Source organism: Martes martes, assembly GCF_963455335.1.
Source record: "Martes martes genome assembly, chromosome: 15".
Taxonomy (NCBI): Eukaryota; Metazoa; Chordata; class Mammalia; order Carnivora; family Mustelidae; genus Martes; species Martes martes.
In genome coordinates, this window is record NC_137903.1 from 11259524 (window position 1) to 11320471 (window position 60948).

At 45.8% G+C, this 60948-nt stretch overlaps 1 protein-coding gene across 3 annotated transcripts; it reads right to left on the reverse strand.

Moving 5' to 3' along the window:
• Positions 1-31470: 31470 nt before the first annotated feature.
• MTARC1 (mitochondrial amidoxime reducing component 1) lies at positions 31471-58590 on the reverse strand. 3 transcript variants are annotated; one of them, XM_080825271.1, is made up of 7 exons: positions 58074-58449; positions 54439-54612; positions 45538-45700; positions 44396-44536; positions 40666-40727; positions 40484-40555; positions 31471-32898 (listed from the first exon to the last, which is right to left on the reverse strand). In XM_080825271.1, exons 1-7 carry the CDS (start codon positions 58358-58360, stop codon positions 32769-32771), a joined length of 1029 nt encoding a protein of 342 aa, XP_080681397.1. In that variant the 5' UTR covers positions 58361-58449; the 3' UTR covers positions 31471-32768. The 3 variants fall into 3 exon arrangements, with proteins under 3 accessions (XP_080681397.1, XP_080681396.1, XP_080681398.1); XM_080825270.1 differs by lacking the exon at positions 31471-32898 and adding an exon at positions 33913-34142 and having other exon boundaries at positions 58074-58448; XM_080825272.1 differs by lacking the exon at positions 31471-32898 and adding an exon at positions 35919-36834 and having other exon boundaries at positions 58074-58590.
• Between the last annotated feature and the right edge of the window lie 2358 nt (positions 58591-60948).

Genomic DNA, 60948 nt, shown 5'->3' on the forward strand with positions numbered 1-60948 from the left:
CTTGTGGGACATCACCAACTGTACTAACATACACATAACGAGAGTCTGAAAAGGAGAAGAAGGAACAACAGAAAAAATATTTGAAGAAATAATGTCTGAAAACGTCCCAAATTAGCTTTAAAAAAAAAAAAAACACAACATACATTTATGTACACACCCAAAAAGCTCCACCAATTCAAAGTAGGATAAATGTAAAGAGATCTATACCCACCAATCATAATAAGGATGTTGAAAGATTTAAAAAAAAAAAATCTGGAAAGCAGCGAGAGAGAAATATTCAACATACATAAGGAATTTTCAGGATAAACAGCTGATTTCTAATAGAAATCATACTTTCTTTAAACAGACATAAAGAAATACTTTCTTTAAATAGATATTTGAGGGGCACCTGGGTGGCTCAGTGGGTTAAAGCTTCTGCTTTCGGCTCAGGTCATGATCCCAGGGTCCTGGGATCGAGCCCCACATCAGGCTCTCTGCTCAGCGGGGAGCCTGCTTCCCTTCCCCCCTCTCTGCCTGCCTCTCTGCCTACTTGTGATCTCTGTCTGTCAAATAAATAAATAAAAACTTAAAAAAAATAGATATTTGACAGTGTCCACTGTAATATATTCAACAGAAGAAATCCCCTCAAAACACAATAGTTTCTTTTTAAAATGTCAAATATGTATATGCACACCAATATTTCTTTTTTTTATTAACATACTATGTATTATTTTCTTCAGGGATACAGGTCTGTGAATCATCAGTCTTAACACAATTCACAGCCCTCACCATAGCACATACCCTCCCCAATGTCCTTATTTTCTTCTTTTATATTTAACTTTGTGATTATCAGTCCCAAGTTGAATGCTTCATTTTTTAACCTTTTATCTCCTAAAAGTTATACATGTTAAAACTCCAAAACTTCCCAAGTATTGCTTTAGCCATAAAAAATGTTTTGATAACTTTCATTTTATCATATACTTCCAAATAATTTTGATGTAGTTTTAACCCCCAAAACTTAGAAAGACATTTAAAAATTTCCAAATTGGGAAAAAAAAATTTCCAAGTGGAAAAATTAGTATGTGTGTATAATGGTCATTTTTATTCATTTTTCTTTTTATTGCATTACACACAGCAAATACAAGCTATATGATTCCATTTATTTGGGGACATGTTGGTACCTTCTCTGTGGTTCAACATATGATCTCATTTTTGTCATGTTTTAAAAAATAATCCGTTGTCATCTCTGGTGAACACCAAGTTTTACACATATCTTTTGGATATATACATGTTATTCAAAAGCTATTATTATGTCATTACTTATTTTGTGTATTTAAACTGATTTTTTTTCTGTATCTTCATCAGTTTCTCCTCCCTTTTCTATTGGTTTTGTTTTGTATTTTTTTGAAGTTGTTGTTAGATGCTGAGGTTAACAACTTCTTGATGGACTGTACTTTGATTCAATATAAATCCCCTTCCTTTTCCTTTTAAACTTTGGTCTTAAAGTCCATTTTATCTCATAGAAATACTCTAATTTAAATTTAATTTAAGAATTTTTAGAGTGTAGGTGCATCTGGGAGGCTCAGTCAGTTAAGCATCCAACTCGATTTTGGCTCAGATCATGATCTCGGGGTTGTGAGATCAAGTTCTGAACCAGGCTCCATGCTGGGTGTGGAACTTGCTTAAGATTCTCTCCCTCTCTCTCTCTCTCTCTCTCTCTCCTTCTTCCTGCCCCAGCTCCCTCTCTAAAAAAAAAAAAGAAAAAAAAATGACAGTGTTATATTCACATATTTCAAACTTGAAAAGAAATAAAAGCATATGCAGAGAAGTTGCCTTTTCACTCTGGTTTTCCCCAGCCACAGAGTTTCCTTCCCCAGACACAAGTGTTATCAGTGTATTAAGTATATATCCAGATTTTGGAAGAAGCAGGAAAGGCCGACTCACAAGCTCAAGCTGCCATCTTGATTCAGTCTCTGAATATAATTTCAGTGTTGTGAATGCAGCCCCAGTATAATCTTGTATCAGTATGGAATTGCAAATTCTCACATCAGATCCAAAGAGAACTTCCTGTGACCTCTCTACCTCAGGGCTTTCTGGTCTAAGGCATTCTTTCTTTATTCTAGAACCTAGACTGTTCTTTAATCTGTTGGTGGGAGGAGAGAGAGGAAGGGACCGTAGGTGCAGAAAAGTTGACATAGGTTTTAGCCTTGACTTAACTCATCTTGAAGAAGTTTTTCCAGTTTTTCTCGAAATGCTCACACATGAGCGACTTTCTGACATTTCAAGACTATGGGACTCTATAATGAACTGATCAGTCAACCGGTTTTGACTGATGCTTATTGTCTTGGTGTAAATAACCATTATAGACACAAGTTTTTTCCTACCCTTGGAGAGCTTAAAATTTACATGGAGCTAAAAATATTCATGAAACAAGTAATAACATGGAAAACATAAAACCAGCTCTCTGCCTTAGGGTGATCCTTTTGGTTTGAGAAAAGTGCTATTGGGATAGTTTACATAACTGATAGGTAGATGATAGATAGGTGATAGATAGATAGACAAACAGATTTAGATATAGTTAATTGCACATAGTTACAGGTACATTCTATATATAATATATATTATACAGTGTTATAGAAATCCTGTGTGTGTGTAGATAGATTTCACAGGACTCCAATATACATCTTTAAATGGAGTATTATTCCTGGTGGCTGTTCCTTACACAGAACATTTGAAAAACAACTCCCTGATTTTTATGGGAATCACACCCAAAGCATGATGTATATTCACCAACTGTACACAGTGGCAGATACTTGGGACCACAGATGGACAACGAACTCTTCTCTCATTCATTTACCACTTTCTTAATTTTCCCCCCATTCTTATAAGACTTGTTTTATCTTTTCTTTCTCTGTCTCCCACTCCCCTTCCTTTCTTTCCCCACTATCCTTCTCCCACCCGGTCTGATGTATTCCCAGAAAGCCCTCTGAACAAACCCTCCTCTGTGGGCCTCCCTCCTGAGAAATTAGGTGGCTGGGTCAATGCCTCTGATGCCTATTTTTACACTCATGTTTGTCCGGAGTCTGACGTGGTTTATCACAGTCTCTCCAAAGGCCCATTGTTCAGCACTTCAAGAAGAATGTTGTTATATTGACTGTTAGTGCGTCAGCCCGGCTCTCTCTGGAGGAGCTTTTGGATGAAATTAGATAATTTCCATTAGGAGACCGTGCATTATTAGTCCCCGGTGCCAAACTGGAGAATGAGCCAAGAAGACTATTTCTGGCCAGGCTCACCTCAGGAAGGAACCTTCTCGGCTTTAATGGGATTTTGCTATTGTTGGTTGCCTTCTGTTTGACACCAGGCCAGCCCAGGGTTGGAAATTGTTTAGAAAGCTGCATGAAATATAATAGAACCCCAGCCATTTGCTGAGGCACATTCCTGCACAATGTTTATTTTGAAGAAGGGAAAAAAATATATTGTCCTTGGCAGACAACAATAAAAATTTTTTTTAAAAGCTGTAACTTGAATCTCTGACCATATGCTTCTTGTTGCCAGTTGTGTTTAAAAACTCCCTGCTGGTATCAGAGAATTTCACACTGAAGTGATAAATCTCTTGTAATATTTATAAGCATCTTCATTACAGACCCAGAAAGATATTTAAAGTCACCAAGGCCTTCAAGGCTGGATTTGGAATGGGTGGGTGTTGAGGAGGAGATGAGGCCTGAAAGCCAATTCCAGACTCAACCTGATCCTAGTCTGGGCCCAGATATCAAGTCCACAAAAGTCACTGGGCCCCGCTATCTCACCCAGCTGTAGGAACTGAGCCTTTGTGAGCTAGATGTGTTCTCAGCAGACTTAATCCCTGAAGCGAAGGAGGATGGGTAGGAAGAACCTCCTCTTCAGTCTTGAGGACGTTGGAAGGATCCGCCTTTGATCAGAATGGTGGGGGTGTTGTTGGGTTTTTGTCTTTGCTTTCCTTCAGTAAAAGCTGGCTCACCACCAGAGTTGACTTTGGAACAAAAGTTGTCTCTATTTTGGCAGAACTATTAGGTGAACTGTCTAAGGATATGGAAGCCTTGGACATTTTTAAATGATATTGAAATCCCTAAATTGCTTTCTTACATATATGCTTAGTGTCACAGTCTTGGCCTTTTTTCATTGTCCAATCCTTTTTAGGCTGAGTGTGTATACGTGAAAAGGGTAGAACAAAACAAAATAAATCCAAAACCAAAACAAAACAAAACAGCCTTAAGGTGGGGTCTCAATAGACAGCCCTTGAAAAAGCAATCCAATTTCATTTATAAGAATTCCTTCCTTAAATAGCAGTTTCCCAAGACCGTTTAAAGATAAAATCTTCAAGTCTAGAAGCTGATTCCATCAATTGACATTTAGATGTCCTCAGACATGTTGCTTCCTTTCGATTATTTGGCCTTAGCCTTGGCCTTTTCCTCTTAAGCTCTTTCAATAAATAATATGTACAACTAAGTCCTGACCGTTAACAACAATGGGGGAGAGGGGAAGCAGAGATCATTAAAAGATAATCACCAAAGCTAATCATCAAATCAACTTCAGACATAAATCTTGCTGTTTTCCCATGGAATCTTTCATTGGAAATGCTGACCCACCAAAGTGATGGGTGGTAGGTGAGCCCGGCACGAGAGGAAATGGACATGCTGAATTCCAAAGCCCATGCAGCTTACCAACAGACTCTGCTCTGGCCCTGCCTACATAATGGAATGGATTCTTGTTTTAACCTGAAGGAGGCCAACACGTCCTTAGGAACCAGGAATGAGTTCCATGCACCAGGCAGAATTCTTTTTTTTTTCTTTTTTTTAAAGATTTTATTAATTTATTTGTCAGACAGAGATCACAAGTAGGCAGAAAGACAGGCAGAGAGAGAGGAAAAAGCAGGCTCTCCACAGAGTGGAGAGCCCGATGCGAGGCTCGATCCCAGGACCCTGGGATCATGACCTTAGCCGAAGGCAGAGGCTTTAACCCACTGAGCCACCCAGGCGCCCCCAGCAGGCAGAATTCTAAGATGGCCCCCAAACTTCACTTCCTGGGTGTACTTGTCCAATATAATCCCCTCCCCCTGATTTGTGGACAGAAACTGTTTGAAGGGTGGGGTATCACTCTTGTGATTAAGGTAATTATCCTGGCAAAGATGAAGAGATTTTGCAAATGTAATTGAGATCTCAAATCAGTCAGTTTCCAGTTAATCAAAAGAGAGATTGTCTTAAGTGGATATGACTTATCAAGAGAATGCCTTTTAAAAAGAAGCCTCCTCCTTCCTCACAAGAGAGATATTCTCCTCAGCAGATATCCTACTGGCCTTGAAGAAGCAAAAAGCTATACTGTGAACGGCCTGTGGAGAGGGACAGCATCTAGGAGCTGAGGAGGCCTACAACTAGGACGAACTGAATTCTGCCCACAGTATGAACGAGTTTGAAAGAGGAGCAAGCCTCAGCTTGTAATGTTGTTGCATTGTCCGTGCATTGTCCAATACTTTGAACGTAGCCTTGGGAGACCTTAAGCAGAGGATCCAGCTAACCTGTGTCCAAACTCCTGACACAAAGCAGCTGTGAGATAGGAATGGTTATTGCTTTAAGCCACTAAATTTCTGGTAATTTGTTACTCAGCAATAGATGACTAATTCAACTGCCCTACAGACAGCTTGGCCAGTTTTTAAATGGTGGAAGTTCTACTTGAAATCTGCTATTGCTACAGTCCTACCAGTGGCAGTTCCTCCATAGGATGCACCGGTAGTGATCAGGAGACATGGATGGGTCCATGCCTGAGATCTGCCAATTGCCTTCAGCGGGATAAAACTGCCTTCCTGGAGTTCCTGAGGTCCTGAGGGAATATTGGCCACTTTTTTTTTCTCTCTCAAGGCAGCACTCTGGCTAGTGGGGGGAAATGGCATTTTGTGAGACCACACTCACCTGGGTTTAAATGCCCCATTGGGTGTTTATTAGCCATGTAACTTAGGCAAGGTATTTAATCTCATTAAGTCTCAGACTTGTAACATAGAGACAATAATATAACTTCCAAGGTTATCATGAGCAGTAAATGAAAATCTATATGAAACCTCTGGTCAGAGACTGGACGCCCACATGTGCTAAATAGGTTAATTTTCTCCAAGACTTAGCCTGAGCTCTGTTGGGCTGCCAGCTTTGATCCTGCCTCTGCTGCCTGCTGGTAAGTCAATTAACTTTCTGCTTCCTAATTATCATGAGCAAAATGAAAATAACATTAGTACTTATTGTACACGGGTGGTTATTGGAAGGATTCAAGAAAATAATCTAAGGGACGCACTCATCACTTGCCCGGCACACAGTAATGTTAGTGTTCTTACTCTCACTCCTCTCCTGGTTCCCAAACTGGAGTGCACTGTTTCCTACACCATGATCTCATGAACTCTGACTGATGGCTAAGATAGCCCTTCTCATATTCTGCAACACATGTAATGTAATAAGTTATATGCTTTTCCTTCTCTCCCATTCTACCTTCTGCTTTTTCAAGGGCGGGAGCCATGACTAATTCATTTCTGCAATGCACACAAAGCTTCGCCCATGGCCTTCCGAATAGCAGATGATCAAGAAATAATGACTTGATTGAATTTGCAATAGAATTGAACAGAACCAGTATCGGATAGGAGCTAATTATGGAAACCAAGAAACAGTGGTGACCTTGTAGGATCATCTGGTCTTTTCTTCTTGGTAATTGAGTCAGCCAAGATCAATGGGTCTCTAGTCTTGGTTGACAGATCCTGACATAAGTAGCTGTCCATACCATTCATTAATCAACCAATTGAGCATTTATTTCTGGGAATATACATCTAGGAGATGCTGTGATGGTACCAGCCCAGAAGTAGGTAGGAGACAGATCCCTGCCCCCAGAAAGCTTCTTGATGTCACAGAGAACGCTTCTCCCCAAGACCGGAAACTCTCTCCCTCTCCGTCCCTCCCTCCCTGCTGACCGTCTGCTCACATCCTCTCCTCTGAACTCAGGAGAGACTCTCAAGACAGCCGCTCCCCATCCTCGGCCACATGACCCTCACATATTTAAGGCCTATTACTGAGTCACTCCTCAACCCGTGCTTCACTTAAGCTCTGCTTCCAACGCGGGGATATTGATGACGACCTGCCTGGTGGGGCGACTCGGGGAAATAACTCATTAAAATGGCTGCATGGTGCGACACAGAGGCCAAAGAACAAGGCCGAGCCGCTCTCCCCGGCACTCCATTCATTTTCGAGGCAAAACAGTTCTGGATCGGAGCTATAAAAAGAATGCCAAAGATAAAGCGTGCCTCTCTCCCCACCTCGAGGTATTTGTTTTCAATGAGGACCCAGGCACTCACCCACTCACCCGCCTCCTTTCTGCCTTTATCACAGCACATTCCTCAACTGTTCTTTTATTCACGCAGGCTCCTTCTCATTGTCTCCTGCTCAGAAACGTTTGATAAGAATCTCACCAAGTGGCATTAGGAAAATCCGCTGTTCAACAAAGGAACCTGTCATTGTGCCCCAGGCACTTCAAAGCTCTCACAAGATCTTATTTTTATTATTTCTCTTTTTTTTTCCCAAAAGTATGAACAATGTGTTTTGCATCCCAGACATTCTGTGGGAAAATGTAATTCTCTCATTAGTTGCATCCTGAGCTGCTATGACAGACAAAACGATATAGTAATTCATGCTGAGATTTGACAAAATGTTGTAAACTCTATTTTCGTCTGCTGTAACGTACAATAGCACTGATTAGACCTCACTGAGGGCGTCAGTGGACACCAAGGGTCAGAGGTCTCTCATAAATTAGTCCAGACTTCATGTTAGAAACATTTTTGTGTAATTATTAATTCAGTGTAACTGAGTGTTATGTTTGGTGCGAGGAGAGTGGAAAGAGCGTAGATTCTCATGGAAAGGGCCAGACATGTCCACCAGACTCTAGAGTAATAGTAACAGAGGCAATGAATGGTGTGGGCACAGAGTGTGACGTTCAAGTGGATTTTAGACCCAACTTGGGCCTCACAATTCTGTAGATCATTCTTAACATACATGAGGTTGGTTTTACAGATCAAATTAATAAAAACAAAAACAAAAACTGACAATACATTTTAGACACCAGGAATTAAGAGAAAATACGGCAGATGGCAAGGAAGCATAAACTGAGAAGGAATGAAAGGTTGGTCCTTGGGATCCATTCACATTCACCAAAAACATTGACTTTTGGCTAGTGCACACTCAGCCAAAAGTGGATAGTATTTTGCTGTGGATCTCATTCTATTTCTCCTGTCCGGCGATGGTATGTGATACAGATCTAGTCAAGTTATTTTACATATGTGTGGATTTTTAATTGACTGCAACATTGTCTTGCATTCTTTGTGTATACATACAGTCTTAGACTTCCTATTCCCTTAAGAATGGACGGATGATTGCCTTTTGCTCTCCAGTCTTTCAGTTACTCATACTAACCAACTCTTTCCCCACTGGCTTTGTTGATAATTTCTAATTCTGACATAATTGCAAACTTACAGAAAAACTGGAAGAGGAGCACAAGGCCCTCCCAGACAGTCTACCCAGATTCACCAATTATTTACATTTTGTCCCATTTGCATTATCTATTATCTCTATACCTGTGGGGTTTTTTTTTCAAGCATTTACGATAAGTTTGGACATGTCATCAGGCCCCTTTATCCCTGAGTATTTTAGTGTCTTTTTCCTTAAAAGCAAGAACATAATCTTGGGTATCACGGTTCGATGATCAAAATCAGGATATTAACATTGATATCATGTCATTATCTGATTCAGAGTGCATGTTCAAATTTCATCAGTTGTCCTATTAATGGCATAGAGCTATTGCACTTTCCCTATCCAGGGTGATATATTTTGCATCTCTTTAATCTCCTTTTAAAAAAAAAAGATTTATTTATTTTATTTGAGAAAGATAGAGAGAGAATGTGCACATGAGTGTGGGGTGGAGGGGCAGAGGGAGAGGGAGAGAAAGTCCCGAGCAGACTCTGCACTACTCGAGGATCTGGGGAAGAGGGGAGAACTCAAACCCACTATCCTGACATCACAGCCCTGAGATCACAACCCAAGCCAAAACCAAAAGCCATTCACTTAACCGACTTTTTTTTTTTTTTTTAAGTCATCTCTAAGCCCAGCGTGGGACTCAAACAACACCACCGGATCCAGAGTCTCATGCTCCACCAATGCAGCCGGCCAGGCACCCGCTGCTTCATCTCCTTTTATTGGGACTATTTCTTCAGCCCTTTTCTCAACCACCACATTTTTGAAGAATGCAGACTCTTCAAAAGAAGAAGAGGAATTTTGTAGAATGTTCTTCGGTCTGGGCTTATCTAAGGTTTATTGATATAAGGTGGTGCCTGCCATATTTCTCCACTGTAACAGTAGTATTTTTTCCTTCATAAATAATAAGTAATATATATTGGAAGATCCCTTAAGGCCTTGTAAATATTCTGTTCCTCTCCAAACTTTCACATTAGTTTTAGTAGCCACTGAGTATTTTCTAACTCCATTCCATTGTTCCTTCCATTGTAAGAAAGATTTCGCTCTTTATCCCCATGTATTTATTTATTTGTTTGTTTGTTTGTATCAATATGGATTGGTGGATTCTCATCTTATTTAGTGAGTTCAATCCTTTACTGTTACTCCTTGTTTGATTACAAAAGTGTCACAGATTTGGATACTGACAACCACTTCAAACCAGTGTCAATATCATTTTGACATATGCCCATTATTGGGGCTCAAATGCTTCCTGACTTTCTGTCACAATAAGATGCATATTTCCTGCCCCAGCCCTGGAATCAGCCTTTCCTTCTGAGGAGTCCTATGTACATCTTTATATATAAATGATATACGTATAATATATACATAATTATTTATTATATAACTGACAGTGGTTTATAATCTAATTACAGAAAATATACTCTGTAAGATTTCAATCTTTTGAAATGTATTCAGACTTATTATATAGCCCAGCATGTAATCTACCTTAGTAAATGCTTCATGTGCACTTGCAAAGAATGTGTAATCTACAGATGTTGGTTATAATATTCTATAAATGTCATTTAGATCAAGGTGTGTTAATAATATTATTCAGATCTTCCATCTCCTTGATGATGTTTTCGTGTAGTTGTTCTATCAGTTTCTGAGAGAGAGTTAAGAGTATCTTTAATTGTGATGGTGGGATTCCTTCTCCCTTTAGTTCAATCAATTTTTGCTCAATGTATTTTGTAGATCTGTTATTACACATATACATGTTTCTGGTTGTTAGGTTTTCCTGATGAATTCACCATTTTATGATTATGAAATGCCTCTCTTATCTCTGACACTATGCTTTGAAGTCTATTGTGCCTGATTTTAATACAGTCATTCAAATTTTCTTATGTCTACTGTTTACACTGTATATCACTACCTGTTACATTACTTTCAATTTACCTGTGTTCTTATATTTTGAGTACCTTTCTTGTAGACAGAAAATAAGTTCAGTCTTGCTTTTTCATCCATTCCTACAAACCCTGTGAAATTGATCCAATTATATTCAATTTAATTATTAACGTCTTGGATCCACTTCCACCATTTGCTCTTTGTTTTTTATTTCTTCCATTTTGTTTTTTATTTCTCTGTTTTTATTTTTCTGTCTCCTTTTTGGTTGATTGATTTTTTTTAACATTTCAGTCCTCTGCTGGCTTTTAAACTTTGCCTCTTTTATTTGTTTTTTTGTTGTTGTTGTTCAGTGGTTGTTTTTAGAGATCCTTAACTAATCAGATAGAGTTAATATGAAAATGTAAGTTAATACAAAATATAACATGAAATATAAGAACAGCATTAACAGTAGGGTTCTATTTACTTACTCCCAGCCTTTGTGCTATTAGTACATACATATTACATCCTATATATTACACATCCCCAAATACAATATTATAACTTTTGCTTTGTATAGTCATGTGCTTCCACGAAATTAAAAGGAAAAAAGAGTACTTTCAACTTAACCACTGAGTTCTCTATTTCAACTATTATTATTTTCAAGTTCAGTATTGCCAAATGGAAATACAGCTCGTATTCATAAGTTCTTATTCCTGCTTTATGTTTTCAATATTCTTCATTAGGGCTTTGAAGATGTTCATTAAATTTATTTTACATTCCTATTCTTCCCAGTTCATTAATTCTGCTTCCTCTGGTATATGATACGTTATTCAGTTGGGGCCTTTCTTTGGTGATACTTGTGTTCCTTGGAGGTCTCATTTTTTTCCTTCTGAATTTAAATCCACTGGGCACTCCAAAAGCCTCAGATTTCATGACTTCCAAGTGAGTTGGGAGAGTGAGAATCTCTCCAAGTACTTGAGGATGACGTTACAATTCACTATGATCACTACCTATGTAATCACCCTCAAGGAAATGCCTAGAAGCCCTACCCTGGCATTACTCTTTTTCAAAGATGATCTTTCTCTGTGGTAATCACCAAACCCAAAGCATCAGCAGGAATGTTTTGGTGAGGGAGTTCTCAGAGGAGGCCAGCTACCCTCCACTTACCATCCTAGGAAAAATCTAAGATCATATTCTTCTGCCTCTGGGATACACAAATTTTTGTTTTTCTGTAAGGTCCGTGTGGTGGTTGTGATTCATCTAGATAAATGTGAAAGAGAGAAAAGAATCCAACTGGAAAGCACTTTCCAGGCACAATCTCTGTGCCTTAGTCAGGGTTCTCCTGAGAAACAGAACCAATAGGAGACAGATCAGTCAATCAGCTGATAGATTATAAGGAATCGACTCATGCAATTATGGAAGCTAGTAAGTCCCAAGACCTATAGTCAACAAGATGGGGATCAAGGAGAGCCACTGTGTTAGTGTAGCCCAAGTCTGAAGGCCTGAGAACCAGGAGAGCTAATGGTGTAAGCTTCAGTCCAAAAGTGGGCAGCTCAAGACCTGAACTATATTTCAGTTCAAGTCTAAAGGCCAGAAAAGACTGATGTCCCAGCTCAGCAGTAAGGCAGAAGTAGTCTCCTCCAATTCAGACTTTTTTGTTCTGTTCAGGTCTTTGATTGATTGGGGCCCATTCAATTAGGGAAGGCAATCTGCTTCGATCAGTCTACAGATTCAGATATTAATCTCATCCAGACACCCTCACAGACACACTCAGAGCAATGTTTGACCAAATGTCAGGGCACCCCATGGCCCGGTCAAGTTTACCTCTAAAGGTAATCGTCATGCCCTTTCTGTAACACTTGGCCCCCTCCTGGTGTGCATTCCCATCGCCCACCCTTACCACAATCTGTAGAGTTTTTCTCTTAGATTCCAGGAACCACCAACTCCCTGTCCAAGAAAGTCTCCAAGACTGGGCTCTGGGAGGAAACCAGCACCCTGTGCTAGTTTGCCATCTTCTGTGGAACAGGAAGCTCTCAAAGTGTTTAATTTCCACCTTATTTTGAACACCCCTGATTGTGGGTCTGCTCTAAGGCATTTCTTTAAAAGCTGTGAAAGCCTCAAGAGCAACTTTCTTGAAACTTCTCTGATGTTTAATTAACAAATTTGCTCTTAACCAAGGTTTGTTTGGCTGGGTTTCTGTGCTTTGTTTTTAGCGAGGTCTGATAGTTAAAATTCAATATGCTAGCCACACAGGAAATAGGACAGGTCAGGGGCCAAAAGAAATTAGCTATATGAAGTGGAATTTCTGAATAAGGCAGTGGATGAGAGTTGTTGACTGATATATACAGTACATCTTGCAAGATTCAATCCCAAAGGAAAATGATTTTATAGACTCAACCTTATTGATGGTACCAGATTTCCCTTTCCCCCAAGGAAGCATTTCCTGACTCTCCATCCAAACGTCCAATTGCTCCCCCATGCTCCTTTTCCTAAGGAAAGGGAACTGGGCTCCTAAGCCCCAGTTAGAGAATGTTTTGCTGCTGGGTGAATGGAGAGGTGCAGAGCTTTGGCCTAAAAAGTCTGAAATCCAAATAAATATGCCAAGTATCAAAGTGTTGTTAAAACCTTGGCCTGGACTCTGGTGTGGCCTGTGTTTTATGCTGCATTTCAATATGCTTTTTTTTATTATTATGTTATGTTAGTTACCATACAGTACATCATTAGTTTTTGATGTAGTGTTCCATGATTCATTGCTTGCGTATATCACCCAGTGTTCCATGCAAAACTTGCCCTCCTTAAAACCCCCGGGCTAACCCATCTGCCCACCTTCCTCCCCTCTAAAACCCTCAGTTTGTTTTTCAGAGTCCATAGTCTCTCATAGTTCATCTCCCCCTCAGATTTCCCTGCCGTCATTTTTTCCCTTCTTTCTCCTAAGGTCCTCCATACTATTCCTTATGTTCCACATATGAGTAAAGCCATATGATAGTTGATTTTCTCTGCTTGACTTATTTCACTTAACATAATCTCCTGTCCCAACCATGTTGATGCAAAAGTTGGGTATTCATCCTTTCTGACGGCTGAGTAATATTCCATTGTATGTATGGACCACATCTTCTTTATCCATTCATCTGTTGTAGGGCATCTTGGTTCTTTCCACAGTTTGGCTATTGTGGAGATTGCTGTTATGGACATTGGGATGCATATGGCCCTTCTTTTCACTACATCTGTATTTTTAGGGTAAATACCCAGTAGAACAATTGCTGGATCATAGGGTAGCTCTGTTTTTAATTTTTTGAGGAACCTCCACACTGTTTTTCAAAGTGGCTGCACCAGCTTGCATTCCCACCAGCAGTGTAAGAGGATTCCCCTTTCTCCACATCCTCTCCAACACTTGTTGTTTCCTGTCTTGTTAATTTTTGCCATTCTAAGTGGTGTAAGGTGGTATCTCAATGTGGTTTTGATTTGAATTTCCCTGGTGGTTAACGATGATGAACATTTTTTCATGTGTCTGTTAGCCATGTGTATGTTTTCTTTTGAGAAGTGTCTGTTCATGTCTTCTGCCCATTTTTTGACTTGATTATTTGTTTTTTGGGTATTGAGTTTGAGAAGTTCTTTATAGATCTTGAACATCAGCCCTTTGTCTGTAGCGTCATTTGTGAATATCTTCTCCCATTCCGTGGGTTGCCTCTTTGTTTCGTTGACTATTTCCTTTGCTGTGCAGAAGCTTTTTACCTTGATGAAGTCCCAAAAGTTCATTTTCAATATGTTTGTAACCAGTCTCTTAGTTCTTGAGGAAGAGGGGAGGAGGTGAGATTTCAATTGCTCCATCCCTCATTCTGTCCTATGAAGAGCAGGGCTCTGGCCACTCTTGTAGAGAGAGACCTGCTTAGGTTTGCTCTTATTTCTTTTTTTTTTAGAGGGCGAGAGAGAGAGAAAAAGAGAAAAGGGGGAAAGGGGCAGAGGGAGAGGGAGAATCTCAAGTAGTCTCTACCCCTAACACAGAGCCTAATGCGGAGATCTGCCCCCCTACCCTGAGATCATGACCTGAGCCAAAATCAAGTGTCCGGCGCTCACACTGACTGAACCACCCAGGCAAACCTGCTCATATTTCTTTATGTTTTCCTTCCACGAAGTTGCCAGGATTCAGGTCATAAAGAACTCAGGTTGGAAATCCTCTACTCATTTTTCATTTAACCCTGGGGCAGTTGAGGTGGAAGGGTGGGGGTAGTGGGACGGAGAGGAACCTGGCCAGATGGAGTCAGCAGTCTGCTCAAGGTCTCTCAGTTGCAGCAGTGGACCGGAAGCCAGGTGATCTGACTCCTAACCGATGGTTTTTCCACTAATACTGATTGTTAAAATCTGCCCTTCAAAGCTCTCATCTGTTAAATGGTTAGGTTTCTCATTCTGAATGGATAAATGGCCTTGGCTTTCAGAGCTAAAACTTCTATTCTTATTTGTTTCTATGATTTTCCTTCTTCATATTGGAGGGGGACAGCTCAGGGGGTGGGTAAAGGGTAGAAATAAATAAAGTAACCTGATTTGAAACAATTTGATTAGGCTTTTTTTTTTTTTTTTTTTGGACAGAAGTGTTTTCTAAAGCTGAGATTGAGAGAGAGATAGGGTACAAGAAGACCCTCCCTTGCTTTCATAGCCTTGAATGACATACAGTCAGTGGGCTAGTTTGCGCCCAGCTCAAACTCAAGGTCACACTGTCATTCCTAATTTTCAGTGTGTTGTGTCTCAGTTACCTATGCTCCCTAGCTTCCTATGTAGGTGGGAAATATTTATTTAAATATTTAAATATTATATTTAAAATAAAAATATTTATTTTATTTACTTCTCATCGTAGGTGGCAAATATTTATTACATGAATGAATGCACAGATAAGTATTATAGGGTTTGTAAATATCAGGTGGAATGTATAAAGGACCCAATACTGTGTCTACACACACAAGTAGCAAACCAGCAGCCACAGGTTAAATCTGATCCACAGTTTTTTATCTTTGGCCCATGTCAAGATTTGCAGAAATTGAGTCACATTTGACTTTAAAATACCACTTCTCTTAAAAGATCAGCAGAATATCTAGCAATGCTGCACACTTATTCCAGAATGAGGCCAACTGGTCAGAGCTGAGCGGAACTTAGATCCCCTTCAACGGAGCGTGAAACCAGAGACGTTCGTGACCCTACCAATCATGTGTGGGCTTGTGCACCTCACCTGGCCATCTTCTCTCATTTGTGTTACAGACCAGGATCCCGGAGGCATTTAATTCTTGGTCTGCACTGTCCCAGGGGTGGAGATCCATGTAGGGAACAGTAGGTTTAGCTGGGAAAGCTAAGGAAAGATTTGTGGAGTTCTAAAGGCCTATAGAAGTGCCGACAGATGGATGTGGAGACAAGGAAAGCTGGAGAGAGGGCGGCTGGTCTGGACAAGAGGCTTGGCCCTGCTTACTTTGGCTCCACCAAAGTGATCCTTGAAGACGAGGAAGGCCTTGGCTCCAGTTTCCCTCCTGAGAAAGGAGATTTTCAGTCGATTCTGACTTTTCAATATGGAGCCTACAGTGGCTGGGGGAAATGTCTCTCCACTGTGCTTCTCCGAGGAGAAACAAGGAATGTTAGGGTTCCGAGTCCTAGGATCCATCCCCGTGTTGTACATTTGAAGAAGCTGAGGTTGAGACAGGGGAAGTGGGTTAGCCAAAGTCACACAGCAAGGTCAAGAGCCAAGACTGAAACTAGCTTCTCTATTTCACTTATTACCACACCAGAGAAATAAAGAGGAAAGGAGAGGGAAGAGGCAGGTATGGAGGGACATGAAAATATGGGGCAAGTGTTGTGCTTCTAGGATAATTGACTTTGAAGTCAGAAGAGTTTGTTTTTTTTTTTTTCTTTTAAGAAAGAAACGTGTTTTTAGAATCTTACTTCAATGACTGGTGGGAAAAAAGTCCTTCAAGTCCCCAAGGAATGTTAGAAAAAAAACCTCCATTAAATTCTAGTCTTCAAATCTGTCTGAGTCATAATAACTATAATAAACTCTGGGAGTGTGTGTTTTCTTCGGCTTTCTCTTTTGGTCAGTTATGTAAGGGGCAGGGAGGGGGCAGCAAAAAGGAAAAGCAAGCTTTATGTGTTTAATATGAAAATGTACAAATTGGGCTGGTTTCGTAACTAAGCATAGTGTCTCTGTGTCTAATTAAGAAGCGACATTTGCGGAGTTCTTTAAGTGTTGAGATGAGAGGCTACAAGTGGGGGAGGGGATAGGCAGACTATATATGGTTTTGCCCCTTTTCATGGAAGAAAATGTACATATACATATGTTCCCTTAGCTGGGAAGGCTCGACCCACTTCTGACCCTCATCACCATCACACCCTTCACTGGGTTGAGGCCACTCTTCTTCAGGGCTCAACCGAAACATTGCCTCCGCACCCCGCACTTCCCCTTCAGAGAACTCATCCCACTTGCAATTAATTATTTGTGTCATTAGTTGCATAACGCCAGGCACAGTGAGCTTGGTTAAGAGCGTATGTCTGTTTTGCTCATGAAGAATGGTGCCTAGCCCGTAGTAGGGGCTCCGTAAGCATTTAGTGAATGGCTTTAAGATCTCTTTCCTGCCTCTAGGACCTCACAATCCTTATGGAAAACATCCAGACGCCAGCTAAGCAGTACACAGACTTTCAGCATGGCGGCGCCTGGCCTCCCCTCCCTCTCAGCTCGACCCTGGCACATCTCATCTCCAAACTGAGGCACATGCTTGAGGACGTAGGTCTAGCAGAGGGGGCGTCCATTGGCCTGGGCTTAAACAAGGAATGTAGAAAAACTTCTCAAGGCTTCAGCTGCAGTAGAAGTGAGCCGGGAGCAGGGATCCCCTCCCTGCTGAGGCGAGCAGGTTAGTAATGGTCCAGAGGCAGACTGAGGAAACAGTGGTTTCAGATGTGAGCCCCAAAGTGCCATCCCAAGGCCAGTTCCTCAGAATTACATGACTTGCTTTTCCGTTGAACTGTTTCTCTCTTGGGTCACTAGACAGCATGAGCTCTTGGCGAGGGGTAGGGCTTAACGGATTTCACTGGAATCATGATTGTCTCTTAAAGATTCTGTAAAGTCAAAGTTAACCATTTGCAAACTGGAGTTCTTTGAGTTCTTGGCAACAAGGCACTCTCCATACATCCCACAGCAAGCTGCTTGACAGCCCATGCCAGTGAGCCAACGTTTAGGCAGTCTACACTTTGCAAAGTGCTTTTTACATACGTGTTATCAGACCCTTACATATGTGTGAGGTATTGTCATCGTCATATGATGTACGCTGTGTTATCATCATCATACCTATACTACAGATGCCCTACAGAGGTTGGCAAAGCCCTTGTCATCCAGCCAATGGAACCAGAGCAGTGGACAGGCGTGGACAGGTTGCTCTCCCAGCCCCTTGCCTGTTCCCTCTTGCCCATTACATGAGGTCCAAAGTTTTTCCAAGGGAACTAGTTGCTGTTGATGTTGGAACCTGGAGCTTGGCCTTCCAGCAGGCAGCAGACCCGGACCTCAGCGCTTAGCTTGGGGCCAATGTGACCATTTCCGGTTGTGCCCCAACAAAAGAGAAACCTCTCCACAGGCCAACAACATTGTTATTAAGCTCTATTGAACTGACTACCTCATAGGGATCCCAGCATTAGGTCCCTCTGGTGTAGGGGAGCGCCGAGGGGGTCCAGCTGGCTGTGTAGCTGTGTGTCCTTTGCACTTCAGAGGTTGGGGCTGGGGTCTGAGCTTGTGTGTGTTGGGAGCGTGGTGGCTCTGGGAAGCCCATCCAACCAGTGGTGTTGAAACTCACTGCAGTGGGGTGGACACGGGGCAAGGAGAGAGGGTCCAGACCTGGTTTTCAAAATCAGTCGCCAGGCTGATGTCCCCAAAAAAGGAGATCCAGGGGACACCACAGTTCCCAGCACAAAGTAAAAGAGTCATAAAGGAGGAAGCAAATGAAGTTGCTTATCTCATTTATTTATTTTCCCTTCCCACATATGCTCCTCCAACCCCTGTCCCCCGTGCCTCTCCCCAGCCGCTATCTGCTAACAAGCTCCCCCATTAGCATTCCCGGCCCCTCTGCTCCCTGTCATCCCTTCTCCGGGCTTTGCTGAGCGTGGAATCTACCAGCACACAGGATTTCCGTAGGTGATAACTGCAGCCAGGGCCCGCTCACCCCAGAGTGGTCCCTCCTGTCCTTGCCAGCGACTGTTCACAGCAGGTGATGAATTCTTTTTTTTTTTTTTTAATTTAAATTCAATTTAATTGACATATACTGTATTACTAGTTTCAAGGGTAGAATTTAGTGATTCACCAATTGCAAACAATACCCAGTGCTCATCACATCACGTGCCCTCCTTAATGCCCATCACCCATTCACCCCATCCCCCACCCCCCTCTCTTCCAGCAACCCTCAGTTTCTCCCCTAGAGTTAAGAGTCTTTTATGGTTTGCTTCCCTCTCAATTTTCATCTTATTTTATTTTTCCTTCTTTTTCCTTGCTCATCTGTTTTTTTCTTAAATTCCACTGACTTATTTCGCTTAGCATAACACCCTCTAGTTCCATCCACGTCATTGCAAAAGGCAAGATTTCATCATTTTGGATGGCTGAGTCAGCAGAGGAGAAACTCCAGTCTCCCGCAGGGATGTGACTGTCCTTAGCTAACTCACCTACACAAACTAGCCAGCCTCTTTGCAAGCAACACCTCTGACCTTGTGTGTGGATGCCCCAGAGGGAGAAACAAGAGATAAGGCAGAAGACAAACTTTCCAAGGTGGGTCACTCACGGAACACTAGTCTGGAGAAGGACCTCCAAGGGGCCACCCCATCTGGGCCTCCGTGACCTGCAGGGCCAGTCCGGGTCCCATATGGAAGGGAATACAGTGTCTGCTGGTGTCCACACTCACGGAATACACACCTGCCCTTCTCTACTCACTCCCTCCAGAGCTGTTAGCTTTCCACTCAAAAAAAAGTGTGCACCTCACAGGATGGTTTGGGTTTTGTTTGTGGTTTTTTTTTAACTTTCTACTGATGTATGAAGGGCATTCGGAAAAGTACCCAAGTCACAAGCTCAATAGTGTTTTACCAAATGGATACGCTGAGATCACGAGCCGCCAGATCAATACCAGATTATCCCCCACGGCCCTCTCTGAGGCCCCAACCCGCCCACCCCCTGCCTCCTCCGAACCCCGAGCCCCCCAGCCGCTGTCCTGACTTCCAACATCACACATCAGTTTGCCTCATGGGTTGTACTTTGAAGAGGCTGGATTCCAGAGATGTGCAGAAAAGATTTTATTTTTTCTTAATCAACACTATCTGGGAAGGGGAGGGACTTGTCAAACCTGATCTGGGTGTCATATTTTATTTCCGACCCTCAGGATTCCTAACTCCTGAACGCCCCATAAACTGGGAGGAATTTTAGGGAAAGAGTCATCTTCATGAGCAACCTAGGAGCGGGCAGAAGGCCAAGCGCGGAAAACAGTGGAACGAGATCAGAGAAAGGCATTATGAAGAGATCGGAGCCCCGGGGAGGAAAAGGATTCCAGCCTCTCCTGACAGACTTCAGACCCTCTTTGCCTCTTCTACCATTTTTCTCTGTTTCTAAAGACACTGTTTTCAGCAAAGCCACACACGCCCACCTCTTTACTTTAAATGAGCATTGAAAACAGAAATATAGGGTGCGCCAGGGTGGCTCAGTTGATTAAGCGACTGCCTTCCCCTCAGGTCATGATCCCAGAGTCCTGGGATCGAGTCCCGCATCAGGCTCCCAGCTCCACGGGGAGTCTGCTTCTCCCGTGACTTCTCCCTCTCATGCTCTTTCTCACTCACTCTCTCTCAAATGAATAAATAAAATCTTTTTAAAAAAAAAAAGAAAAGAGAAATATAACGTGAGCCACATATGCCATTTTTTCAAAGATTTATTTATTTATCATTAAAGAAAGAGAGAGTGAGAGAGCATGAGCTGGAGGAGGGACAGAAGGAGAGAGAGAATCCCGAGCAGACCTCCAAGCTGAGCACAGAGCCTCAAGTGGGGTCCCATCCCACGACCCTAACCTAAGATGGTGACCTGAGCCAAAATCAAGAATGGGACACTCAACTGAGCCACCCAGGTGCCCCTGCAAGTTTTTACAGAGGTAAGACACACATAACATAAACTTTATCATCAGTGACATTTAGTACATTCCTAATACTCTGCCACCAACCCCACTGTCTATCCAGAACAGGCCACTACCCCAAAGGGATACCTTGCACCCATTCAGCAGTCACTCTTCTCCCTCAAAACAATGTTTACATGCCACCAAGTAAGTGACACTGCTTTAACTCTCCATGTGTTGTACAGGCCCAAAGGCCTCCTCTGTCCTTGTCAAGGGGAAGGCGAAGCTTCTCTCCTTCATACAGCATCCACATATGTAATTTTTATATTCTCTAATAGCAGGGCACCTGACTGGCTCCGTTAGTAGAGCATTCAACTCCTGATTTGGGGTTATGAGTTCAAGTCCCGCTTTGGGCATAGAGATGACTTTAAGAAAATATTAATTAATTAATTAATTAATCTAGTAGCCACGTTAAAAAATTAATTCTAATAATTTACTTAACCCTGTTTATCCACACTGTTATCATTTCAACACGTAATCATTGTAAGAATGGTTGCAGGGGCACCTGGGTGGCTCAGTTGGTCAAAGCGTCTGCCTTTGGCTCAGGTCAGGATGGATCGAACCCCACGTGGGCTCCCTGCTCAGTGGGTAATCTGCTCCTCCCTCTCCCTCTGCCTTGCTCATGCTCTCTCTCTCTCAAGTAAATAAATAAAACCTTAAAAAAATGAATGATTGCAGAGACACATTACACTCTTCCATTTTGATTGAGTCTTTGCGATCTCACATGTATTTCACATGCACAGTGTAACGCCATTTGGGCCAGCCATATGTCAATGACCCCGAACTCCTACCATCTTGGATAGTGCAGTTCTGAGTAATTTGTAGAATGCTGTTAATATCCTAAATCATCTTTGTAAAAGGCGATTATTAAATACACAAGTACTCTGAGGCTATAATTTTATTTTTAATATAAATGTATCACCTCAACGATAAAAAATAATATATTTGGAGACAAAAATTGTCCGTAAGTGCCAACACAAGTAAACCTGAAATCACCTCTTAACGCTCCCTCCGTTGACTTCTTTGACTTCTTTGTGGCTCTTTGCTCATGACTGTGCACACCATGAGGAGGCAAGGCCACTCCTTTGAGGGAGGGAAATGAAGGCCAACCTGACCACTGTCCAGAGGCAGATGTGAAGCCTTCCCCAGGGTCATGATTATCTGTCCTTACTGAGGCCTGGGGGTGACCCCCAAGGACAGTGGCAGGTTTGTCACGTGACTGGCAACCCTGCCGTTCCTCTAACCAAGCCAGAGGGCACAGAGGCCTAACCTAGAAACTTGGACTTGAATTTCAAAATTCCTCCCCACCTCCAGATTTGTATGGCTTTCACTCTCCCACACATTCGAACCTAAGTTTGAAAACATGACCTGAGCAACGAGGAGGTTGGTGAACTAGTTTGTGTCTAAGAGCCCTTCCAACCCAAACATTCCAGGGTACGCCGGTGCCATTCATTTTCCCCACTCGACAGTCACACAGGCACACACAAACACACAGACACACACGGCCTGGGTCACCAGCTCCACCCCCAGAGAACAGCTGGTAAAGAAGTAAGAACACTTCTACTCAACCTTGCTAACTCACCGGGAAAACAGAGAGACCTAAGCAGAAGCACTTTCCTTTAGCATCCGTGCTCGGAAAGAAGAAAACCTAGCAGAAACTGGCCTCAGGATCCAAGAATATAAAAACATTTTTTTTTTTTTTTTTAGATTCCCAGAAGCTTCATGCCACCATACCCCAAGTTGGAAAAAAAATGTGCTATTTTATATGTTTATAACAACATCTGATTTAATATTATACAGTTTTGCTTTGTCACAAACCAGAACAAATACTTTCAGATTTATTGCATCCTTCTGTTCAGAGACTTAAGTAATCATAGTTAATAATGCAGCCATTCCACAGCCTGAAGAAGAGCTTTATAATTTGGGGGTGGGGGGGCGGGGTTCGGGGAACCAAGATTCCTGAGAGGCAGGTTATTTTCGAGAAGGATTTAAGGTTTTAGAGTTCTCAATGAAGCTTGAAATTCATCTTTTCCAGCTCACGTGGAGTTTCCTCTGAAGCTTGGCTGGGAGGTATAAAGAGAGAAAAACCAATAGGCTCACAGCTTCTCCCTGAGCCCTTAGAGCATGTAGCAATTACTCATAAGCGGTCCTAATCCTTACCTTGTCTTTAAATATTTTTTTTTTTTTTTAAGCAGAACACATTTTTTTTTTAAAATTTTATTTATTTATTTGACAGACAGATCACAAGTAGGCAGAGAGGCAGGCAGAGAGAGAAGGGAGGAAGCAGGCTCCCTGCCGAGCAGAGAGCCCGATGCGGGGCTCGATCCCAGGACGCTGGGATCATGACCTGAGCCGAAGGCAGCGGCTTTAACCACTGAGCCACCCAGGCGCCCCTTGTCTTTAAATATTTTTTTAGGGGCGCCTGGGTGGCTCAGTGGTTTAGGCCTCTGCCTTCGGCTTGGGTCATGGTATCAGGGTCCTGGGATCGAGCCCCGCATCGGGCTCTCTGCTCGGCGGGGAGTCTGTTTCCCCCCTCTCTCTCTCTGCCTGCCTCTCTGCTTACTTGTGATCTCTCTCTCTGTATCAAATAAATAAATAAAATTTTTTAAAAACTTAAAAAAATAATTAAGTATTTTTTTAAACCGTCCATCGGCTCCCATACTCTTTATGTTGTTAACGCTGTATTTGGGGCCTCCTCCTTATTTGTTGATTCATTGAAAGGCACTAGTTGTTTTAAAAAAGAAGCAAATATTTTTACAGAACACTTCCTCATTCGTTCCCCCCACACATACATGCACACACGGGCAAAGCTAAGCCCCAGGCGTTCTCCCTCCTGGAGCATTAATTCAGGATTAGTTAATGATGTGGCCAGCAACTCGGCGGCTTGGATGTTCGTGGCAGGTTTGGTGCCTTCAGAGCTCCACTGTCTTTCCCAAGCCCTGCATCCAGAAGGGGGTACTGTGGTCCCCTGAGGGTGCCAGGGGCCTCTGTGTTCGCACGAGTGTAAGCCCATCATCCAAAATGTGTGCATCCGTGGCTAACCACGATGTATTTCTGAGTTCCCTTTTTCAAAGAAAGCCAGGATTTGTCACTCTACCCACCGTGAAGGAGCACACCCACATTAAAACGGGGTTAGGATTGTGAGAACTTGGTTTATGGAAAATCAGGGAAGACTTTAGAACAGCTGGGTTTTTATAAAAATGAGACTCCCTAAGCCCACCTCAGTCCCCCATCGACATAGCTGGGTGTCAGATGCAGGAACAGCCCTCTAGTCAAGGTTCCCACAGGAGTCACATCCACAGTGGAACTTACGGACCCCAATCCGAAAGGTCCCTTCGTGACGTCATCAGCAGATGTTTCAAAACAAGACTGTGGGATCAAACCAGTTTCCAGTTGATACTACCACTCTTTGAGATAACTCTTGCTAACTGGTTCTTTAGGAGCCCACGACCCAAAGCCAGAAGCCTGGAGGTCTCATTCTAGCCCATCACCTACAACATAGGCAGGTGAGTTCACCTCTTCAAACCTCACCGACGGGACTTAGGCAATTAGGGACAAGTGTGATTATAACACTGCAGCAGCTTCCAAAAAGCTTGCACATCCATCCGAGCTCACTGGAGTGCCAGTGATCAAACAGCGTGCGTGGGCAACAGTGATCTGAAGACTTCGTGACATGCTACAAACGTGAAGGCATAATGAGAATGTGGATGTGGTTTTAGAGCAAAGAAATATTCTGTTTTACATCAAAATACCTATTGTATTACTGATAAAAGTTAGCTTGGAGGATGTGGTTTAGAAATATAGAAGCAATGGAATTTCTCATGCAGAATCCCGGAGCTGAACCCCAGGCGGCACGACACAAAACTGTAGGCTTCGCCCAACAAGGGCAGGGTTTTTCTGCCCAGCTCACCACTCAGCTCAAAGAGACCTGGGATCCTGCAGCTTGAAGATGAGCCGAGCCTAAGAAGAAAGATGGAGGAGGAGGCACAGAGCTCAGTGGCTGCCCCCAAATTTACCATTCAGGTCTCCCCTGAGAAGAAGAGTGTGGGGAGGCAGAGAGAGGCCAAGACGAATTAACATACCTTCATGTGGGTACATTAGGGTTACGTGCCATCTCAATCCTGAAGCGGTTTATTACAGGGAAGTTACTTACCATCTCTGCCCCAAAATTCCTCAGTATTTTTTTTTTTTTTTGGTTCCCTGTTCCCACTGTGTTTACCCATGATGCCTGTGGTCAGCCAGAAGTGGGACAGTATCTTCAACACCCCTAACACCAGCCACAGCTCCATTAGGGACCTTCTGGGATAGGCAGTGGGGTTTTTGCCCCAGAAGTTTCTGAGATGGGTCAGTACGGGACATTATGTTCTTCATGGCCTTTCTGTAGTCAAGACAGAAAATGTAGATTCTCTTCTATTCCCTCAAATAGACTGAGATCTATTTCCAGCCTCATCGACCAATGTAACCTATTAGAAATTAGGCAATGATCCGATGATATCATAGAGGCACCCCAACAATAAAAGGCCAACCGTGAGATGTTCTACATTTGAACTTAACTCCTCTCAAAATATCAAACTACCAGGAACTCCAAAGCTCAAAATCCCCTTACAAGTGAAGGTCCGGGGCACCTGGGGTGGCTGAGTCCGATGAGCATCCAACTCTTGATTTCAGCTCAGGTCGTGATCTCAGGGTCATGAGCTCGAGCCCTACTTCAAGCTCTGTTCTCAGTGGAGTGAGCCTCCTTGAGATTCTTTCTCTCCGTCTCCCTCTGTCCCTCTCCCCACTTGTGCTCTCTCTCTCTAAAATAAATAAATTAAACGTTTAAAACAACAACAACAACAAGTTAAGGTCCAAAGAAGTTAAAACAAAAAATTAAAGTTTAAAGTTATCTCACCCACGGTCAAGGTTAAGTTAAGGTCAAGGTCATTACAAGGTCATTACATTTCAATTTTAATTCTCTTTAGTCTCAGCAAGAGGAGTTCTTGGTATTCTGGGTGGGGGTGGGGTTCTCTCAGGGGCTAGAGTCAGGCTGTTTCCAGAAAAGGGGCCTTGGAGTTTGAATTACGCTAATGCCAAGTCTCTGGTGTGCCCCACTTTTTTTTTCTTTTTTATTACTATTTTTTAATTGTGGTAAAGTACACATCACTTAAGATTTACTCTCTTAGCCACTTTGAAGTGTACAGTTCAGTGGTATTTTTTTTTTGAAGATTTTATTTATTTATTTGTCAGAAATGGATAAGTAGGGGAGCAGTAGGCAGAGGGAGAAGGAGAGGCAGGCTCCCCACTGAGCAAGGATCCCAGTACGGGGCTCAATCCCAGGACCCTGAAATCATGACCTGAGCTAAAGGCAGACACTTAACCAACTAAGCTGCGAGCGTCCCTACAGTTCAGTGGAATTAAATACATTCACATTACTGTGCAGCCATCACCACCACCCATATCCAGAACTCTTTCCATCCTACAAAACTGAAACTCTGTTCCCAGTAAACAGTAACTCCCATGTGTCCTCCCCTGGTTCCCAGCAGCCACCATTCTACTGTCTGCTTCTGAGTCTGACTATGCGCCATATCTCTTATGACTGAAATGATACAGTATTGGTTTCTTTGCGACCTACATATTTCAATCAGCATCATGTCCTCAAGCTTCATCCATGTGATAGCATGTGCCAGAATTCCCTTCCTTTTTAAGGCTGAATAACATTCCATTCTATACATATATAACATTTTCTTTACTCTGTTTATCTCTCATCAAACTCTTGGGTTGCTCTCACCTGTTGGCTATAGTGAATGGTGCTGCTGTGACCCTGGGTGTATGTGCCTCACTCTCTAAACGAATCAAAAGGTTTCAACCACACGGGAGATTATCACAGAACTAGCACCACATCATCAAATTAAGAAAGTAAGTCAACCCCCAATCCGAGAGAGGGTATCCAGGCAAAATAATGACTCCAAAGCCCACTGGGTGATACTAGAGAAGACAACAGCAGATACAGAAGGGAAGGTTCCTCTTAGAAGCTTTTTCTAAGGGAAGAATGGAAAATGGTTTTATTTGAAGTGCTCATTAGTCATTGCCAGGTGACCATAAGCCACACAGATTTTCATCATGGGACCATGTCCGCCATATTCAGGCAAGACCAACTCCCCCTGGAAATGGTCTGCTCTGTCAGAGACATTACTGCCTTAAACACATGTTCATGGCTCAGACTAAGCTCACGATTAAAAAGGATTCTAAACGAGCATTTATTTTCTGCCTGAGAAGCTTAAAATGTGGACACCACCAGCAACGGCCAATGCTTCTGAGGGCTGTGTGACAGAGAAGAGGACGAGGTGTTTGACCCAGCCTGTGCCCAGCATGTAGACTGCAAAATGTCAGCCACGCACCTGTTGAAAAGGGGCTCCTCCTACAGGAAGCAAGCTGGCGGGGCAGGGGGCACTCAGATAATTAAAACTACCAGGCAAAGCGTGGGGTTGAGCAACACATTTGCTGAGTCTTGAAATCCTTATTTTCTTCCTTTGCAGAAGCACTGGGAGCATAATGAAAAGAATACAGCTTTAAGAACTAAGCTTCACCCCACCAGGCATTAACGGAGTCCAGAAACTATGTGAACAATCTTTCTTGACATCCCCGGGACGTTTATATCTGTCCGACGAGAAACCAGAGGGGGAAACATGTTAATTTTCTCAGCCTTTTGATAGCACGTATACAAGATCTCTTAGCCCCACAAAAAGCTCCAAATATCCTCTAGAACTTCAACTGCCTTAAAATATAGACTTGCATTTATCTTGGCCACATTAACGAGATCTGTTTGACCAATACATTTATATTTATGATGACTAAGGGCAGATTATGGTTGTTAAAATTTGTCCTTGGGACATGAAAACACTCCTCTGTCATTAATACATTTTGTAATATAAACTATGATGTCAGGTCAACGTAAAGGGTAAAAACGTTCCTAAAGTATGCACACATCATTTTTTAAAGCAATTGAGCCTAATGGAATAACAAAGGTCATCATAACAAACCATTACAGCCTTGGTCTTGGCAACTCTGGCCACAGAAGAATCTCCAAGAAACGATCATCATTCCTCCAATGTTATGGCATCCAGACGACAGGGATGGCTTGCAAATGAGTCATACAGGCTCAGATCCGCGGTAGCTATGTGAGCGCGGGACAATCAATTATTCATGTGTTTACAAAGAGCTTTCCCGGTTGATGTTAACCAGAGCTGCTTGCAAAGAAGAGCTCTCCAGCTGTCCTCGGCCATCCCGGGCCTCCAGCTAACAAGCTGCTTTAATTGCTGGGCGAGTCATCTGGAAGGTGCCCCTCCTCTAGACCAAGTAAACACCATCCCTTCGAAACTTCATTAGGTGTAAAAATATTAATCGGTAATAATTATGACAATACTTTATTTACAATACTCCCAGCAAATCCCAAAGAGAGAGAGAGAAGTTAGCCTTGACTTCCACCCCACAGGGCTGCCCCAGGACTGGAGTCTGGACTACTGGAGATACAGGTCAGGGTTGGCAGAGGGCGTAGAGCAGGAATGAAGGGAAGGAATCAGAGGCTGTGGGCTTCAGGAGGGAGGTAGGAGGAAGAGCAGTCTGGAATGTTCTGTGACGGGAAGGGTGCACGACGGAGGACCACACCAAGAGTACGTAGATTAGGTTGGTCAACAGCCAAACATGAGTGAGCTTGACGCACCCATCAAAATCAGCCTTGGGAGAAGTTAGATGAGAAGATACTTCTCAGCCCCTTTTGTTACTACAGCCTGTCCAGGAAGACTAATAATAGGATTAGGGCAACTCCTCTTCCTGAGCTAGGCCGAAGAGGATGGGACCAGATGGCCCCACAGTCCCCTATCAGCTGTGTTTTGAGGGAGAACAGGATCATAGTCAAAGCTGCCACAGGGGCCTCCCCCTCCGAAGACAGTGCAGTCAAAGCAAAGGGATACCTCAGATGCCCTTCCGTTATCCCAATTCCAAGAGCCTTTGTTGAATCCTTCAACCAGATTCTTGCCCTTGCTTGACACTGGGCAACTTCAGACCCTATCATAACTCACTTGTCTGTTTCTAAGAAAGTGGTAGAAGCAAACAGTGTTCTTGCGGATAGATGATCATGGGATAAAGTGAGGATATAAGCATGGCCAGGGGCAGTAGGATCCCTGGGGTAGTTGTTCTTGATACAGTGGGAGGCAGCTCTGGGTAACAAGTTGCAAGGGAAAGGTCAAGCTAGCAGGTGGGAAGACAGCGCCGCTCCCTGGTGCATCAAACATCTTGGAGAACTCGCGTGGTATTGTAAGGCCAAGACTAGACTCTGTGTCCACCCCCTCAACCCCGATCCACCCCCTCCATCCGTGAATGCAGATTTGGAAAATGAGTCCAAAGAAAAGGAATGCATCTCCCCAAGGCCCATATTAGGGGAGCTGGTCTAAGGTGTTCTCTCCATACCGCCTTTAACCTTTTACGCCTCAGTCCAGGGACAAGGGAGAAGACAAGAGGAAGCCTCCCTAGAGAGGCCACCTTCATGTGGCTGGGGGCTCTTTGAACTTCCTCAGCCTCCTCATGAGTGCACCACTCCCGTTCATCGTGATTCCTTGCTCCTGGCTGGTGCTCCCTCGAGAGAGCTAGAGGTCAGAACAGGTTTCTCAGGAGGGGGTCAGTTAGGAGTTTGGGGGAGGATTGGAGGAGACAGAATTCTTTGATGCAGGCCCCAAGACTCCAGTGAGTTGCTAGGCCTTTGAAGAAATCCTAAAGAGAGGCATGCAGGATTTCCCAGAGTTATTGGTCCATGGAATTCTTTCATACGAGCATCCCTCCAGGCAAAGTTCCAGAATTTCATGGGCCAACAAAACCTAGGGAAGTGTAGTGTTCGGGTACGGCCCCAACGCCCTGGTTAGACCTGCAGTCAAAACCTGGTGTGAGAGCCACTCCAGCACCTTTGACTGACCCTTGACCATCTGCTTTCTGCCATCATGGACCACTCCAATTTGTCACACTATCAGAGTTCTGGGGACACAGGCTAGGAGCTCCAGCCTGCCATCACTGCTGGGGACAGCCTCACAGATAGTTTCCCAAAGTCACAACCTGGCCTGTCCTACCAAACGGGCAGCCCCCAACACGCACACCTCCTCACCCTGCCCCCTACACCCCCAAGGGCAGAAAGACAGGAGGAGGATCTCTCATGGCCAGGCAACTGCCTGGTTTCTATCAGGCCGAACCTGATTCTTTTCTGCCCTTGTGTGGGTAAGTCGCTGCTCTCTCTCCTGGTTGTGAAGCTCCGACTTTCTCTCTGGAACAGCCATGAAAGTGAGCCTTCGAGCCATCTGCCCGGTGAAGCCCTTCCCACCTCTTTGTTTCAGGATCTCCAGCTCTGGGCTGGTAACCCTCTGTTGTGATCACAGCACAAAGTCGCCACCCAGAATGAAACACAACCCCCACCAAGAGCGGACATTTCGGCCTGACCTCGAATGTCCATCACCCACAGCTGTTAAGACCTTTCTGAGGGTCTGTGATTGTCTATATTCCCGATCCGCTATTTCAAGTGGAAACTGTGTGCAAATGTTCAGAATCCAAAATAAACGAGACATCAGCCCGGCCTTTGGCATGAACCAACTCATTAAATATAAAATAAACACAAGTAAATGGCTTTTAAATCTCCCTGACAGAAAGCTTGGCAATTACCCGGAGATTCTGGGGGTTATTGGAACTTCTCTCTCCAGACGGGAATCTTCCTGACACTCTGAGGGGCAGAAGGGGACTCCCGACAAATGATGGTATCCCGGTACCACCCCCCTCCCAATTTGAGGCGCGCTCCGTACTGCAGACAAGGACAGGGTCTGCGAGAAGGATGGCCTGTGACACAGCACGGGTCACTGGGGAATCAGACATTACTATTTACAAAAGGTTAGGAATGCAGGTTGAAGGCATTCAGCTTGCCACCAATGACAAATCTCCAGGAACTGCCACCAAACCAACCCTGAGTTTCTCACTGCTGTCTCTCTCTAGATTGCCCTGAGTTCATACTCACCTGGTTTCTTAAATCCTGTGTGCGTTCTGCCATGGGGTCCCAAGGTCCCCTTAGGAATGTGACTTGCTGAACTCTGATTTTTGCATCTATCTGTAGTTTCAGCATAAAGTGGATTTATCGGGGAAGGCGATGGGCCAGATTACCTGATGGATTGTTTTTATTCTCCACATCACGCCAAGTGTGTAAAACACAAACTGCAAGCATTTACCAACCAGAAAACATAGACATATGCACCTGTTTGCTTCTAATGTTACCTCAGAGCTAGGCTACATTCCAATGATGACTAACCTCTTTTATAAAACCGACGCAGAAAATGCACAGCTTTTGGTAAAAAGCATGTTCGCTTGACAGCCCGTCAAAGATGGGTGTTCGCCTGGGGAAGCCGCGTGTGAGCAGGTCCGTTTATAAGAGTGCCGGGTCTGGTCGGGTGGCAGAATTATTGGCTTTGCCCATTCACGTCACATCAGTCAGCTTCAGAGTCTGATTTCTGTGCCAAGAAGTTAGTAAGATCTGAAACTAGTCAAAGTAGCTTCCATTTACTTCCATTTACTTACAGTTACAGGGAACATTTTTTCATGATTTGGTCAGCTCCTAAGGACAAAATGCCAGTGAAAGAAATGGTTCACCAACTTAGAGTTAAATCATTGGGTCGGTAGAAAGATTAGATGGGGGTTTTGGGGGGTTTTTTTGTTTGTTTGTTTTTTAAGATTTTATTTATTTATTTGACACACAGAGAGAGATCACAAGTAGGCAGAGAGGCAGGCAGACAGAGAGGGGGAAGCAGGCTCCCTGCTGAGCAGAGATCCCCATACAGGGCTCGATCCCAGGACCCTGAGATCATGACCTGAGCCAAAGGCAGAGGCTTAACCCACTGAGCCACCCAGGTGCCCTAGATGTTGTTTTTTAATGAACTAGAACATGCTTTCTTTTTGTCCTTTGAAAGGTTTTCAGTGGTTTATTTCAAATCACAAAATCACATTTCTTCTCATCCATGGCCTCCAGAACTTTCTCACCTTGAATTTGAGGACGCGTAGCTGGTCACGAGCTAAGGTGGCTTGCCAGTCATGAGTTGATGGGACAAGCAAGGATCCCGGAGGGCTTTGTGACAGCACAGCCATCCTCCCGAGAGCTTTTAAGAAATCAAATACTTACAGCCAAGAAGCAGAGAGCACCTGGAGGGTACCCCCACTTCCTTTAAAAAAAAAAAAATTCAGAGATGGAAAATTAAAACCCATCCACGGGTATTTTTTCAATGTTTTCCACAGCATGGGCTGAGCTACCATTCATCACCACTAGGTGGCATCCTCTCCCGGCCCCTTCTTTTGGTTCTTCTGCTAATAGGGACACCATCATTTCCTTGGGCAACATTAAACAGCCTCCCAGACAACATCAAACTAGGGGTCTTTCCCCCTCTAGTGCTACTGTCCACTCTCCTATGTTGGGAAAGCTTTGGGATTACTAATGAGATGTATTTGATATTTTGTTGCAAGGCGAGGAAGTTTTTGTCTTGCTTTTGACATGTTCCATATCAGAGTCTGACAGCAATGCTGCTCTGAGCTGACTTCCTACCCTGACATGACTGTTGTTCTCCAGCCCAGAGACACCACATGCTACGAAGGATCCATCAAACCTGCGCAGACATTGTCTGAGGAGGAAGGTCCAAGATGACCCATGGAAAATTAACATCTCGGTTGTTTCCCAAAGGTCAGGCTCTTTCTGCCTTCTCAAAAGCTAGTCTAGGGCTTGAGGAGAAAAGCGATGTGACACTCCAGCCTTATCTGGGGAGCTAGTCTGTTTCCATCGCATTTTTCCAGAACATTCCCCTCACCTGCCCACTCTTCCTCATGCTCTTCTCTTCTCTTCCCCTACGGAGTGGTAATGAGATGATGGAGGTTAGCCCTCTGGATAGGTAAATGGAAAAGGAGGAGCGCAAATCCCACAGTCACCGTTACAAACGGGGTTTTCAGAATTTTCTTGGCATTTAAGCGACTTACTGAAGTCCTCTTAAGTTATCATGACTGCGTTTCTTTTTTTTACACAAAGGCACTGGGTGGGGGCGGGGGGGGGCCACTGAGGCACGAGGAGGTCCAAAAGACAAAATGCTTGGAAGTCACAGACCTAAAGAAAATGCTGAGGCGTCAGTTCCAGAACGACACTTCCAGTGTTGGCATTTTTTGAGGACATTTTTTCAAAGGTATCTCACATTCCAGAACACGATTCCTACTCTTGGCCCAACAGGTACACAGGGTCTCCCACTTTGATGGTCCCTGTGCTTTCCAGAACAAAATACTGCCCGAAGAGAGGTGATTTTCCATACAGCTTCTGCTCAGAAGGGTCACACAGACGATAGCTGCAGTAGGAGAAAGATCGCCATGAGTCACAGCCAAACAGAAGCAAGAGCTCTAACGGCCACAATTCCTTCCCAGCTAAGGTAAATGTCCACCCCCCAGAGGGCCACCAGGGGGCACCATTCCCACCACAGTCTAACAGAAGAGCGCCTCCTGGGGTTGTGCGGGAGCCCCCTGCCCACGGGCACAAACTACAGAAGAGCCCCCACGGCCAGACGCCCACATCTTTCCTCCATGGAACGTTCCCGTTTGCAGCATTAATTGATAAGGTACTTGAGAGATTTCTACACATGTTACCACCTTGCTTTTTCCTAGACATCCCTCCTCACTAGGACCAGCAGCCCCACCAGTGCCCCAGGCTTGGAGCCCTGGAGGCCTGCAGTACCCCTTCCCCCTCACTCTCCACCACTTGTCCACAGTTGCCAAGTCCTGCCCGGCATCACTGGATCTGCTCGCCGGTTCTCCCACGGCCAACACCTCGCTTCCAGCATGCTCAGACCGCTGTGACAACTTCTGAACCAACCTCTTCTCCTCATTCGCTACTCCCCGGCTCCCAGTTCACTGTTGGTGCTACACTATATGATGTTCTTAATTTTGCTCTGGTCTTAATCATGCCTAAGCTCAGACACTCTCGATGGCTCCCCAGTGCCTACAGAATAACATTCCAGCCCTTCAGCAGGGCGTGTCAAGGCTCGCGACCTGGCCCCAGCAGCTTTTTCAAACCTGCCACCCTCTGCCCCTTACCTGCACCTGTGTCGCTCTCCACTGGATCCCTCAAAGTCCTTTTATCTTGCTTTGTACTTGGCTGGCTCCCGTGAGATGCCCCTCTTCCACTTCCCCATGCGTTGAAATTCTACCTTGCCCGCCAGGTCCAACTCAGATGTCCCATTTCATAGAAAGGAACCCCGGGAGCCCCCAGCCAAGAGTAATTTTCCCATCCTCAGGGTGTCCCTGCCTACTCCTGGAACACTCCCATGCCCTGTCCTGTCTGTAATCAGGGCACACGTCTGTCTGTCTGCAAGACAGAGGGTCCCTGGAGAGCAGCAGCTGTGACGAACTCCGTGGCACTGCTCACACGCAGCCCTGGGCCCCACGCGTCCCCAATGACCCACAACCATTCTTCGATGGATAAATGTGTGAGTGACTAAAAGCCTCTGGCAGAATCAGCACGAACATCTCAGTCCAGCAGAAAACACCAGCAGCCCCAGGCAGAGTGTGTGGGAACAACATGGTGACATTCTTCCCCCTGCCCAGGAGAAAGTTTTCCTTCAGTATCTCAACGAAGCTAGCTCCACCGTTATATCATCTTTCTATTTCAAACACTTTTATAGCAAGCCTTCATTTCATTCCCCAGTGCTTTAAAAGGAAAAGAAAAGAAAAGAAAACTGTGTGGCATCCTGGTCCTTATTTTGTTCTTCGCATCAGAAACGGCGGAGGAGCAACCAGAGCTGATCAAATCCAGAGGCTCCTTCCGGGACCCTTGGCTCCTCGCCAGGCTGCAGGTGCCCTGCCCGGTCCCAGTCCTGGTCCCTGCGGCCCCCCTGAGCCTGCTACATAGCCTGGCCCACTGTGGCCTCTGCTACGAGGTCGGCGGAACAAACAAATGAGCAATCAGTGGTGGGTGAGGGCCAGAAGCTGCTGCTCCAGGCTGCCCTGCCTCGTTCTGAATACTCCCCCCACCCGCCCCCTGCCCGCCGCCCCAAGCTCAGCGGTCAGGTCCCTGCAATGACCTTGGACCCCGGGAGCCCAGGTGCCTCCCTCACCTGCCTCTCCCATCAGCACGCAATACCAGCGACATTTTAGGGTCTGTGTCTGTCAGAGAGGATCGGAGTCCTGTAGCCTGATTCCCCAACTCCGATTATTGGGGAGGGGGGGTCGGAGGGGGCCCTGAAAGTTCTGAAGAACTCACACAGCAATCTCCTAATCCTTACAACAAGCCTAGCTGAGAATGTGACCTCTCTCCATTCACAGCTGAGTCTCAGAGGAGGAACTAGCGTGCCCCAGAGCAGAGATCTCAGTGGTCAGGCGGGGTCTGGCCACTGCACCCACAGTCCCCAGCTACTCGTGGGTTCCACCTGCCTGTTCCCATCAACCGCTCACAGAGACTCCCCCAGCAGGTATCTGAGAGGGGAGGGCGGCTTCCAGCCCAGCCCCTTAACCAGCGCAAAGTGGGGCGAACAAGTTGGTTTGCAGGAGCGCAGACTTGGTCACCTGGGTCGCAGGTGGCAGGCCATTTCGCGGCCTAGGAAGAGAAAGTCGGGAAGCTCTGTGGCTGCGGGGAGCCAGCTGTCTGCGGGGGCCCGCCTTCCCCTACAAGCCTCCCCAACCCTCGGCCCCTGCAGGCTCTCGGAAGCCCCCATTAACGAGATCATCGGCGACCCCTTGTGGGGATAAGCGGGTACTGCGAGCGCTCTGCGAATGCCCGTGCACACCAAGCTTTGTTGGACAGACTGCAAACAGTACTATCTTCCGGGGTCATCTAGGATTTTGTTCAAAGATAATTAATATATTACGAACTCATTTAAAAGCTACTTTCTTAATGCATTTTCCTTTTTAATGAATAGGAAACATACAACTTCCCTAATAAGCAGGAGGTCCTAGCGACTTCGCTGCCCTTAAACAGGGGTCTCCAGCCTGGAGCGGTGGGAGAGGAAACACCACCTGTGAAGTCCTGCGCACCATGAGGGCTGCTCATCATTTATTCTGCCTGGTCTGCTCGGTCACTGGTCAAAGCCCTAGGCCATGACGACAAGCAGGGTCTCTCTCTGCTCTCTCTGGTCACCGCTGGGTCCCCACCTTGGGGCACAGGCGACTTCTGAGGCCTCACAACCCACTAACCCAAGGCCAGGTTAAGAATGAAACAGTCCTGTGAGGGCAGCTCAGGGGAGGGAAGCCCTAGAGGCTGAGCAGATCTGGGTTGGGTCTTACTTCAGAGAACAGAGAGAAGTGTATTCAGGCTTCTCCCTCTCCTAGATGGTATCAAGTTCATAGACCGAGAATATCAACAACCAGAGCCTACGTGGGCATTGTATACAATATTTTATTGCCTGTTTTTTAAAATCATATTTATTGCCTTATTCTGATCAGCCAGGAGAGGTATTATTAGCCCAGTGTTTACCATTAAGGAAACTGAAGCATCGAGAAGCTAAGCGGCTTGCTGAGGTCACCCAAGCAGCTGGTGACAGAGCCAGATGGGGCTGGGGGTGTCTGTCTCCTCCCACAGTAGTACCACTACAGCTTTCTGTCTTTAGCGCAACACAGCCTAACACAAGTGGCAAATGTCCTTCATGTCAAAGTGTTCATGTGTCCAACAAAATTTTTGCATCTACAAAGCAAACGTGCTTTCCTCTTTCTATTAGGAGCCAAAAGTTGGGGAAGCAGCAATGACAGGCTCCCACCACTCCTAAGCCCTAGGGAACAGTGTGGAAATCACTCTCCCTTATTAAGGAACAGAGTAGGGACGCCTGGGTGGCTCAGTCTGTTGAGCGTACAACCCTTGGTTTCAGCTCAGGTCACGATCTCAGGGCCCATGGGATTGAGTCCCGTGTCGGGCTCTGCACTCAGAGTGGGGTCTGCTTGGGATTCTCTCTCCCTGTCCCTCTGTCTCCCCCTCTCTAAAATAAAATAAATAAATAAAATCTTGAAAGACAGAAAGGAAGGAGGGAGGGAAGAAAAGGAAGGAAGGAGGGAAGGAGGCAGGGAGGGAGGGGAAAGGAAGGAAAGAAAGAATCTTTCCATCTTCCTACTTTCCCAGGAGCCAGCAGGCCTCCCCGGTGCTCGCCCACTGCGAGGATCTTATAGACAAAGGCTCCCCCAGCCTCCCGCCCGCAGACATTCCGCGGTCCCATCCCGCGCTTTGCCTGAAGGTGACAGGCTTCAGTGGATAAGGCTGGCAGAGGTCTCCCTTGTGTTCTCGAAGCAACACAGCCCCTGGGCACCTGAGGACACAGGAAAACGGAAAGCGGTGTGGCCCCGAGCCCCTTGCCCGAGAGGAGAAGGTGTTCTGCACACTGCCGTTTGCTTCGCTTCCCATGATTTAGGTCTCGAGGCCCGGCCTTTCTCTTCCGGATGTATGGCTCCCTGTCCTGGGGAGAGCATAAGTCACTACATCTACGGCCATTTCCGTCTCCGTAAGAGATCGAAAGAGACCCCTAGCCTGGCCGCCCTGTCTCCTGGGCTATTAGGAGCCAGTAGGGCGTGACTGCTGGACGGCAGAAAGCCTGCGGGTTATCGGGGGGCTGTGCTGGCTTCCTGTGACCCCCACCTGCTTGCCCTCGATCTGTGTTTGGGTCCATGATCCTCGTTCTCTAAACACAGCTTCCTGATGGACGCGAGCACAAAAGATTCAGGGGATAGGTCTGAACACCCGAGTGCTTTCAAGGGCGGGTCCCTGCGGAGACCCTTAGTCCAGGGTAACCGAGTAACATGTTGTGGGGAGAGACAGGTCAGTTCCCAAAATCACTCGGCGGGTTTGCACATAGAATCACCCAGATCTGTCCTACCCAGCTTATGTCAGGGGGAAGAACACCCTGGCCTGCGAGAGGGGGAGCGGCTGGTGAGCATGGGGTTCCTGACTCCCAGGACGGGGCTCCCCCGACCTGCCCTTCTCACTGCAGCTCCACTGTGGCAACAGGAGGTAGGAAGACCACATTCTGCTTTGTTCCAACGGTGAGTGAGTGCATTTGAGGAATAGATCATCTGTCATCGCTGCTTCTCAAAACCCTGCTCCCCTTACTAATGTTCCAACACACATAGGAGTATTACAATTCCCAGACATGCAAACAAGTTAGAAGAATCTTATAGTGAACACCCATTTACCAACCCCCTGGACTCTACCCATAATACATTTTTTTTAAGAATATTTATTTATTTATTTATTTGACAGAGAGAGCGAGCGAGCGAGCACAGGCAGGGGGAGAAGCAGGCAGAGGGAGAGGGAGAAGCAGGCTCCCTGCTGAGCCAGGAGCCTGATGTGGGGCTCAGTCCCAGCACCCTGGGAACATGGTCTGAGCTGAAGGCAGTCACTTCACTGACTGAGCCACCCACGCACCCAACGACCCATAACACTTTACAACACTTCCTTGATCACATTTGTGTCCATCCATCAATGCATTATAATTTTTTGGCATTTCCAAATAACTCACAGACATCAGTGGACTTCATCTCTAAACAGTTTAGCTGGTACATCATCCCCCTAGAGTTAAAATTCTCCATGCTTTTTTTTTTTTGATGGGGGAGATGTTCATGGAGTGAAATGAACAAAACTCAAGTGTTTTATCATAGTAAGTTCTTAATATGAAGTAATAAAATTAAGTGAAAACAAGAAAGTGAATTCACATTGTTTTGAGGATCGAGAAATACACAGCGCCCCTGAAAATGGTGGGATTTGCCTTCGGCTGGTCTGTCCCGCCTCTTGGAATGTTCTGGCAAATCCACGCTGAGTGGTGGGGACCCAAATGGAAAGCAGCCATTTGCTTTTCAGTTCAAGAATGCCGCTCCTTAAGCCCCCTCAACCCAGCTTGTCTGACTTTACTCCCGGCCAGCTTCTCTGCCTCGCGGCCTGGTCCTCATGAAGGACACCTGTCTTCCCAGACTATGGGTGCTGGCTTCTGGGCGCAGGCCCACAGCCTCATGCCTGGGGTGATTTGCTGGCTGGGGCAACAGCCATCTACCCCAGGGCTTCAGCTGGCCCAGGAACGGCCAGAGAGTAGCTTTTGGAACAGCAAGATGGGCAGAAAAAGATTGGTGTTGATCAAAGGAGAAAGGAAATGGCTGGGCCAAAGAAAGCCACGAGGTTTGTGAGAGAGGGTGGGGGGCGTGGGGGTGAGCGCTGGGGCGGGCGCAGGCGGCAGGACTCACGTTCCAGGGCAGTGAGTCTGGTCACACAGACCCCTCACTGTGCTCTCCCACGACAGTTTGGAGCCAGATGGCACCAACTGCGTTCCTGCCCCAAGTCTTCTGGGGCTTTGCCTGAAGCAGACGCCACCGCCCTCCGTGCCTTCCCCTCCCCCTCTCTTAGAGCTTCCCGGGGACTCAAGTCAGGGTCAAAGCTGACGGTCTCGGGAGCTGCAGAGATGAGACCGGACAGCCCCCCTCCAGCCCCACAGTGGGCAGATACCACCACTGCAGCGCTCAGGTCCTGAACTGCCGTTTTAGCAAAAGTAACACAGTTGATTGCAGAAAGTTTAAAGGCTACATATAAGAATATACAGATTGGGGCATGTGGTTGGCTCAGTGGGTTAAGCCTCTGCCTTTGGCTCAGGTCATGATCTCAGAGTCCTGGGATCGAGCCTCTCTGCTGGGCAGGGAGCCTGCTTCCCCCTCTCTCTCTGCCTGCTTCTCTGCCTACTTGTGATCTATGTCTGTCAAATAAATAAATAAAATCTTAAAAAAAAATATAGAGATTTGCCCATAATTCCATTACCACAAGTGCACCTCCATTAACATTTTGATTTATAAACTTTCAGCTCTTTATCACTCCTGTGCATTTGTATATTTTAAAAAACAAAATCAGGGGGTGCCTGGTTGGCTCAGTCGGTTAAGCATCCAACTCTTGGTTTAGGATCAGGTCACGATCCCAGGGTCATGGGATCGAGACCCAAGTCCGGCCCCGTGCTAGGCATGGAGCCTGCTTGAGATTTTCTCTCTCTCCCTCTCCTTCTGCCCTGTCCTCTGCTCGCTCTCTCTCTCTCTCTCTCTCTCTCAAATAGATAAATAAATCTTTAATAAAACAAAAAACTAAAGAGTAAAATCAAATTTAAAAAAACTATATATGCTATCTTGTAATCAGCTTTTAAAAATCCATGTTACTGGGACTCCTGGGTGGCTCAGTCAGTTAAGCAACTCACGTCATGATCCCAGCACCCTGGGATCGAGTCCCACATCGGGCTCCTTGCTCAGCAGGGAGCCTGCTTCTCCCTCTGCCTCTGCCTGCCTGTTCCTCTCCTCTCTCTCTGACAAATAAATAAATAAAATATTTTTTAAATAAATAAATTAAGTAAAATGAAGATCCATGTTACTTTAAGTATCTTTCTATGCAATCTAAACTTGTTCTCTGTAATTGTATCTTTCACTTAAATTTTTTTTTACTTTTTATTATGAGTATTTTAGAGTAAACATAAAAGTAGAAATGCTGCAATGAATCCCCCTGTAATTATCACCCAGATTCTATTAATCAAGGTTTGACATATTTTTGCACGTGACCTTTGTTTTTTGTTGTTGTTAAAATAATATACAGCACATCCCAGGCACTTCCCCTACTTATTTCAACACCCCTCCCCAAAATATATGGGGGAAATTCTTCCATCACAATGCCATTATCACACCTAATAGATTTTTAGTATCATCTAATACTCACTTCATAATATAATTTGCCAAAATACTTAAACAACACATTTCTTAATGGGTTGGCTTGAATCGTGAACTCCAGATGAGAAATAAATGATCTGTGCCAGCCGGCCCCCTAGGAACCACGGCCCCCCGGAATACTGCCCAAGTTACCCAGCCACTGGGACCCCCTGCAGCTTGAAGACTGTATGTTGGTGCTATTTTCACAGCTTCTAGAGAGATCAAGCTGCTTCGTCCTACCTCTTCAGGGTCTCCAGTGGCTCCTTCCTGCTCATGACGCCGGTTTCTGGGTCCACCGTCGTTAAAATGCACCTGGACACACACACACATACACACACACACACAAAACATCATACAAGGGACAGAGAGGACTAGTCTTGGCCCGCCCCTCCCTCTCCTGGCCAGGGCTGGAGGAGCTTTACCTGGAACAAGCCATTATTCTTTTCATTATCACGTCACCAATAAGCAGCTCATCCCACGAATCCTAGGGGACAAAGCACAAAATTCCTTTGAGCCCCTCTGAGACCTCGTCCTGACCATGTAGGGACTTCACATGACGTGCCGCCCAAGGGAGCCACGTACACCCAAGATGGCAGACGCTTACGTCAGCCCTGAGAAGCCACACACCCTCCTGTCCCCTCTCTGCCTGTGACATGTCTATTCATCTTCCTGACGTGAAAGGCTCTCTCTGCTCCCACTGGTCACACTGTGGTGGAAACGCCCCCCATCCCTGACAGATGCCACTGGGCTCGAGGAGATGAGAATGGAAGGCTTGGGGCCCCCAGAGGGCATGGGAGACAGAGAGAAAAGGCTTGGAGGGGGATCGCCCTAACCTGTGCATGTCCTCCTCCAGCGGATTTAGACCCTGAGGGCACTGGTAGGTTTCCCTTGCATCTCCCCCGGCAGAGGTTTTATGGAAAAGATAGGATTTGAATAGAACCTTCCAGAACAGAGACCTTGGAAGGCACAAAAGAAGGGTCAAGAGATTCAGGGAACGATTAGAAGGAAGACACTGAGGAGACAAAGGACATCTGATCATAGCCCTGAACTTCTTACCCTGGGAGAGAAGAGCAGGCCGCCTGAAGACAAAAATTCTTAAATTAAAATCAACCTGCCCAGTCCTTTGTTGGTCACAAGCCAGAAAGAGATTTGCAGACTCAGAATTTTAACTCTAAGAGTGTGTATCATTCTTGCTATTATGTATCACAGTTTTTAATCATAAAGTGGGTCTTTGAACTGTCCGTGTCGCAAGGGTCCAAAACCCTAGAGCAACCCCAGCCTGTTCTGTGTGTGTCTGTCCACCAGGGGGCACTGTGGTTATTAAAAAAACATAAAAGATCCAAAAAGAGAAATGTGAGTTAATTTATTATTCATTAAAGAAGTATTTCCAGAGCCCCTTTCAGGTACACCAGAAACAGCTGAGGGCTGAGTCACAGATAAATAAGGTAAAAAAAAAAAAAAAAGTCCACCATAAGGAAAGCCGGAGATGTAAATGGGTCTAAGGCCTGAGCCTTGGGATGCTCGGAGCCCGAGCCGACCGTTGGGGGCCAGCATCTCCCATCCAGTCTGGGTCAGTCACACCCCAGGGTCACCTACCACCCTGCACTCATATCCTCCTGGCCTGCTCACAATCTGTTCACCTGGGACCGTGATCTCCTTGGAAGAAGCAGCGTGTTTCTTCAACCCTGTTTTTCCACGTGTCTATACACTGTGCACCGGACACGGGGATGCCAACTCACAGTGTGATGACGGACAGGCTAGGACAAAATGAGCTCAGCCAGTGTCATGTTAACATCTGACTTAAAGTGCGAAGTGTTCCCGGTGAGGGAGCGCTCAGAGTTGGAAGGAAATGAAGGCTTCCAGAACAAGATTCAGTTCAAATGAATCCAAACCAGAGGTCCTACTCTGGGCCATCTCCTCCGCACTCAGTTTCATCGACAACTGACCATCTCAGAACTCTGGGGTAGGAAACGTCATCAACAAGACCCAGGGCTCAGGGATCGCAGGGGGAAAGAAGCTTAAGTCGTCATAGCTGGGGGAATGCCTGAGCCAGGCCCCTTCGCTCTGATTGTAGGACAGAAACCCTCCCCCACCTCTCTGCGACACTCTCTATGCCTACGAGCTTTTCTGCAGATTACGGACCTTGATTCTGACAGCTGCCCTCAGGGGAGGGGCCAGCTGAAATCATTAGCATTTAACACACGCAGGAAGCAGAAGCCTCAGGGGTACAAGGACCTGTCCAGGGTCGCGCCGCCACTTAGTGAAGCAGGTGGATTCACATCTGGTGCCCCAAACTCGTGCGTACCCCCTGCAATGCTCAGAGTTCCTTTGGCCCCTGGTGCAGTCTGGGTTCGAGACCCAGCTCCTCCACTTCTTGCCATGGGGTAGCCCGGGTGAGCCAGCGGCCTCCCCGGGCCTCTCCTCCTCCCTCCCCTTATAAAAAGGGAATGACGACTTCACCTCCCCGGGCTGCAAAGCACAAGTTGAGCATTAAATGGAAACCCTTCCCACTGCTTTCTCTTCCCCGAGAAGGAAAACCCTCCAGAGCAACTGCTTTACTGGCCACAACTGGGGCGAGATGAGTATCAGTGAGCTAGTCAAAGGCAGCCCACACTGATTTTTTCCCTCTTGCCTGAGTCCGGCTCAACTGTGCCGGACGCGAGCAAGGGCCGACGAGCTCCCTCGTCACAGGGGACCACGGAGAGACAGCCCAGTCCCGGCTCCCGGGGAGAGAGCGCGTGTCGGGCCTCACACTAGGAGCCGACCTGCCATCTTCGGAAGACTCGATGTGCTCGGAGCGCTTTACATAAGGAGGGGGTCTGGGGGCACATCTGTTGCCCTCCGCTGCCTGACACAGCATTTATACTTTTCATAAGTTACCCTAGCCAAGTTGGTTCTTTTTTTTTTTTTTTAAGGTTTTATTTATTTATTTGACACAGAGAGAGAGATCACAAGTAGGCAGAGAAGCAGACAGAGAGAGAGGGAGAAGCAGGCTCCCCGCTGAGCAGAGAGCCTGATGCGGGGCTCGATCCCAGGACCCTGAGATCATGACGTGAGCCGAAGGCAGAGCCTTAACCCACTGAGCCATCCAGGCGCCCCCAAATTGGTCCTTGAATAAACCTGCAAGGTAATCCTAGGCAGAAAGGATCACCTCATTCCCCATGCAGGTAAAGGAGCCTTAGAGGGAGCGCACAGGGCCAGCGAGGCCAGCGAGGAAGCTGACAGCTGACCTCAAAGCCTCGGGTTAGCATGTGGGCCTCAAATTCCTAGACTGCTTCTTTGAGCACACGTAGCTGCCTCCTCATAGCAGGACAGAAAGCCAGAATCCGTTCCCTTGAGTAGAAGGGATTAAAATTCAGTCATGTGGATTCGGTTCTGCCTCCTGCCCGTCCCCTCCGCTTTCCATCTAGAAACATGCACCATCCGAATTCTAGAATTCCCATCTGAGAGCTAGTGCCTCTGTCGAGTACCCACAGTTGGGTGGTCGTCACTCACCAAACCCCCAGGCCACCAACCTCTGCCTTCATGGCTGATGAGGGAGAGAACCCAACGAAATGTCCAAAGACAATGACAAAGGTAAGTCTGCCACGAGAACCATGTCACGTGGTGGGAACCCCCCACGCTAAGCCACAGCGCAGACATCTGAGCACAGGTCAAAGGTGGCACTGGAAGAATTTTAGGGCAGCGCCATCCAGCTTGGGGGCTCTGCTCCCACCCCGCCCCCACCCCACCCCCACAGCAGCCATACTGTAAATGCCTGTCTTCTCCCGGGGCCATCTATTGAACAGGAAAGCCAGCTGCCACAAGACATGAGCACACCCTGCCTCTGATCCATGGCCCACACACGTCATGTATTTTATGCCACATAAAGTTGGCTGGAAAACTACTCTACCTACCGGGAACTGTCGTTAGGAGTCTCAGACCCAGAACCGCCCCCTGACACCAGCATGTCATTTGTATTAACGCCCTCCCTGCAGAAGTCTGCCCTGATCAGATGCTCCAGAAATCAAAACTCTGAATTGTCTAGCATACAACCAGTAATTAACGAATTCTTCAGAATAATCTAACACAACGTCAGAGACTCCTATACCCTAAAAAAAAAAAAAAAAAAAGTTAAATCCAAGGAAAGGGACAAGAAAGGCATCCTGTTACCTCGGCGTAGACACCACAGCCTGAAATTACGATATTGGGCCTGAAGTTAGTCACTTTAACTTTCTTCTCCAGCCTGGAGTTGAGATCTGCCAACGATGCCTCAGACAGGATCAAGAATGGGCTGGCATCGGAGTACGCAATCTGGTAAGGAAATAGAAATGGTTAGAACGTGGCACACAGAGGTCACATGTGTCCCACGTGTCTAGTTCCTGGAACCCTCTCCTCCCCAGCTCCCCCACCCCGTGTGCACCCGCACATCTGCGCGTGCACGCACACAATATTTCCACGTATTTCTTTAGTTCTTTCTGTAGAAAAGTCACAGTGGTTCAGAACTCTTAAGCAGCCTTACAGATCACAGAAACTACATGATGGAATGAAGAGAACGTGGCCTTGGGATCAAGAGCTGCCACCAGCCAAGTGCCTTTAAGGAGGTCACTCCACCTTTCCAAGCCTCAACTTCCCCGGTGTTGATGGGTTTGATGACCTCATTATGGGTGAAAAAAAAATTAACTGTTTCCCTGGATACCTGTTTTTTACGCAACCTGCAAATCAACATCAAGTCCATTTTCTGAGCATTTATGTAATTTTTTTAACAGCCACAATAATTGTGCTACCGTAGCATCGGGCTACCAACCCTCCTTTTGAGGAATCCTTGCAGCCTTATTCCTGAAAGGGCCAACCTAGTCACTTTAAGCCTGTGGATCTCCGTACCCTCCCAGACATTTGCCCAACTGTGATCAGACTGTTGCAATCACACGGTAAAAAGGTTGGACTCCACATACAACTACGGAACAGAGTGGAAAAGATCTGGATATAGAACAGTTTTGAAACCCTGTTGGCACTGGAACACTTCCATAGATAGGAAAGGAGATGGCCATGGGAAAAATGCAAGAGCCCCCCAAATCAAGAAACACAGACGAAGCTTCCAAAGGAAGGGCTTTGTTTTTTGCCTGTTGTTTAGAATCTCCAGCCGCTGCTCAGGCCAAGCTGGGGGGGGGGGGGGGCGGGGGAGGGGGGAGGGACCGACAGAGGGAGTGGAGCTCAGCAGACAGGCTGCCCCTCCTGATGGGCTCTGCATCCCCAAGGAAGCCTGCCTTCCACAGAACACACCAAGGGCCAAAGCCAAGGGATGCTCCTCTGACCTGGTCGGTGGGCCGGAACGCGTCCAATATTTGGTGAGAATTTCTCGGTCGCAGGTGAGGCTCGAAGTGCACCAGGCGGTAGGGCTGCGTCTTCAAGAAGCTAGTAATCCACTGGGCCGCAGCCTCCCCACAGTCCCTGCCCTCGATCTCCAGGCCGTGCACTCTGCAGGGGGGACAGGAGCAGAGAATGGCCATGGGTTTGAAAATCTGGATACCCAGCGTGTCCTACACACATCCGAAAAGCCTGGATGTCACTGTGACTCCTTAATTACCAGGAAACATGATTTTAGCCAGGCCCTGCCTCCAAACCGCTGTGTAAGGCTCAGTGAAGTCCGTTTCAAGCCCTGCTTTCCCCAGTTTCATAATAGAGTGATGCATACCTGTGCCTCCCTATTTGTAAGGCATGCACGGGAAAATAAAATAAGATCATAGGTTTGAAAAGACATGGTGATCGTCAGAAGAAAATGAATGTGTCAGTATAAAGTAAAGTTGTCATTAAAGCAAAATCTGGCTCCCCCAGCTGGAGAGCAACCAGAAATCTCTACTGATCGGCCCAGCTAAACGTTACCAGTATGAAGATAATGAAACTAGAGGCAGCCATGTATGCGAAATGTCCTATGAAATCTAAAACATTATAGACAACAATAATAATCCGATTTCATTTGATTGCTAGCAATCAGCATACCACTGAAGTCTACCCCTCCCTCACCCCCGTCCCGGCCCCAGACATCCAGGATGCAGGACTGCGTGGAAGCTATAGGATCGGTACTACTGTGGGTATTCAAGGTAAGACTGGGACTTGGGTCCAACAGGAAAGAAGGGTGAATTGCACAGAGAGAACGTGATTTCTGTTTGGTTTCATGATAGCAGGGCTTTAACTTCTAGCAACACATGATACTCATCTCTTTTTAAAAAGAAAGACCTCAGGTCCAAAGACCTCTCTGTAGGCAATATTTCTAGCTAGAATTGGGTAACATTCCATTTATAGCATATTTATGATTTCAATTACCTTCTCTACCTGGCAAATTGTTTAGGTACCTATATAAGGTTTCCTTATTTATTTGTTTTTTTAAAGTAGGCTCCATGCCAAGAGCCAAACGTGGGGCTGGAACTCACAACCCTGAGCCGAGATCAAGAGTTGGACACTTAACTGACTGAGCCACCCAGGAACTTCCAAGGTTTCCTTTTTAAATAAATGCCTTTAAGATTGTCCCTTCTATAAGATGACAGAAAGCAGAGGCAAAATTACCACAAAACGAAACAAAACAAAAATCCATTTCAAGCAGCAGAAGCGGCAAAAAGAATTAAGAAAAAAGTATCTTATGCTGGACCCACGCTGCTTCAAAACAGTAATATTTTACACATCTTAATTTTGAAATAAAAAAAAATAAAGGATCCTTCCTTTAGAGATCTGTCCACAGAACAGGAAATTATACCCAACCTATATTTTAGGGTAAAATTCATAGAAATACAGCAACTTTGTTCTTCATCAGTCTCATTTAAAATAGGAACATGTTTCTCAGCTGTCTATGACACCATTCATCAGAGAAAGAGGAAGAAAATCTAAATTCATCTTTTCACCAAATTAGTTCCTTTCATCAAGTCTCACAATTCACGGATCCCTGTCCAGCAGGGAAGGGAAAAGCACTTTCATCCTCACTACATCAAATTAACTAATTAATTATACTATAAGTAAATGAGCTCAACGTTAAAAAAAACTTTTAATCTGGGATTAGAATTTTAAATCATGTTCAGAACAGCAAATATATACAAGGCAATAATCTAATTTCTATGAAGAAATAATATGTGTCCATCTGAGGAGAGAAACCCTCGGCTAAGGAACAGGTCCAGAGCTGAAGACCATTTGCAGAGAGAAAGAAGCCCCAAGCAGAGAAGGAAAAAAGGAGGAGGGGGCTGTTCCCAGGACTTAGGAGACAGGCACCCCTCCATGGGGAGGGGGCTCAGCCCGGGACAGCCACAGGCACAACAAGCACCACCTGCAGAATTGAAGAAACCAGGGGTTTAGGACCTGCCTGCATAATTACCTGCCAGAATCTACTAAAACCTTCCTTTTTTTTTTTTTTTTAAATCTTATTTATTTATTTGACAGACAGAGATCACAAGTAGGCAGAGAGGCAGGGAGGCAGGCTCCCTGCTGAGCAGAGGGCCCGATGCAGGGCCCGATGCAGGGCCCGATGCAGGGCCCGATGCAGGGCTCGATGCAGAGCTTGATGCAGAGCTCGATGCAGGGCTCGATCCCAGGACCCCGGGATCATAACCTGAGCTGAAGACAGAGGCTTTAACCCACTGAGCCACCCAGGTGCCCCCACTAAAACCTTTCTAAAGTTAATATCCTAATGCCTGTTGTTCCCCTGAATTCCAGAATGTGCTTTAGAAAAGCTGATTCAAGTTATGCTGATAGTCTATCTTACACCTATTAAATCCAGTATTAGTACATGAAAGACACACTTTTTTTTTTTTTAAGATTCTATTTATTTATTTGTCAGAGAGAGAAAGAACGAGAGAGAAAGCACACAAGCAGGGGGAGCAGCAGGCAGAGGGGGGAAGCAGGCTCCCCGCTGAGCAGGAAGCCCATGCAGGCCTCCATCCCAGGACCTGGGATCACGACCTGAGCCTTAAAGCAGACACTTAACCCACTGATCCCCCAGGCGCCCCCAAGGTACACATTTCCTATAGAATTAAAAGCCTTTGATAGTTTACTACTGAGGATGTATGTAAATGAACTCACTACATATCCTGTAAAAAAATACCAAGAATAAGAAAAAATAAATAAATAAATGCCTTTTAGGTCTTTTTAAAAAGCTGAATCAATTTGAAGGAAAACATTAAGTAAGTAACAGTTGATTCTTGAACCATGTGGAGGTTGGGGGCATCAACCCTCCATGCAGTGGAAAATCCACATCTAAAGGTTGACTCCCCCAAATTTTAACCACTAATAGCCTACTGTTGACCAGAAGCCTTAAGGATAACATAAACAGGTGATGAACACATTTGGGGGGTTTTGGGGGGTTTTTTAAGATTTTATTTATTTATTTGACAGAGAGAGAGAGAGAGAGTGCGGGCACAAGCAGGGGGAGTGGGAGAGGGAGAGGCAGGCTTCCCACTGAGCAGAGAGCCCGATGTGGGACTCGATCCCAGGACCCCAGGATCATGGCCTGAGCCGAAGGCAGATGCTTAACAACTGAACCACCCAGACACCCCTATCCTCAAATTTTTTAAAAATTAAAAATAAATAAACCAGCTCTTGGTTTTGTTGATCTTTTCTATGATTGCTCTGGCCTCTGTTTCATTTATTTCTGCTCTGATCTTTGTTATTTCCTTCTTTACGTTAACTTCTGGCTTAGTGTGGTTTTTTTTTCTAACTCCTTGAGGTATAAAATTAGGCTGTTTATTTGAGATCTTTCTTTTCTTTAATGTCGGCGTTTATCACTATAAACTTCTCCCTGAGCACTGCTTTTGCAGCATCCCACAGGTTTCGGTAAGTTGCGTTTCCATTTTCGTTTGTTTCAAGATGTTTTCTTAAACTTCCCTTTCGATTTCTTCTTTGACTCACTGGTTGGTCTGAGTGTAGTGTTCAATTTCTATGTGTTTGTAAACGTTTCAGCTCTCCTCCGATTTTGGCTTCCGGTTCCATACCATTGTGGTTGTAAAAGTATTTGATATGATTTCAGTCTTCTTCGGTTTGCTGACTTGTTTTGTGACCCGTCACAGGACCTCCGCTGGAGAAGGACCCGCGTGTCCTTGAGCAGAAGGTGTATTCTGCTGCTGTGGGAGAGAATGTTCTGTGAATGTCGGTTAGGTCCACCTGGTGTGAAGAATGGTTCAAGGCCAACATTTCACTATTGATTTTCTCTCCACGTGATCTATCCATCATTGAAAGTGGGCATACCACATTGAAAGTGGGATACCGAAGGCCGGACTATTGCTGTCTTGTCCCTTCTGTTAGTATTAGTACATTAATAAATATATTAATATATGTTAACATATTATACATTATATATTAATGTGTATTAAGATATATAATAAATATATTAATATTTAGAACTCCAAAGCAGGGGGGGCATATATATTATGATTGGTACATATTCTTGATGAATTTATCCCTTTCAGGGCGCCTGGGTGGCTCAGTCGGCTGAGCATCTGCCTTCAGCTCAGGTCATGATCTCAGGGTCCCGGGATGGAGCCCAGCGTTGTGCTCCCTGCTCAGCGAGGAGTCTGCTTATCCCTTCCCCACCTTCCGCACCCATCCCTGGCTTGTGTGCTCTCTCTCTCTCTCGCTCTCCAATAGATAAAATCTTAAAAAAAAAAAAAAAAGAATTTATTCCTTCTCATTATATAATGACCTTCTTTGTCTCTTATTACAATCTTTGGCTGAAAGTCTGTTTTGTTTGACTAAATATAGCAACCCTTGCTCTCTTTCGGTTTTTGGTTTCCAAGTGTGTTGAATTATCTTTTCTCAACCCTTCAACCAGAGCCTGTGTGTGTCCCTAAAGTTGAAGTGAGTCTCTAAGAGGCAGCATATACATGTGCCTTTGGAGAATTTAATCCATTTCCGTTAATTATTAATAACAAGAGGCGCCTGGGGGGCACAGTCAGTTAAGCATCCAACTCTTGATTTCCGCTCAGGTCGTGATCTCGGGGTCGTGAGAGTGAACCCCACATCGGGCTCCACACTGGGCATGGAGCCTGTTTAAGATTCTCTCTTGCCCTCTCCCTCTGCCCCTCCCCACAGCTGTTGTATTATTGATTACTATTATTGATAACTAAGATAATTAATGTCATCTTGTTATTTTCTAGCTGTTTTGTAATTCCCTTGTTCCTTTCTTCCTCTTTTTCTATCTTTCTTTGTAAATTGATGATTTTCCATAGTGGAATGCTTTGATTTCCTTCCCTTTATCTTTTATGATTCCGCTGAAGGGTTTTTGCTTTGTAGTTAACCATAAGGTTTAGTTAAAACCTCTTATAGATATAGCAGTCTATTTTATGCTGATAACTTAGATCTCATACAAAGCTCTCCCCTTTAACTTCCCACTCCCTTTTATGTTCCTAATGTCACAATTTACTGGTTTTCTACTGCATATTTATTGACAAATTATTGTAGCTATAGTTCTAATATTCTGGCCCTTTAACCATTAAGCTAGAGTTAAGTGATTAATGTACCACATATTACAGTATTAGAATATTCTCAATTTGATTCTGTGTTTATTACTTATATATTTATTTATTTTAGTAATCTCTACACCCAACTTGGGGCTCAACCTCATGACCCCAAGATCAAGAGTTACATACTCTACCAACTGAGCCAGCAGTTGGTAGAGCCACTTCTGTGTTTACTTTTATCAGTGTGTTGTATATTTTCATATGCTCTCCTCTTATGAATTAGCATTTTTCCTTCCAGCTTGAAGAACTTCTTTTAGCATCTCCTGTGAGACAGATGTGGTGGTGACGAACTCCGTCAGCTTGTGTTCGTCTGGGAAAGTCCTTAACTGTCCTTCATTTCTAAAGGCTAACTTTGCCGGAGAGGGTACTCTTGATTGGCAGTATTCCTGACCATCCCACTCTCTGCTAGCCTGTAGCGTTTCCACCGAGAAGCCGGCTGATCGCCTTACGGGGTTCCCTTGTCAGTTATGAGCTTCTTATCTCTTGCTGCTTTTAAGATTCTTTTTCTTTTGGGCGCCTGCGTGGATCAGTTGTTGGGTGTCTGCCTTTGGCTCAGGTCATGATCCCAGCATCATGGGATCGAGCCCCACATCAGGCTCCCTGCTTGGCGGGAAGCCTGCTTCTCCCTCTCCCATTCCCCCTGCTTGTGTTCCCTCTCTCACTGTGTCTCTCTCTGTCAAATAAATACATAAAATCTTAAAAAAAAAAAAAAAGATTCTTTTTCTTTGCTTTTTGATTGTTTTATTATAATGTCTGGGAGAGACTCTATTTAAGTCTATTTGGTGACCTCTAAGCTTCACAAACTTGGAGATGCAAAGGTCTCCCCAGATTTAGGAAGTTTTCAGCCATTACTTCTCTAAGTAAGTTTTCTGCCACTTTCACTTTTTTTCTTCTTCTGGAACTCCAATAATTCACCAACTGTTTCTTTTAATGGTAATCCATACACCACATTGGCTTTTTTCACTCTTTTTCCTTCTCTTTCATGTATTCTACATTCTACTGCATTTTTTATTTCATTCGTTTTATTCTTCCAGAATTTCTCTTTATTTTTTTAATCATTTCTATCTCTTTGTTTAGCTTCTCATTTTGTCCATTTATTATTTTCCTGTTTTCACTGAATTGTCTCTCCATGTTTTCTTGTAGCTCATGGAGTTTCCTTAAAACAGCTCTCTGCATGCCTTGTTGGGTAAATCACACACCTCCGTGTCTTTGAAATACGTGACTAGGTTCCTATGGTCTCCTGGTGATGTCAGGTTTCACTGACTTCTCATGTTGCTCGGGGTTCTGTGTTGCTGTCTTCACATCTGAGTAGGAGTTACCTCCTCCATTCTTTACTAACTGCCTTCAGTAGAGAAGATTCATAAATACCCACAACATGAGGCCCTTAAATTAGCACGATTTGTTCTCTGCCTTCTCCCTTTCTCTTCCCACATTTCTCCTGTGTTCTGTGCAGCTTCAGCTGTGTCATTGGGTCCAACATTCCACTGACACTCTGTCCCAAAAAAGCCAAGTCAAAAAAAAAAAAAAAAAATCCAAATGGATAATCCATTTAATGGCCCTAATTCTCTGTATCCCAACAGTGGCCGGCATGGCTTGTAAGAAAATCAAGCAAGAACCTCAACAGTAAAAACAGGTGTATTGGTTCTGATCATGACCTTTTGAAAGTGACCCCGGGGCCCTAAGACTCATCAGAAATCTTTAGGAGATGGGGCTCCTGGGTGGCTCAGTGGGTTAAGCCTCTGCCTTCGGCTCAGGTCATGATCCCAGGGTCCTGGGATTGAGCCCCAGATCGGGCTCTCTGCTTGGCCGGGAGCTTGTTTCCTCCTCTCTCTCTCTCTCCCTGCCTCTCTGCCTACTTGTGATCTCTATCTGTCAAATAAATAAATAAATAAATAATCTTAAAAAAAAAAAAAATCTTTAGGAGACTGTGGGCTGAAGTTGAAAATCCACGAGAGAATGGCCTGGGCTGCCAAAGGAAACCCAGGTCGAAAAGGTCCTTGACATACTCGCCCTAAGAGTCTGTGAACTATTGTAACATGTCTAAACCTTCTCATTTTGCAATTTCCAAACACGCTCTTGTTTAGTCTTTGAGTATGGACGAAAGAGCCTATATGGGGCCATGAAAAAAGTTTCCACATAATTCCAAATGAATTAATAATGAAATGGAAAAAAAATAACCACAAGAAAATATGGGTAGATACTTAGTCATGGCAAACAAATAGGAACCAGGACATGAGCAAATATATAACACAAATTACAACAGACATATTAAAAAGTTTGCCTCCAGGGCACCTGGCCGGCTCAGCTGGTGGAGGATACAACTCTTTGATCTTGGGGTCATGAGCTCAAGCCGCATCACTGGGTGCAGAGCCTACTTTAAAAAAGAGTAAAAATAAAGTTTGCCTCAGACAAAAATTAAATGCAAATGAAAGCAACAAGAAATTGTGATTTTTTTCCCTATAAAAATGGCCAAATATTTTTGAACATAGTGGTCAGAATGCAATTAGACAGAGATACCCACAAAATACTGATAGCTATACAGCCAGTGTAACCATTCGGCAAAACTATTTAGCAACATATATCAAAGGTCTACAGTTTCTTGTTTCTAGCAAAACCACCACTAAAAATTTCTCCTTAAGGAAATAATAAGCATTCTGAACAAAGATTTACACCAAGATAATTGTCACATTCTTCTTCATACCTGGAAAGAATGGAAAACAATCCAAATATTTAATTGAGGGAACATGTTAAAATGCATTATAGGACACACCCTCAGAATGAAATGTTAGGCCAACGTGAAAATTGTTATTTTTGAAGATTTTTAGCAATATGAAAAAGTACTAAACATATCAAGTATATGGCAGTATTCAAGACTCTGATTTTTATATTATTTCTTTTCAAGTATTAACTACAAAGACAGAAAACATCGGTGTATTACTTACAGTTATCTCACAGGTTTTTGTTTATTCCTTTTAGTATTTTCCAGTTTTTTTACTACGAATATAGTTAAAATGAATGAATATAGTTAAAAAACATCAAATTAAAATAAGAACATATTATGTCTGAATCTCTGAAATATTACAGAAATTAGATGGGTATTGCATCTTATAAGCTTTTGGGAGTCTTTAGATATTTTTCAGCTAATTCAGATCTACATTTTTTGATGTGATGTTATTTGCGATGATAGGCTATGGACTCCATTCAGCGTTCACAATGCATTTTAAGGCAAAACGCAGAAAACAATGACAGGAGTACAATTAGACCAAATTCTAATTTCCCCATTGTGGATAAAAAAAATCACCTCGAGACATGCGTTCTCAGAGGCAAAGCTAGTTTTCCTAGACTATTTCCTTGCAGCCCTGCTCCTGTCAGGGGAAGAGCAATCCTCTGTGCAGAGCCCCTTCCTGCCTGAAACCCCCACCCTCGCCGTTGGGCACACAGACCCCGGGGCACAGGCAGGTCGGAGCGCTCTCCTGGCTGCGGCTGCAGAACTTTCTTTCACCGGTACTAAACAGCACAGTTCACAAAAACATTTGCGGCTCCCTTCCTAACTCAGATTTGGAAGGTTCCCATTCTCCCCAGGCATTTAATAGGCCAAGTGTGATGGCAATACGCAGATCTCATCTCACCTCTTCCGGACATGACATCGTCTGCTGTCACTCCCACCTCATCCCTGTCCTTCATCCTCTGGCGGCGTGACTTTCTCTACGCCTTCCTTACCTGCACTTGTACACCGCATTCGTGGCCGGTGTCTTGAGAGGCAACCGCAGGTCCTGCGTGTAGGCTGCGCTGAGGGTCAGGGCATCACCCTCGCAAGTCAGGGAAATCAGGACCAGCCGAGGCTCCTGCCGGGCCGTCACCATGTTCCCCTTCTCGTTGATCACCAGCCAAAACCTGCCGTGTTGAGAACACAAGATCCGTACGTGGGGGCTTCAGGCATACGCCGTCCTCTGTGATTTCCTCCCTGTCAGCCTGGTGTGTGAGTCTGTGTGTCTGTGTGTGTGTGTGTCTGTGTGTCTGTGTGTGTGTGTCTGTGTGTCTGTGTGTGTGTGTCTGTGTGTCCATCCTAAACATCAACTCGGCAGCATAGCACGACTGAGTCTGTCGGTTAATTTCAAAGGGTTTAGGAACCGGTCAAGCGTCCGATATCTCTAAGAGCTTCAGAACATTTTGAGCTCCGGGATGGCACAGAAATCAAAGATGTTATCATATTTTCGTTTCAACTGCCAGAAATTCTGACCCGTTTCATTGAACATGCCCCAAAGAGATGACAACAAACTATTTCCCAGAGAGAGGCTAAGGGCACCCGGAGGCACTGTGTCTGGCACACACTAGGGCCCAGGCTCCAGCAGCGTATAACAAGACGGTTGCTCTCTTGTTCTCAGAGCACGGAGTGGGGGTGGGGGGGGCATAAGACACCACTTACACCTCACCAAATCCACCCCTACCTTCTTAAAAAAATTAATGTTTCAGTATTCAGGGAGGTGAATTCTGCAATTTGCTCCAAGGTCTATTGTTACTATGGACAAATTTTTTCTGGCACCATACTCCTGATCTAGAGGTACCTGCCAGAAAAAAATAAATAAATAAATGGAGAAAGAAGAGCAATGGGAAATTGCTCAGGAGTGGGAGGGGGGAGTGCTTTGCACAGGTTACTCCTCACCTGCACGTATGGGAGCTAAACGTACAGACACGCTGGTAATTTCAGTTCACACTGGATCAAGCGATCACAGTTACAAAAGTCAGCTTGTGCCTTCGGAATCCATAAACAGAACTTGCCGGTAAATAGGGGAGGTTGTTAAAGAGCTTCCTTGCATCCCTTTAGTGGGTCATCATGGTCCAGATGTTTCTTGAGATGCCCAACGGTGAGCCTGAACTCACAACCCCAAGATCAAGAGTCTCAGGCTCCTCCCACTGAGGCAGCCAAACATCCTGCAGTCTGACCTTTCCCAACCACCAATCTAATCATGTCACCCCCTCGTGAAAAATCCCTTCATGGCTCCCGATTTCAAGATAAAACCCGAACTCTTTGGCCAGGCAGGCAAGGCCCTGCATAACCCAGCTGCCCTCTCAGCCATTCACAACTCCCTGTGCCCTCATGCAGGCCAGCCTTTTCCTTTTTAAATTTTTTTATTGTAAAGTATATACAACATAAAATGCCCGGCATGCTCTTGGGTATGTCCAAAAGGATTGAAAACAGGGCCTCACACCGATCCTTGCACACTGATGTTCACAGCAGCATTACCCATAACACCGAAACGTGGAAACAACCCAAGCTGTCCATTGACAGAAAATGGGTATTTTTTTATGTGTTTTTAACCATTTCAGGTGCACAATTCCGGGGCATTATGCACCTTCACAATGTTATGCAACCATCACCATCAATTTTGAAAACTTTTCATCATCCCAAATAGAAACTTTAACCCCATTAAGCAATAACTCCCCATTACCCCCTCCCCCTGAGTCCCTAGTAAACTCGAATCCACTTCCTGTCTCTAGGAATTTGCCCACTGCAGCTATTTCATATAATTAGGATCATATATCCGTCCTTTTGTGTCTGGTTTATTTCACTCAACATAATGTTTTCAAGATTTATCTACGCTGGGGGCGCCTGGGTGACTCAGTGCGTTAAGCCTCTGCCTTCAGCTCAGGTCATGATCTCAGGGTCCTGGGTTCGAGCCCCCCATCAGGCTCTCTGCTCAGCGGGGAGCCTGCTTCCCCCTCTCTGCCTGCTTCTCTGCCTACTTGTGATTTCTCTGTCAAATAAGTAAATAAAATCTTTAAAAAAAAAAAAGATTTATCTACGTTGTAGCGTATATCAGAACTCTGTTCCTTTCTGTGGCCAAACAATATTCCATTGTGCAGAGATGTTGTTTATCCACTCATCTGCGGGTGGGTATTTGGGTTGATTCCACCTTTTGGCCACAGTGGTGTAGACATATCTGCCCGGTTTCAATTCCTTCCCGTAATTCTCTAACAACTCACTCACCTTTCCCCCAGCATACTTTCTCTCCAAGTCCGGGTCTTTACCCAGCTTCCTCGGTGTCTCTCTCTCTAGAATGTTCCTCTTCCAATTTACTTGCCTGGACAGTTCATAATTATTTGAAAATTCGTAAATTTTCAGTTCAAGTGACGAAGTCATTCCTGCCCACCCCAGGCAGTTTCTGGCGCTCCCTGGCACTTGTCACACTGAGTACAGTAAGCCTTTGTGGACGTCTCTGGATCATACTTGGTGGTAGTGGGTGGACAAAAATAGGGTCGGCCACAATGCAGGCTCTGATTGTTACTTATTAATATATGAGCTCAGTAACTATTCCCAGTCCATATAGTAAAATGATAATGCCCTTTGCCTCTGGGGCCTACAAAACGAATTCAATAAATTCGACTACCTTGCAGAGTTAGGGAGCTCCGTACAAACCATGAAATATCTAGGACTCTTGGCTTCCTTCCTGTAGCAAAGACGCATAGCTCACCCTTCACTGATGCTGTGAGTTGCCTCTGTTGGGGTGGGGGGGGCTGCAAGGCGGGAAGGCTAGAGCCCCGCTCCGCTCTGCGCTCCCTGCAGGAGCTGGGAGGGCTGGGCTGGGAGGACCGCGCTTGAAGCGCAGCCTCACAACGAGGCTCCGGGCTGGCCTGACCCCCGACCCAGAGGAGAAGAAAGCCGCTCGCTCGGGGCCTCTGCAGCCTTCCCTGCACCCCGAGCCTTCAGGCAGATTGTGAGCACCCACACAGGGCTTTACTAACAGGACCTCACAAAGCACCCGCGTGCTCAAGAGAAGGAGAGTCCCGGTTCCCCGGCTCGTGGGCGCGGGAGCTCGGTTTCTCCATCCCTGCAGGAGGCCTTGCGAGAATTCCGGAAAAGGGCAGTGCAACAGCACTCCTAAAGCGGCTGGAAGCTTAAACTGCACCAGCTGTCATCAGGACTATGCGCCCCACCTGGGTGCGCTGCAGGAGGGCTGGGCTCCGCGGCCCCAAGTCACCCCCAGTTCTCCAGAGACAATTAATAAAACTAATGTGGCGAGACCAATCCCTGGACGCTCGTCGCCTCCGCTAGACGGAGCTGACGTCCGCTTGCACACTGGCAGCCACCTGGGCGCCAAAACCAGTCCCGGGCAGGAGCGCAGAGGGGAAAGCGCCGGCGGGAGGCGGAGAGACAGCTGTCTCCGGGAACTGGGTCGGGACTCAGAGGCCCAGGGTCCCGAGCTCCCGGGGTCCGCTGTCGGGCGGTAGTGCCCCTCGCTCTCTTTGTCCTTGCCCCATTGTAAGGGAAGGAAGGACCTGCTGGCGGACTCTGCAGACCACCCGCTCCCGCCCGCGGCCGGAGCCCACCCCGCGCAGCCCCGGCCCGGCCCTACCTGTCCCGCAGGTGGCCGCAGCGCAGCCCCAAGGCCGTGCACTCCGCCGCGCTCACCGGCACCCCCTTGCACGACTTGACCGGGTAGATCCAGAGCTGCGCCACGGTGCCCACCTGCTGCAGCCGCCGGCGCCGCCTGCAGCGCGCGCGGCGCCAGGCGACCGTCCCCAGCGCCACGGCGGCCAGTCCCAGCGCGGCCACGCCGAGCCAGGCGGGCCGGGACGGCGCGGGGAGGCGCGGCGCGGGGAGGCCGAGGCGGCCCAGAGCCGACGAGCCGGCGGCGCCCATGGCCGAGCGGGCGGGGGCGCGGGCGGCGGCGGCGGCAGCTCCGGCGGGGCCCTCCGCGGACGCCCAGCGGTCACCCGGCCAGAGCGCGGCTGCCGCTGAGGCTGGGAGGGAGGCGCGGCCTTTGGCCTGGAGCCGAAAGGGCAGGCCGCTCCCGAACCCCTTCCGGGCGCTCCGGGTACCGCGGCCCTCGCCTGAGGGGTGGCCCCTGGGGCGCCGGCGGTGGGCGGTGGTGGCTCCGCTTCGGCGGGTGCTCGGCCCGCAGCCTCCTCCGCCTTCCGCGGCCGGCGTGGCCCTCCTCCACGATCGCTGCAAGCGACCACTTTCTTTACGTGTTGGTGCGGTTTTACGAAACCTCAAGTGGTCCCAGATACCAAACTTGCGGGACAAAGCGTGATTTCCAAGTTACAAGTCCGGCGGCCGGGGGACCCCTGCCGTGCGGGTAATGGGGCGCCGGTGGGCACAACGCGGCCGGCACGGAGCGTCCCGCTGCCCTCCGCCGCCCTCCCGCCCGCCACGCGGGACCAGGGAGCTTGCTGGAGTGGGACTCGGGGCGGACGGACGCGGTCAGCCGCCCAGGGCCCGCGACCCGAGCCTGGCGGGGAGCCAGCGGCTGCCGGGGTTCGGGGGTCGGAGCAGCACTGAGCGGCGAAAAGCGCCCTCTGCTGGGTCTGGGGCACAGAGCGCGCCCGGCCGCCTTCCCCGCGCTCGGGCTTTGGGAGGCGGGTCCTGGCCCGAGGTCCAGAGGCTTCTTCAGGGCAGAAGGGAACGTCCAACAACGCTCCACCAACGCGGCAGGCACTGACCTCAGTCACGTGTCTCTTTCAATCGGGTCATGTTTTAAACAACAAGGTCAACCATCAAGATCAGTGTGGTTTAAGAGTCTTGGGCTCCGGTTTCATGGGCCAGACTTAAAAAATTACTCTGACACTTGTTAAAATGTAAGGAAGACTTCTTTTGAGACCACTGCTCATCTAAGATCAGGAGCAAGACGAGGATGTCCACCCTCTCACTGTACTCGGCAGGGTGCAGGAAGCCCTAGCAGAGCAATTAGGAAAGAAAAAAAGTAAAAGGCATCCAAATCAGAAAGGAAGAAGGAAATCTCTGTGTTACAGATAACATGATCATGTATTTGGAAAACCCAAAAGACACCACGAAAAACTATTAGAATAACTGAAGTCAGTAAAAAAAAAAAAAGAAAATACAAAAATCAGTTGCATTTCTATACAGAACGACAAAGCATCAGAAGGAGAAATTAAGAAAAATAATCCCATATATATAAAAAAGAATAAAATATCTGGGAATAAATTCAACCAAGGAATGATTGATCTGTACACTGAAAATGATAAGACATTAATCAAAGGAATTAAAGAACAGAAATAAATGCAAAATCGTTCCGTGCTCATGGATTGGAAGAATTAATATTGTTAAAATATCCACGGAACACAAAGCAAGCTACAGAGTCAATGCAATTTCTATCAAAATTCCAATGGCATTTTTCAAAGAAATAGGAAAAAAATCTTAGGGTGTCCAGTTGGCCTAGTTGGTGGAGCGTGTGACTCTTGATCTTGGAGCTGTGAGTTCAAGTCCATGTTGGGTGTGGAGATCACTTAAAAATAAAATCTTTTAAAAAAAAAGGGGGAAGAAAAAAAGTTCCTAAAATTTGTATGGAACCACAAAAGACTGTGAATAGTGTTGGGGAGGATGTGGAGAAAAGGGAACCCTTGTGCACTGTTGGTGGGAATGTAAATTGGTGCAGCCACTATGGAAAACATTATGGAGGTTCCTCAAAAATTTAAAAAGAGGGGCACCTGGATGTCTCAGTCAGGTAAGCGTCATGATCCCAGGGTCCTGGCATGGAGCCCCACATTGGGTTCCCTGCCTATCGGGGAGCCTGCTTCTCCCTCTCCCTCTGCCACTCTGCCTGCTTGTGCTCTCTCTCTGTCAAATAAATAAAAAAGTCTTTAAAATAAAAAAATTAAAAACAGAACTGCCATAGGATTCAGCAATTCCACTTCTGGGTATTTATCCAAAGAAAGAGAAAACACTCACTTAAAAAGATTTATGCACCCCATGTTCACTGAAGCATTATTTCCAACAGCCGAGACATGGAGACAACCTCAGTGTCCACTGGACAGATGAACAGATAAAGAAAATGTGGTGTATACCTACAATGGAATATTATTCAGCTTTATTTAAGAAAAAAAATGAAATCCTGCCATTCGAGACAAAGTGGATAGATCTTGAGGGCATTATGCTAAGTGACCTAAGTCAGAGAAAGATAAATACCATATGATCACATTTGTATATGGAATCTAGAACAAAAACAAAAGCATAAACAACCCATAGATACAGAGAGGCGATGAGTTTGCCAAGGGCAGGAGGTGGGCAGTGAGCAAAATAAATGAAGGTGGTCAAAAGACCCAAACTTCCAGTTGTATGAGAAAAAGGTTCTAGGGACGTAATGTACAGCATGTCGACTATAGTTAACATGTGTTAACTATGTGCTGTGTTGTGAATGTATAGAAGAATATATATAATGTTATAGATATATAATATATATATTATATAATATATAAGAGTGATATATA

Coding starts and splice junctions, on each gene's coding strand:
- MTARC1 (XM_080825272.1), bottom strand. CDS start 58,360: ATGGGCGCCGCCGGCTCGTCGGCTCTGGGCCGCCTCGGCCTCCCCGCG. Junction 44,537..45,537: donor CGTTCCGGCCCACCGACCAG/GTCAGAGGAGCA, acceptor TTTCCTTACCAG/ATTGCGTACTCCGATGCCAG. Junction 36,835..40,483: donor CCACTGGAGACCCTGAAGAG/GTAGGACGAAGC, acceptor CTGTGTCCTCAG/GTGCCCAGGGGCTGTGTTGC.